At 37.0% G+C, this 60,208-nt stretch overlaps 2 protein-coding genes and 1 long non-coding RNA gene across 3 annotated transcripts; all 3 read right to left on the bottom strand.

Annotated features, from left to right (window-relative positions):
• Positions 1 to 266: 266 nt before the first annotated feature.
• LOC128529340 (uncharacterized) lies at positions 267 to 1,966 on the bottom strand. Its single transcript, XR_008361048.1, has 3 exons — positions 1,830 to 1,966; positions 1,031 to 1,103; positions 267 to 363 (listed from the first exon to the last, which is right to left on the bottom strand). It is a non-coding gene; the product is annotated as an uncharacterized LOC128529340 (long non-coding RNA).
• Positions 1,967 to 16,835: 14,869 nt separating this feature from the next.
• Positions 16,836 to 28,106, bottom strand: LOC128529013 (von Willebrand factor A domain-containing protein 7-like). The gene is made up of 16 exons (XM_053502301.1): positions 28,019 to 28,106; positions 27,684 to 27,871; positions 27,323 to 27,595; positions 26,420 to 26,513; positions 26,013 to 26,126; positions 25,557 to 25,737; positions 25,225 to 25,394; positions 24,266 to 24,378; positions 22,437 to 22,553; positions 22,005 to 22,199; positions 21,400 to 21,532; positions 20,492 to 20,641; positions 20,255 to 20,347; positions 19,860 to 20,128; positions 19,460 to 19,753; positions 16,836 to 17,440 (listed from the first exon to the last, which is right to left on the bottom strand). Exons 2-16 carry the CDS (start codon positions 27,864 to 27,866, stop codon positions 17,039 to 17,041), a joined length of 2,781 nt encoding a protein of 926 aa, XP_053358276.1. The 5' UTR covers positions 27,867 to 27,871; positions 28,019 to 28,106; the 3' UTR covers positions 16,836 to 17,038.
• An 8,607-nt stretch (positions 28,107 to 36,713) lies between these two features.
• On the bottom strand, positions 36,714 to 50,675 carry LOC128529014 (von Willebrand factor A domain-containing protein 7-like). Its single transcript, XM_053502302.1, has 16 exons — positions 50,599 to 50,675; positions 50,236 to 50,423; positions 49,851 to 50,123; positions 48,992 to 49,085; positions 45,699 to 45,812; positions 45,411 to 45,591; positions 44,652 to 44,821; positions 42,929 to 43,044; positions 41,319 to 41,435; positions 40,953 to 41,156; positions 39,603 to 39,732; positions 39,302 to 39,457; positions 39,108 to 39,200; positions 38,054 to 38,325; positions 37,529 to 37,822; positions 36,714 to 37,230 (listed from the first exon to the last, which is right to left on the bottom strand). The coding sequence occupies exons 2-16, from the start codon at positions 50,413 to 50,415 to the stop codon at positions 36,832 to 36,834; spliced, it is 2,793 nt and encodes a 930-aa protein (XP_053358277.1). The 5' UTR covers positions 50,416 to 50,423; positions 50,599 to 50,675; the 3' UTR covers positions 36,714 to 36,831.
• Between the last annotated feature and the right edge of the window lie 9,533 nt (positions 50,676 to 60,208).

A 60,208-nucleotide genomic window follows, 5' to 3' on the forward strand; every position in this document is an offset into this window, starting at 1 on the left:
TATGGGATTAATGTATTCATAAATATTATGGAATATGTTGTTCGAACTGAAACAGAGATGTCACTAATATCTCCAAGGCAGCATGCTTTAGTTAGTAGAAAAACATTATTGATGCTAAAATCACATACTGTATATAAGCCTGTACCCTCACACAGAGTGGAGTAACATCTGATTCTATTCAGTGTCATTTGCAGCAATGCTTTACATGCACTTTAACTGTTTTGCTAAATAATAAGCAAACTAGAAATAAATACTCAACTATAAAATTATATTAAAGACTTTATTTACAAATTAATAAAATACATGTATGTATTGTTGGTGCAAAAAGGCAGAGCATCAAGGGTCCGTCCTCTCCACGACAATCTACAACAGGGGAGAAATAAAGACATGTTATTATAAGTGTCTAGTAAAAAGACTTCATGGTGTTACTATGCAGCTCCATGGCATCTCTGTAATATACATCCACATATGGGTTTATAAGCAAGCACAGAGTCACTTTTTCTATGCATACTTGCACAAAATTATAGTTCTATGCATACAATATATTTCTATTTTCATGTTCTATTTTTTTCTAGTTAAATTTTTATTTAAATTTAAATTTTTTATCATATTTCGTCTATTGATATTTATTACTTATAAGTTTTAATTCTCTTTTTAAGGTCACTGGCGGTCGTGTAAGCATTTCACTACATTTCGTACTGTGTATGACTGTGTATGTGACAAATAAAATTTGAATTTGATTTGAATTTGAAGTTAATATCACTTCATGATGTTTGACATCATATGACATCAGTTTGACACACGCAGGCAGGCACGCACACAAAATTTCATAGAATGCAAGCTTTTAGTAATGCTGTGTATTAAAACCAATTATTTGGTTTTGCTATTAAGGATTGCTGCAAAATTTGGCCCCATCTTCACCATTCATTAACACACACATGTTCATGAAGAGAAATGTGTCCCTGTCCCCTGATTAAGATGTGCTCAGTGGTGTTCTTGAAAAGAGAGGTAAATACTTCAGAGCACTCACCTTCTGCTCAGGATGTAAAGCTGGTGTAGAAATCAGCTGATACACAGGCAGTTGATGATTTACACACAGTTCACTGTAAGAAGAAAAACACACAATCATACATATTATAAGGAGTATAAACATATATTTAATGACTTTAATGACTAGAATAGATAGAACCTGAACAAAAGCCCCTTTTCTTGACTGTTACATACATTGTGTAAGCACATAACTAACTATTCAGAAGATCTCTAGCTATGATAAAACCACTACATTATACAGCAGTATACATTATATGGCACTCAGGAGCTCCAATAAACTACATACAACAATTCGTTAACCATCTGTAACATTTAGCACATAACAGGAGCAGCTCAGGGATAATTAGCAATAATTCCTGCTATCTTAGCTCTTTTAGTAAGCTAGCGCTTAGCATAATTATATTAGCTTGCTTATAGATTCATATTTGGACAGGCATTTTACAAAAACAATGGAGCTAACTGTTTACATCACGTATGTGTGTCCAAATACACTATTAAACTAATATATATTAATAAACAAGCTAGTTTCCCCATGCTAAGCGCTAGCGGTTAGCATAGTGATATTAGCTTGCTTATAAATCCATATGTGGATGTATATTACAGAGATGCCATGGAGCTGATGGTTTACATCAGTGTTTAATGGTCTAAATGAGATAATATTCCTTTTAATCACTGCCATTTACAATGGCAATTATTCCAATAGTATTAACACTGCTACAAAGTTATCATTAGTGCCTAAAACAGTAAAAATCTGATTAATTTTATATATTAAACATTACCTGGTAATTGTGTGCAGTTGAAAATTTAGTGAAAATTATAACTTTATCACGCTATAATTCACTGTATACTCCATGATGTTGAGTCCTGGAGCTGATATCCGGAAAGGTTCCGTGTTCAGTAGCGTTTTGACCCCACTCCCATAGTCCTTTGCGCATTAGCTTTTAGCTTGCAAAATACTGGAGAAAGAGTTCTCACACGGGAAAGAAGTAGTTGCGCACAAACGGAAAAGAGCAGACATTTACACGGGAAAAAGCGCACAGTTACACGGGAAAAAGCGCACATTTTCAATCGAAAAAAAAAACATTTATAAGGGAAAAAACGACATTTATAAGGGAAAAAGCGGACATTTTCAATGGAAAAAAAACATTTATAAGGGAAAAAAAATGACATTTATAAGGGAAAAAAATGACATTTATAAGGGAAAAAGCGGACATTTTCAAGAAAAAAAAACATTTATAAGGTAAAAAACGACATTTATAAGGGAAAAAGCGCACATTTTCAATGAAAAAAAAACACATTTATAAGGGAAAAAACGACATTTATAAGGGAAAAAGCGGACATTTTCAAGGGAAAGAAAACGACATTTATAAGGGAAAAAGCGGACATTTTCAAGGAAAAAAAAAAACACACTTACAAGGGAAAAAACACACACATATACGGGAAAGATGATTTGCCCTTCTGGGCCACCGTACGCGGCTCACACTTTCACTTAACAAAAGGCATCATTTTGATCAAAAGGATGATAAACACGTTCAATTTATTGATAAAAATGCCCCCATCCCCAGAAATACAACAAACACAAATATATAGGCTACTCGCTAGATAAACACTGGCTTTTCCAACACGCCAGCGCGCTCTGATGTAAGCCGATTTGTTCAAGTCATAATAAGAGAATATACACTCACCTAAAGGATTATAAGGAACACCTGTTCAATTTTTTATTAATGCAATATATATATATATATATATATATATATATATATATATATATATACTGAACAAAAATATAAATGCAACACTTTTGTTTTTGCTCCCATTTTTAATGAGATGAACTCAAAGATCTGAAACGTTTTCTACATAAACAAAATAACCATATCTCTCAAATATTGTTCACAAATCTGTCAAAATCCGTTACAATGAAGAACTGGAGTCAAGTCGAGACCCCAATGAGGACGACGAACATGCAGATGAGCTTCCCTGAGACTGTTTCTGACAGTTTGTGCAGAAATTCTTTGGTTATGCACTCCGATTGTTTCAGCAGCTGTCCGAGTGGCTGGTCTCAGACGATCTTGGAGGTGAACATGCTGAATGTGGAGGACCTGGACTGGTGTGGTTACACGTCGTTTGCGGTTGTGAGGCTGGTTGGATGTACTGCCAAATCCTTTGAAACACCTTTGGAGACGGCTTATGGTAGAGAAATGAACATTCAATTCACGAGCAACAGCTCTGGTGGACATTCCTGCTGTCAGCATGCCAATTGCACGCTCCCTCAAAACTTGCCACATCTGTGGCATTGTGCTGTGTGATTCAACTGAACCTTTCAAAGTGGCCTTTTACAGGTGGCCAGTATAAGGTACACCTGTGCAATAATCATGCTGTCTAATCAGCATCTTGATATGGCACACCTGTGAGGTGGGATGGATTATCTCGGCAAAGGAGAAGTGCTCACTATCACAGATTTTGACAGATTTGTGAACATTATTTGAAAGATATGGTTATTTTGTGTATGTAGAAAATGTTTCAGATCTTTGAGTTCATCTCATAAAAAATGGGAGCAAAAACAAAAGTGTTGCGTTTATATTTTTGTTCGGTATATATATATATATATATATATATATATATATAGAGAGAGAGAGAGATAATATAGAGAAAGCATAATACGACTGTCCGTACAGTAAATAAAAGTATCAATTAAGTATCAAGTCTGATGTAATTGCTATCATTAATAATTTTGATTTTTTTTAAACCTATTTTAGGCAGACACCCGCTCTATCTTCTTAATTCATATAAAACCCCCTACAGTATTCAGCCATCTAAGTTATATGAAAAATAACGTGCCTACCAGCCCACTATTATTTTCGTTTCAAATTTAAAGATGCCCGCGCGTGTGCAAAAAGATGAATTTTACAAAGAATACAAAAGTAAATAATCTTTAATAAAGTTAGCCTAATACAATATTGTTTCCAATGCTAAAGCAAACATGATTTTGTTTAAGTCTATTCGCTAAATACAACACGACAGCACGCTCCGATAGGAAGTGTACCCAGAGAACCCCCCAGTTACTGTAATCCCTCTTCTCACCTTTCATTCATGATAGGTGTGAAGTTATCAAGCCAGTCTCGCTGATGGGGGGATTCGCAGACTTGAGGGGTTTAAAAATAATTAATAAGTCCGAGCAGACCTACATGAAAGGTGAGAAGTGGGATTACAGTAAATGAGCGCGCTGTCGCGTTGTATATACTGTACAACACGCGTTTATCAACCTTTTGATAAAAACGTTGCCGTTTATAAAGTGAAAGTACTTTGCAAAAGACGAACAGCTTTATTTCAGTCATAAATTCACAATTTCATCACATTCCAGCTATTATTTCCAGCCGTGGTTAAATAATGGATGAAATAATTATTCAATGCTGGACACAAACAGCAAAAAACATGATGATTATTATAAAAAGAACTTTGTGTTTATAAAATAATATTTACTTAATATGATATATATATATAATTTGTTCATTCATGTCTTCTGATGATGGTGACACAAAATTTTACATTTTAAATAAGATATGTTGGTATATTCATGAATCAGGACATTCGCATAGTTAACACTATTAGATAGCCTACTATCAGGAAATTAAATTAATTTCAAGACCATTTAAACCGAGGCATTGCCATGTCTTTCACTGTGTTATCCCTGATAAGACATTACAAAAACTATATATGAAACTTATTAGGAATTTTTAAGCATGATTTTGGGCACGTCATTTCATCATTATGGAAATAATATGAAGCACATATACACACATTTATCATGAAAGATCTGTTGTAAAACAAAATAAAATTCATGTTTGCTTCAGCATTGGAAACAATATTGTTCTATGCTAACTGTTGTGTGTGTTGGTCTTTCGGCTGCTCCTGACAAGGGGACACCACAGCGGAATACCCAGTCCGCACTACAACTTTTACACCGGATGCCCTTCCTGACGCAACCCTCCCATTTTATCTGGGCTAGGGACCAGCACTGCATCCAGTGGCTGGTGTTTGAGTACTGGCTGGGAATCGAATACAGGCCTTCCGCATGGCAGGCGAAACACCCACCACTGAGCCACCAGTGCCTGTTCTAGGCTAACTAATTATACATAATTCTTCGTTGTACTTGGTCCGGCTTTAGATAAAGTCCTTCCATGCGCCATCTGGCGGATATTCAGTGAAGCACAAAACATTTATTTAAATTCTCGAATGTTGCTTACGGCAAGTCGCGGCATCTTGCGCGAAAACATCTGTACCTTTGAAACAGTTTTGAAACAGTGACAGAGCTGACAGTGTCATAAATAATAAATCAAACTTTGCTCTTATAGCACTGCAGATCATGCATTCATACATTTCCCCACCATGCAGCATGAAATCAACAAAAAACAAGCAACAGTTTTTTTTAGATTCTCTGTTATAAGGAGCACTTCATCACTTCACGCCGTAAGCCTGTGTTTTACACTACTCGGATCACATGCGGCAAACTGACATTTTGATGGTGGCATTGATGCATTCACGAATTGCCTCCACTCACTTATTAGCTTTAGAGGTAAGAGTAGAGCAGAATTTTGCTTTAATTATTTAATACAACTTTTACTACCTCCTCCGCAAGCAAAACAGTTTCCAGTTTCGCTTTTCTTTCGCAGTTTTAGGAGTGATTCTATTAAATTTAATTCAATTTTATTTGTATAGCGCTTTTAACAATTGTCATTGTTGCAAAGCAGCTTTACACAATCAAAATAATTATTTAAGTTTGTATGGAATGTGAGTGTGCATGAATCAAAAGGGTCAAATAGTCCCTGGTGAGCAAGTCGAGGGCGACAGTGGCAAGGAAAATCTCCCTGAGATAGTAATAGGAAGAAACCTTAAGAGGAACCAGACTCAACAGGGAACATTCCACACAATCAACACAATCCTCATTTGGGTGAAACAGAAAGCAGGAATTAATCTGCATTCATACTGTGTGTTAGGTGGAAGCCAGTTCAGCTATAACAGTTGATGTTAATTGATGTGATTATGAAGTCCAGGTAGTTATTGAAGACTCAGGTAGACTTGTAGGAAATTCCAGTCCTGAACTATCGAGCAACTGCAGCCAAGTCAAGTCCTCAGAGAAACAGCTGTCAAAACCAGTCGAGGTCAGAACTGTCTTCATGGTAGAGTGAAACTGTCCCCAGACACTGGACGCATCCGAAAGAGAGCACACGGGGCATGCATGTGACGAGATTTCCAACCAGAAGCGGGGCACCAGGAGGGGTCAGACAGGTCCGGAGGGCAGAGGGAGTCTGGATCACTGGCAGCTCTGGAACGACATGTGTAGCTCGACAGAGAGAGGAAAAGAGAGAGAGGGGGGGTGAGAACAGAAGAGGGGAGAGCAGATAAGGAGAGAGAACAGTTAGGTATGGTCGCAGTCACATAATGTATAAGGTGAATGTATATTCAGTGTAGAGTGCAAGCAGAGACTCCGGCAGGACTAACTATAACAGCATAACTTAAAGGGAGAGCCAGAAGAAAACACAGACATGAGGGCTCCCTGAGATGTAAAGCAAACAATCACCTCACCGTCAACAAACCTGAGTGATCAATGAGAGTGAGGAAGACAGCATCCAAACATACCAGTTCACCCAATACTCTATGTCCATAAGTTCCCCAGATCTGCTCCTTCACCCAAGACAAATCCATTTATAAAAATGCTTGATTAAATTAATAGGTTTTTAGCCTAGACTTAAACACTGAGACTGTGTCTGTGTCCCGAACACTATTTGGAAGGCTATTCCATAACTTTGGGGCTTTGTAAGAAAAAGCTGTGCCCCCAGCTGTAGTTTTTATAATACACGGTACTGACAAGCAGCCTGCATCCTTTGATCAAAGTAGGCGTGGCGGATCGTAAGACACTAGCAGTTCACTCAGATACTGCGGCACGAGACCATTTAATGCTTTATATGTCAAAAGTAGTATTTTTAAATCAAGCCGAAATTTCACAGGGAGCCAATGAAGTGAAGATAAGATAGATGTGATGTGCTCATATCTTCTGGTTTTAGTGAGGACTCGCTGCTGCATTCTGGACTAGCTGAAGCTTGTTTATGCACCTAGTTAAAGGGGTCATACAGGCCTACATGCACTTTTTTAAGCTGTTTGGACTGAACTGTGTGTTAGGAGAGTGCGTACACAACCACTCTACGATGATAAAGAGCCGCCCAGTGGTTTTCTTTTCATTTATTACAATAACATGCCCCTTCTGAAATCAGGCCAATCGCAAATGCCTGTCGATGTGACGCCACACCACAAGAGGCCGCTCCTACACTAGTTAATTGACACTGGTGTTTTAGCAAAGACCCGCCCCGAGTGAGAAGAAGCTGTCGGCCATTGTTTTTCGCCGCTGGAGCAAAATGGCGCCTAAGCGAGTGTTGTGTACAGTTGTTGGGTGTAATAGCGAACACAGCGGTCATCATTCACTACCGACATCTGAGCCGCTGAGGACGCAGTGGCTGAATTTTGTTTTTAAAGCTAACGTCCCCGCCGATTTACCTAAATGCGTTCATGTTTGCGCTAATCATTTTTCACCAGACTGCTTTATAAACGCGGGTCAATATAAAGCAGGTTTTACTAGGAAGCTGCTCCTAAAAAATGGATCTGTACTAACGCTTCGTGTTCCTGCTTCATCTTCACCAGGCTCAGTGTGTAATTTCTTTTTCTATGACTCTTTGCAAATCGCCTTTTCTAATAATCACGATGAATGCGGAGTGTAAGTTACCTTACACTCTCATAGAACATGGTTATGGCTTCTTCTCTATGTACATCCGTCTCTATATAATCCCTAATCGCCCGTTTACAATAAACAATGCATTAAGGTGATTGTCTAGTTGCAAACTTGTACGTAGTCGGAAAACTATATTATGCTTACCTTTGTAACGCTAGATGGTTTATAACGATGTCTGTCGAAAATTTAAGAAGTCATGTAAACACATCAGTAAACACATCGCGTCCGTATCTCTCTCAGTAAGTTTCTCCGCTTTATGTTGTTGTTGCTCGCGGCAGCGTAACAGCCCGTTAATTCATGCCCATGCAGTGATGAGAAAGACAAATCGAGTCGATGCATGTCCATTCTTTTAATTTCGGCGTTGTCAGGCGATATTACAAACTTCCGCGTAGGTTCCGTACTCAAATCAAACCAAAAGCGACTGAAGAAAACAGGCTCAGGCTCTATATTCCAGCGTTTTCCAGTTTGGACTGCATTACCCACAAAGCACTGCGTTGTGGGCAATGCTTTGTGACCTGCACTTGCCAGGCCAATGCTTCGTACTTACGCTCTACGTCCTGATGGCCAGCTGATTGCTGATTTTTGTTTAAAATATGATTCATTGATCATTAACCATCATTCATAACTGGATGGGCTTTCCTTTTGACACGTTTTATTTTATGAAATTTGATTTGGTTAAATGAGAAAATAAACTTGGGAGTTTCAAACCCCGCATCCATTCATTTTTCTGAGTGATTGTAATGTGTAATACACCCATCTCACCTATGAGGTTTGACTCGCTGTGAGATGCAGTGTTATATCCCTATATCACCTACGCGGTTTCACGCAGTGGCCATAAGTAGGGTTCATTATGATTCACTGCAAGTTTTTGCGCTGTGATTATGTTTCCATCTTTTCACGTGAAAAATTAAACGTTTAATTTTTTGGCGATCCTCGCGGAAGCTTGTGGACCATGCAGAACTTCGCAGAACATTAGCGAAACGTCGGCGGGCAATCGCAGCAGCTCAAGGTGCCTAACATCGCATCTCCCTGTGAGTTAAAGTGCATAGGTTAGATAGGGGTATTAGGCACCGTGAGCTGCCTCAAGTGCCTGCCCGACGTTTCGCGAAGATCAGCAAGGTCCGCGAGCTTCCGCATGTTAAACATGTTTAATTTTTTTTTGCCTGGTAAAATTAAAATCACTTTTACCACGCACTTTTTTGCGTGGTAAAATTGAAAATCACGGCACCAAAACTCGCACTGAATCATGATGAACCGTACTTACGGCCACCGCGCGAAACCGCGTAGGTGAGATAGGGGTATTAAACCTCTACTCTGGCATCTCATTGTATTCATTTCATAAGTGCGCTATACAACCCCAACCGCTGGCATGCTTCACATTGTTTCTGAAGCTGGTGAAGAGTGTTGTCAGCTGTTTGTCAATCAACTATAAAAGTTTTTCTAAAGTTACGTAGTAGGAGAGGCGAGTTGCTCGGTCTGTCCGCTGTGCTTCGGTAAGCTTTTCTGGCACCAGGAGAGACAGTCAAACACACACACACGTTGTCTGTCAGAAAGGTCTCTGTTTATTAACAGCAAAAGATGGGGTTTATATATGTTTGACCAAACGCCTGTGCCATAGACATAAGTTACTACAAAGAACATGAACCATTGTAAATGTCCTGGTAAGATCCTGAAGAATCAAAGGAGAGGAAGATAGAGAGGTGTCCGTCCAGAGACAGATCACAAGATATTGGCTCGAGTTAGGGGGAGAGGGGGAAGGAGACAGAGGGGGAGAGAGAGAGGGGGAGAGAGACATGAAGAGAGAATGGGAAGGTGAGCGTGGGAGCGTTCACACCTTAAAGAGCAGATGCAAGAGGAGACAGGAAGATAGCAGCAGTAAAGATTTACCATGTTAATATCAGATCTATGAGGAAGAGAGCAAGAGAGTAGAAATACCTCCTTTAGATATAAAATAATTCTAACAATTGTATACCCGGTTCGTTTCCCTGTCACTACAGGTTACATGAAAATACAGTATTAGCCACAGTTTGGTAATTTAATTTATATATTTGTCTATTATGGCATGCTATTAATAAGGTAACTCATGTCGAAATAAACATTATTAAAAGAATTTAGTGCAATGTTTAATTTGCATAGAAAGTGCCGTCTTTCTCAACGCTGTCATGCAAAAGGAGTAAAAAATCGATTCCTGAGCAACCGATGTCGGCTAATTCAGGACCTTCACTGTAGACAGCGCCTTATAACGTCAGACGTAAGAGGCAGCAACTTAGGAAAAGACTCCTAAGGGACAGTTCGAGAAATACACTTAGAAAAGTTATCACTTTACGTAAGATATATCTTAAGAGTCTTCTTAGCGCGCGAAGAGTGTGCGTTATTGAGAAACCGGGCCCAGGGTGGTTTACATTTTGTTTTTAAACACCTCAGTTCCTGACATATTTTCTTCCCTAACTTGCTATTCACCTGTCACTTTGGTATCTGTGCGGTCTGACAAGTGCCTGAGGCTCCTGTGCATGCGCTCACATGATGTAGGTGTACAGTATTTAGCCATTCAGCATGTATGACAAACCAGTGCAATAGAAAAACAAACAAACAAACCGTGTGACAGGAAAATGTGTGATGGAAGAAGTAAGTTACCATTTATTTTAACACTCACTGTTAATTTACCAACAATAATTTAACACACATAAATAACAAACCACAGGTAGAAAACATAAGGTACAACTACAGGTGATGCTAAACCATGCCCCTGCTGCCACAATTAGATTAAAAAAATATTTGTTTTCATGTTCGGTTTTATAATGTTAAAGCTTCACTAAGCAACACACATAAGATAAAATGAGCTTATATAGAAGCCTTGCCAGTGTTTTAACGGTGAGGGTTTACTTTTCAAACAGTGTATATGTTTTTTTGTATATATCAGATAAAACAAAAGTTATCATTAATTTTATAAAGGGTAAATTTTACCACTAGCAAAATATGGGAATGAGGTCGCAAAAACATAGAACTTTTAAAATTTAAATATGATTAATATTATTATTATTTTGTCATAAAAACAACTGGAAACAACCATAAAACACGTGATCATGGGTCTATGTGCTATTTCTTTGCCTACGTGACTCATTTTCTAATTTTTGCTCAGTTATGTTTGGGTAGTTGGCTAAAATGAACTAAAATTGAGTTCATCATTTGGCATATTTTGTAATGAAATAAAAGGATATACTGCACAATATACTGTCACTCTATACTGCACAATCCTGGGCCCTATATATGTTTATTAAAAAGAAAAACAGCAAAACAAACAATGGCAAAAATGCTCTGAGCTTTAAGGGCTACAAGAAAGTTTGCTCTTCCATCTTGTGCCTCTTTATTGCACACTATAAATATAACAGCCTAGGGTTCTACAGCCTGGCAATGCAGTAATTTATCTACTATATTTAACTACCTATCCACAGATTGGTGGTTGCCTAATAAATAAATAAGCTGCAAACAAATAAATACTTATAGAATGTTATCATAACCAGGGCCCGGTTTCTCGAAAGCTTCTTATCGCAAAGTAGTTCTTAAGTTGTACCTTAACGTCTCTCTTAATGTTATGGCGCATTTCCCGAAACATTTGTACTCTAAGTATCTCTTAGGTAAGTCACACATTCGTAAGGTTGGTCTGGACCAGTGGTTCTCAAACATTTTCTGTCATTCCCCACTTAAGGGGGTGGGCGAATTTTCAAGCCCCACTTGTCAACAAAATGATAATGAAATCGGCCAAGTTTACTCTTTATTGAAATATTAATTTCTAAACCAATAAAATCAAATAACACCAAGTTCAAAACAGATAAAATACACGTGCAATTGTTATAACAGGCTTACTTCGTCACTTATCTAGAGCTTTCTTTTAAAGAAGTCGAGTAGCTTATTAACGTGACTGGGGTGTCTCTTAGTGTCTTCATACTTTGTTGGGTCTCGTGCTGTCTGCTCTGCCCCCACTATTCCCACCATGAATCCAAGCGCAACATAGGTTTCATCATGTTTTTCTCTCGCCTGGCTTTTTGGTTGATTAGGCTGACAGTGCTGAATTACCTGCTTTTTTGTGGTCCACGTAACAAATTTATCCATTGACGGTATTATGGCCACTACATACAGTACGCTACTGACCCGGTTTGTAACGGTGGAAAAGGTAGTTTTATATCGCATATTCGCAAAAAGCGTAGAACGATATTGATTTTCCCTTTTGTTCAGCGCCTGAAGGATCAAAAAGCAACTTTGTTGCCACACTGGAAACTAGAAATGCCAGAATTGTACTGCCTGATAAAATATAATTTTTTAACAAAAAAACAAAAACAATAGTATAGAATAGTTTCAGCCCAAGACGGTAGTCGCCGCCACTGAGCAGCAGTCTTTATAAATCAGCGGTGTATGGAAGCACATTATGGCACGTTATCAAACTCCTATTAATGATTTAATATACTGTAAGCCTGTTTAAAAATTTTATTTTATTTGATATCAGAACTAATAGAGTGACTTTTAATTAGCCTATTTCATAATGTGACTAATGCATTAAAATTGGCAATCGCTTTTAATATTAAACAGGTGGCAAACTATTTGGGAGGGATACAGCGTGTTGTTGTGCTAAACTGAAGATGGCACCATCGGCGGAGCCGTCTGGTTCATGTCAATTTTTCCTTTAAGCAAAACTTCAGCCCTTTTCATATTTTGCCTAAGGTGGCTATTAAAAAAAAGTTTTGCCATTCAAAGCAACAGATTATGGAGCTTCCTCACCTGCTCAGACCTGCGCTTGCCAGGCCAACGCGTCGTACTTACGCTTTAGGTCCCGATGTCCAGCTGCTTCTTGCTTTTTGTTTAAAATGTGCGAGTGACAGTTTGGTGATTTAATTTACATTTGCATTTAGGCATTTAGCAGACGCTCTTATCCAGAGCGACTTACATTTTATCTCATTACACATCTTGGTGGTTGTGGGGTTTGAACCTGGGATCTTCCGAACCGTAGTCCAATGCCTTCACCACTGAGCTACCTCTGTCCCCACACATATATATTTGTCAATTATGGCATGCTTTTGATAAGTTAACTCATGTCGAAATAAACGTTATTAAAAGAATTTAGTGCAATGTTTAATTTGCATAGAAAGTGCCATCTTTCTTAACACTGTCATGCAAAAGGAGTCAAAAATCGATTCCTGAGCAACCGATGTCAGCTAATTCAGGACCTTCACTGTAGACAGCGCCTTGTAACGTCGGACGTAAGAGGCAGCGAGTTAAGAAGACTCCTAAGGGACAGTTCGAGAAATACACTTAGAAAGGTTATCACGTAAGATATATCTTGGGAGTCTTCTAAGCGCGCAAACAGTGTGCGTTATCGAGAAACCAGCCCCAGGTCATTGCTGGGTTAGAACAATTCATGCTGTATTACTATTTAAAAATTATTAATTAAATTAGTTTTAAGTCAGCAAAATTAAACAAGTATTCAAATAACTGGGTTTGAGTTTAATTTTATTGTATTTAGCAATAATATTGTATTATGCATGGTATTTTATACATTTTAGCTATAGCTGATGAAGTGCATTCTGCTTATCTTAAAGAAAACTGGAATATTTAGGATCTGTCAAGATATTCAAATGTGGTGCACATTCATTCATTTTTACTGTAATGCATACTGTATAGTGGCAGTGACATTTGTTGGTGCAAAAACAATTATAAAATCATTGTGTTCTTTTTTTATATCTTTCAAAACATTTCTGTTTCCATGGTATAAAACCTTAGGTAACAGATTTACCTTTGATTGTTAAAAATGTAATATAAACCTCCATACAGAGAACTTCCATATCACTAACCAGAGATTATAGGATTTCTAGTTATTCCTTTGTTCAGAAACAGCATGTTTTTACTCTGTGTAATATTAGTCCTGCAGATGCAGTGTTGTTACTAGAAACACAATAAGATTAAGTGCATCAGAATATGTTAGTACATCTTAAAATATTAAAATATCATGGAAAAATTATTTTTTTTTTGTAATTTAATTTAAAAAGTGAAACTTAAATATATTCTAGATTCATCACACATCATATGGACTATTTCAACCCTCAAAATTACAGGTTACTGCTCATGAAAACACAAAAATTCAGTGTCTCAAAATAACAGTATTTTCTAACATCGATTAAAAAAGGTTACACAGTAATATCCAACAGCGCTTCTTGAGAATGATTCACTGCATAAATGTAGCATGACATAGAGGTGCCTATTTTTGTCTAACGCCAGCCTCATTCTATTTCTGTGAAGCTCTCCCAAGGTCTTGAATTGGCTTTAGTTGACAATCTATTAAAGGCTTTGCACTTTTTCCTATCACACTTTTGCCTTGCAGACTTTGCAGTAATGACCTTCTGAGGCTTACAGGAGGGTGTTGTTGATTTCCTTTTAGACTATCAAGCCAACAGCCTTTCTCATGTGAGTACCAAACCACACCAAGAGATACATCGTATATATACTGTATGAATAGTAATTTACTTAAACTTGCAAATTAGATATTTTGAGATAACAGACCTCAAAATACTTTGAGATCCCAGATTTTTTATTTTTATGATCTGTAAGCAATAATCATCTAAATAAAAAAAAAAAGGCTTGAAACATTTCAATTTATGGGTAATTCATCTAGAATATATGAAGGTCTCACTTATTTAATTAAATTACAAAAAATAAAAATTATATTCTAATTTATTAATGAACTAATACATTACCTGAGCTTTGCCTACTGTCATAGAAACTTAATTTCTTCTAACTAGTCTGATTTGAGAGTTCATCAGTGCTATGGCATAACGAAAGTTAATTTAGAAGGAAAAAAAAATCTGTGGTGACAATCATTTAAATTTGTCACATCAAATTAAAACAAGAAAAATGCAAAAGAAAGAGAGAACAGTCATTGGCATAAAATAGGAAACAAAAGACAAAATTATTAATACAGTATATGGTTCAAATCACCTGGCCCTTTGTGATATTTGTGTATATTTATGTTTATATTAAAGTGTTTCATTCAGATTGAAAACTGAATTAAGAGTAAAAACAAATTTACAACAAAATACTGGTTTTCTAATAGTACATATGAATGTGAAACTATTATTTTTGCAAGTAAAACATAGTTCTCTAACAAATGTAGGCTATATTTATTTTTTTAATTGCCATTTAATTATTATCATATAATGAGAGCCTTAAGTTAAATAATAATTTAATCAGAACTTGCTGACAGTGTTTAATTAGCTAAATTCACTCTCACTTACTCACTCATCGTCTATACCTCTTTGTTCCATATTCAGTGTAGCAGGAGGCTTGGAGCCTATCCCAGGAGACTGAGGGCATGAGGTGGGGTACACCCTGGATAGGTTGCCAGTCCATCACAGGGCACACAGACAAATACACACACAGACACAATACAGGCAATTGGGAATGCTAATAAGCCTAATCTGCAGGTCTTAAATTATTATATCTCTGTGACATGGTTTGTACAGGTGGACAATTTAACCCTTAGGGGTCTGAGAGCTTTCTGAAGACCTGCAGTGATTCAGTGCTCTTCTTAAATCTGTGTTTATTTTCTTTACCAATATAGTAGCTAATACATTTCCCCTTATTTACTGTATGTAGAGCACAAACTGGGCGTTCATAATGCGGCTAATGTAAATATGTTAGATTAATTTGCAACGCTTAAACTTATGTCAAATTGCACACACACAAAGAAATAAAAATTTAAACTCTAGCAGAAAAGCAGGTAAAAGGTAAATAAACAAACCTGGCAGATTGTTTTAAACACAGAAATGTGTTCATGAAAGTGTTGGGTGTGTGTCCATAGCAAAACAACTCAATTATAAGACTCAGAAAGACCTTTTATTTGGAGTAAAGTGACTGATGTGGGTACAGTAACTTTTTTTCCGCAGAACCTCTGTTTCACTGAATAATGTCTGACTTTTTATGAATATATAAAACCTACAGTACTCACATCCGGCTCAGGTGACATCAGGTTTCACCAGATCTCCTATTGTCTCAACTGTTCACACCTACACACTCAGATTCCTCACACAAACAGGACTTCTTTTGAGATAAAAATAAAGCATGGTTTCTAAAACATTCTTGAAATACAATTATTATGTACACACACACACACACCCACACACACACACACACAAACTACGCAGCAAAAACATGTTATAGTAAATTATGACTGAAATAAAGCGCCTCATATGCAAAGGCAGCGCTCATTTGTCGAGTATAAATCTGTGTTTGTTGTATTACTGGGGGATTATATGAAGAGAAACTGCATTTTAAAAAAAAGAAATCTTATAAATCTGTCATATCGGCGCGCGTGTTCATCTGACGATCAAAACTCTGCAAAGTGAAAGATTTTTTTAATCAACATGAATTTAAACAAAGTAAAATATTACTGACACTTTATTGATAATATTATTATTATATTGACAATAACGAAAAAGTACATAGTAAAGTTTTACTACTAAATATGTATAGTAATGTCAGGGATAATCCCTGGAGGGCGCTCTGAGCCATGGATTCTGTGTTTTGTGTCTTGGTTTGGTTTGGTTATTTTTGTTCTCTTTTGTGTTTTATATTTTCTTTATTAAATTCTTAACCTCTGCACCTATGCTTTGCATGCAATCCAGCAACCATGAAAAATAATAAAGAAATAAGAAAAATTCTTAAATCTTCTTATATATTTTTTTAAATGAGTATGTTTACCTCGGCAGAGCAGCAGTACTGTGCAAAAAACAAACATAAGAAAACAAAACAATAACAGCAACAAAATGCTTGTGTGCCCACCCCGACCGCCTATGTCATCTATGCCATCGGCTGGCCCTGACCACATCAGAGTTCTTGGCTAGATGTTGTGAAAGGACCTCACCACAAGCTTGAGAACCTTGAGATCCTTTTATTTCTTTCTAATCTATCTCCGTCTAATGTCTCATTCTAGGACTTGGATTATGAAAGAGTGGTTTTGAGGGCATAAGGAATAATTCTGACACATTGACTGGCCACATTGTATGCTGTATGTCAATGTGATTTAATTATTGTGTTTTTGTTAAATCTTTTGAATTAAAGATGAAACTCTTCATATAAATACCATAGACCTAACTGTAGTCACAAAGTGATTTTTAATGATCTAAAAAAGAAAAGTATCGAAGATTTACAAGTGTGTGCTATTTATGCACTTATGGTATAAAACATTAATAAATAGACTAAATTAGACCAAAGACAGACTGGCAAAAAGCAAAATTCTGCACCACACGTGAGCATACTTGGTGAAGCTGCAGCTTTCATAGACTTAAAGCAGGTGGCAACATTTCCCACTGAATCCACAGCAACCAGGTGCAACTCTTGGGTGCAGCATGATGAGCTGTAGACTACCATAGTGACATTCCTCCCTGTGTCACTGAGCACAGTGGTGGTGTTGAGGTGACCGTTTCCCTGTAGAACTCTCACACTCTGAATACCTGACCCATCAGTCACATTGGCAGTGAGGTACCATGAGGAGAAGCTGCAGCTTCCAGAACAGTTAGCATTCATGTTAACAGCCTCACATACTGGAGGAGTGAAATCTGTTACCTTAAAGAAGAAGAAAAACAAGCACTGAGTTTAGAGTGACCATCACATGTAAAAAGTTAAAAAATGATTTAATTTCTATTTTCATTCTCACAGAATCATTTTACTGGTTAAAATCTAATTACAAACTAAATAGGCTCTTTGCACAAACTTAATTAGACTTACTGGATGTCTTACATGGCTCTCGACATTTATGTAACTCCTCTCCCCAATACATAACCTGACACTTGTCATGCAATTTCCTTATACTGTAAGTCTGATTCCTCTCAAGGTTTCTTTCTTTTGCCATCTCAGGGAGTGTTAACTTGCCATCGTCACCCTTGGCTTGCTCATCAGGAACAATCTGATCATTATGGTTCATACATATTTTTTTTTTACACATTTCATTTTTTTTCACATTCTTATTTTCCTAATTTTCTTTTGATTCTGTAAAGCTTCTTTTTAACAATGACCTTTGCTAAAAGTGTAATATAAATGAAATTTAATTAAATTGAATTGAATAATAAACATTAATAAAGAAGCATTCATTACAAACTCAACATAAAACTTTTAATTTATATTCATATCAAAATAATTTACATGTATTAAACACATGTCCCATTATATCTAGAATATATGGCAGTCGGGAACAGCCCAGATTAGTTTATTACCAAAACAAGTTTATTACTTTTTATGATCGTTTTTATTATCATTTTTATTATCGTCCAGTACAGAGGAAGAGTGAGAGGACTCACTTGTCCTCTGTACTGCTTTATCCTTTGTACAGGGTTGTGGGGTCCCTGGAGCCTATCCCAGGAAACTTATGGCATGAGGATGGGGTGCCAATATATCACACAGCACACACACAAAAACACTTATTCACACACGCTATGGACAATTTGGGAATGCCAATTAACCTAATCTGCATGTCTCTGGACTGTAGGAAGAAACCTACCAAGGACGGGGAGAACATGCAAACTCCATGCACACCAGACCATGGAAACCGAACCCTGCAGTGCTAAGCACTACATCTACACCACTGTGAATTATTATTATTATTATTATTATTATTATTATTATTATTATGACATACAGTCTAAAAAAACTGGGAAACACTAGCTTCCTTTGGCTTCTGAGAGAAATCGCCACTGCACATCCATAATCAGAGGTGGAAAAAACTGTAACTAAATAGATTTACTTTGTTACTGTAAGTAAGTACATACAGTACAGGCCAAAAGTTTGGACACACCTTCACTCATTCAATGTGTTTTCTTTATTTTCATGACCATTTACATTGGTAGATTCTCACTGAAGGCATCAAAATTATGAATGAACATGTGGAGTTATGTTTTAACAAAAAAAGGTGAAATAACTGAAAACATGTTTTATATTCTAGTTTCCTTTTAAAATAGCCCCCCTTTGCTCTGATTACTGCTTTGCACACTCTTGGCATTCTCTCGATGAGCTTCAAGAGGTAGTCACCTGAAATGGTTTTCAACAGTCTTGAAGGAGTTCCCGAAGGTGTTTAGCACTTGTTGGCCCCTTTGCCTTCACTCTGCGGTCCAGCTCACCCCAAACCATCTCGATTGGGTTCAGGTCCGGTGACTGTGGGGACCTTTTTTTGTTAAGTATATAACTCCACATGTGTTCATTCATAGTTTTGATGCCTTCAGTGAGAATCTACTAATGTAAATGGTCATGAAAATAAAGAAAACACATTGAATGAGTGAAGGTGTGTCCAAACTTTTGGCCTGTACTGTATTTCACATATCTGCTCTTTACTTGAGTAGTTTTTATCAGGGGATACCTACTTTTATTTGATGCTACATATTGCCACCTGCTGGCTATTATGCACAATTGCATAATAAAATACTGTATGTAGTAAACAAAGTCTGATTACCAGTGATCAGAAAGAATAATGTAATGCCCAGTCAGCTTTGATACCTAAATGTTTTTCTGTTCAATGACTGATTTTAGCAATATAACTCCTTTGAAAGTAGCTTTTAGATGAAAAGTTAGATTAGATGAAGTGTAAGTAATTACCGGTGCTACAACAGGCAGGCGCAGCACAGCATAGTTGAAGTCTCTTCCATAGGGTTCTACAGCGAAGATCGTCACAGTGACATCAGTTCCGGAGGGCGTTTTTCCAGGAGCGACTATAGTGACTGTTACATTTGCACTGCCCCCACTTTTGAGAGCTAAGGATGTTTTAAAATAAGTTTCAAAATTGCGATCATTGGTGACTCTGATATTAAAGGTTCCTCCAGAACCACTTGTTGCCACTCGGAAAAGAAGTGTGAATGGTTTTCCAGGGTTCATTGTTCCAACAGGTTCTGTCTGAAGGTAATTATGAAGAAAGTCATTTTTTGGGATGTTAAAACTGAACATATTTAAAAACTATTCTAATAATATTAACTATAACTGGCTTTGAGTTTAAACTTACAGTAATGGCCAAACTTGATGCATGGAACTGAGTTGCCGACTGTCTTTGAAAATGGTCATTTGATGTTGTAGAAAAACTGGTCTGTCCAACCATATGAACAGTGAACTCTCCTGCTGGGATGCTGTTGAAAGTCACCAAGTACTGCCCACTACCTATGTCTACTAACGTCCCATTTAAAGAACTTAAATGTGAAGCTTCCACCAGAGACACCTCTGTAGGCCACATGTTGTCCCCACCAATCATGGAGACCAACAGGGTAACATTGGTTTCTAAATGAGGGGGAAGATAGGAACGTAAGTACTGTATAATTATAATCACAGTCACATGAATAGTTGTCTGTAAATTACTGTACAGTATTAATTGTACTGTATATGTACAGGTACTTGTTCACTTACGTGCAGCAGGCCTGCTGTTTAATACAACATAGCTTGGATGAAGCCCTTGGGAAAGTTCTACAAAATCAAACAGGAAGTCAACCTCACTTTTACCTGGATGAATAAAAGAAAAAAGAATGTAAAATACTAACCCACACTGTCTGCAAGTTTTAATTATGGCCAACTTGTACAGTATGTTTCTGACCATTAGTTATTCATTGCTAAACAGAAGAAAATAGCAATAGGAGCTATTTTTACCAACAATTTTGATGGTGTAGGGCTGTGTTGAGGTAATGCTGAAGAGCCATAGTCCAACCGTTGAGATATTTGGACGTAATGTATGAAAGTTACCAACTTTGTGAATAATCCCCAAAGCTCCATTCAGTTCAGTGTTGCTCTGTGAGATACCTGGGTTAGACAGTAGCACTATTATGCACATCATCAGCCATACCAATAACACCACACAACGTCAAAACATTACTATCATTTATCAAATATATACAAGTAAATCATGGGCACTCAAAGTTCATTTATTTCAAAAAAGTCGCTGACACCAGAACACCCAGTGTACCAAACCCTCCACACACAGGGCTGATCAAGAATCCATGGAATATGCCATACAAACAAGTCTGATCCATGGAGGCCACACCCCATAACCTACAGCACCCAGGATCTGCCAGTAACATGCTGGTGCCAGACGAAACAGCACACCCCATTTTGTAAAACCATGACCAAACGGGCCACAGCTGCCCAGTTGGGCACGAGGCACAATACTCGGTGGAATGTTTCATTTTGTAGAGTCATGGCTGATTGGTGAAAGTCATAACACTTGGGAGCTTGCTACAGTACTGTACTATTACAAAAATCGGTAATGGGATGACATGATGTTGTTTAATGTAAATGGTGCCTGTTGCCATCATGAAGTGGATTATTTTTCTTATTAACAACAATCTCTCTCTCTCTCTGTTGCTTGCTTGCTGCCTATCGTTTCATTGTAAAAATCGAGAGAGCAGATTTTCACAATGATCTCAAGTGTAACCAAGACTATGCATTCAACAGCAATGTTGTACAAAGATTTTTACCACAGTATTATGGAATACAGATGAGCCATAAGTTTGTTGTTGTAGCTGAAACACAGAATTTATTAGCTATAAGTAAGTACATACCTAAGGGACTGGTGATAGTGTAAAATAGAGAGTTGCCAGTAATGTAAATTATCAGGTTTTGCAATAAAAAATCCACCAAAACTGAGAAGGTTTCATGTTTTGCTGAGGTTCTTACAGCCTGGAATAGAGTGACCTTTAAATAACAGAAAAGTGAGTGTTAGTTACAGTTAAACTCAGTGAGCATGCTCATACTGTATGAGTGTGACCCAAAAAACATTATATAATGTAAAATATTTTGTTTTTACCACTGAATTCAGTGTACAGAGCTGAGTGTACCTGTAGCTGGTGTGACTAATTTGTGGTTTGCTGTGGAGTAGGTTAACATATCTTTAACTTATGGCAAATAATAATAAACTAAAATTATGGAAAGACGTTATGTCTAATCTTTCTTTAAAGTATTCCTTTACATTTAGGCAGTCACTCTTATCCAGGGCGACTTACATTTTTTTTTTATCTCATTACACTTCTGAGCAGTTGAGGGTTAAGGGCCTTGCTCAACAGCCCAACAGTGGCAACTTGGTAGTTATGGGGTTTGAACCTGGGATCTTCCAAACCGTAATCCAATGACTTAACTACTGAGCCACCCCCGGCCCCCCTTTAATTACCAGTGCAGATCTTGATGTATCCAGAATAATGCCAGTAGCCTGGGGTAGTGTTCTTTTGGTAACCCTAATAGCATGGCCCCCACTGGCCTGAGCCAGGTCCTGGTAGACCTCCTTAATTGAGTTGAACTGTTGGCCACCAAAAAACCTGTTGCTCCTGCGGCGACGTCTAAGATTATTAGTTAGCATAAAGGTAACCTTAATTTGGGAAAGAAAGTAGTAATTAGTAATTAGCCTAGATTATCTGGCCATAATTTAGATGAGTGAATAGTAAATTATCATTACAAATAAGTTTAGATTATTACCAGAAATTCAAGCTGCACTCATGAGCATAAACATTTAGTAAACAGGAATGAATACCAAATGAAATAATTTAAAAAAATTGTAAACACATACCTAAGGGACCAATGTGATCAATGATTTTTATTTACTCACCACAGACTTTGTTCTTTCTATTAGTGCTTGCACAGTATTTCTCAACATTTTATCTTTTGCATCATCATCAGTAAAAACAAAAATCTCAGTTCCAGGTGGAGATCCAGTGAGAGCAAGCTGAAACAAAAAAATTAAAGGTTGGGGATGTGTGTAAGGGGCTGTGTGAGTCGTGACTTTTAATGTAGTTACCCAAAGGAATAACTAACTGATTGACCAAATGTTTTTGAATTGGATGACAGGCAAGTATTACCAAACTTTGGCAAATATACAATGGAAGTCATTCCAAAAGCAGGCCCATATTCCAAAACAACTGTAAAGCAAATTTTCAAATTTTTCATTCCACCACACAAAAAAATAAATACATAAAAATAATGAATACAAAATATAATCTAAAAATAAAAGAAATTATTGAGAGGTTGTGGGGTGGGGGGGGGATAAGGGCGAGAGTGTGTGTGACATAACAGGAGAAAGAGAGAAAATGGATCTTTAACCCCTCTAATGAGACTTTCTTTTGCTTTACACGCGCACACACATATGTGTTATAATAAACAATACACGCACGCTGTTCACACATGCACATACAAACACAAAATAAAATATGTTTTAAACATGTGGTCACAGTGTTATAGTAAACAGTACACGCGTGCACGGATGTTGATTATACCAGTAAGAGACGAGCACTAAGACCCAGCAGGGGAGACGATTACTTACAATTGACAGCAAAAAGTGAGGTTGAAGATTAAGACCTGATTATGGTACATACAAAAAAAATTCAGTCAAACAATTTAGTTAGAAAAATTATGCCAACCATCCATTCATTTCTACAGTGCTTACTGTGGGTGGGCCTGGAGTCTAACCCAGGGAGATGAGGGCATAAGGCAGAGGAAACCCTGAACGGGTGCCAACAACTGCATGACTTTTGACTGTGAGAGGAAACCAGGCCACGAGGAGAACATGGAAACTCCACAAACAAACACACAGACTGGAGGCAAAATTCTAAAACCCATTCAATGCTACTCAGTAAGTCTCTAAAACATTTTTATATAAAACATAATATTTTAAAATCCATGGGACAAAGTAATACAATTTATACAAACATTTATTACAATTAAACATTTGCCTGCTCACTGGAACTGTTTGCTGTAGATACAGAACATTCTGTGAACTATATGCATGTGCTTACATAAAGATAATAATGCAGATAGCCAAAGTATATTTATAAATGATAAGATGTAGATGACAAGTTTTTGAAAGCAAAGAATATAAGAGTGGAAGAATAAAGGAAAAATGAAGCACCTCAGTCATGTGAACCCAGTTTGAAGACATTCCATGCTTTATTTCAGCAATAGTTGCTAGTATATGTGCTAGAGAAAAATAAGTCTGCTTAGAATTGCCCCTAGGCGTGTCCCACTTGCACTGCTGTAGACCATAAAGTACAGTTCAAATTTAGGGTGGCTTTAAAGGGCAGTTAAAAGCAACATGTCTCTATTTGTTTTTACAGCATTGTGCAGCACAGTAACCTGAGAAACCCTGGCATAAACGTGTGATACCACCCCACTCTGTCTGATTCTGCACAAATCTTGTCAGCGGTCCTTTAAATGTGAAATTGGATTGTGGCCCTTGTCACAAGACACTCCATTCATCTTGATGGCCCAATTCCTCTTAGTTTCTGTTTGTCAAACAAGCTACAGTACAGTGACCATCAAGCGCACTTCTGCAGTCAACCATGTTTGTACATGTAATGGTTATAATGGAAGTCACATCATCTATATTAAAAGCACATTTAAACAACATGTAATTTATTTAAACAGAAAGTTTGTATATTATACCTGGAGTCCAGAGAGACACATTTCAGGAGCATCCCCTCCATCATGAGCTACGAGCGCATTGAGTCTTTGCTTAAACACATGAGGATCAGTTGTTCTGGTAAGAGGGCCATAGTCTGAAATAATGCATGAGCACACATTATATTCCACCATTATAGCTTTGTCTTTATCATTCTAAACAGTTAAAATGGTTTGCTTAAATAAAAAAATAAACTTTTCTAAGATTTTTTTTCCCAAACTCTGCCTTGTTATCCTGTGTTGTATACAGCTGTGGATGAAATATAATACATAATTACACTATATGGTATCATTAAGAAGTGGATGGTTTTCCGTCTGAGCCTGGTACAAGGTATAGTACTTATTTCACATTGGGAAGGGATTTTTCTAATATCACGTCTGGCTGTATGTGTGTGTGCGCGCATGCGTGATACATGATACTCGGTACTCGTAAACCAAGACTTGTTCGTTTTCCAAGTTAAAATTTATTTAAAATCTTTGCTCGTCTTACAGAACACTCGCAATCCGAGGTTTTACTGTACAAATTAATGGCGTAAGTAAGTTTAAATGAGGGTTGACTTTTAGGGGAAGGTTATTGAGTGGTGTGCATGGAAGGCACTGGAGAAAGTTGGACTTGTGTGGTTAGCTCACTTCTTTAGTGTTAGCTCACTTCTTTTAGTGTTGGAGAATTGGAGTACTGAATTGTGACTGCAAATGCAGTCCTTGTTATTTATAAAACAGGACCAGAGGGTGTGTTCCATTTATATAGGAATCACACTCCTGCCAGGAAAGGTTAGGGACTGGAACCTAATACATTATTATTATGTATATATTTATTAGGTTATATTATTATTTCCTGTTTGATTAAGAAACATAAAAATCACAAATAGCATATTGTAGCCATAAAGCATACTATTTGAAATTAACATTTTATAAAAAAGCAGTGCTCCAGGAATTTGTCATACCAGGGTCATTAAAGGGCACCAGGATGTATTCTGACTGTTGAGCTGCATTGCCCTTCTTACTGTCAATAATGGAAGAAGCGACTCTTCTGACCTCTGCAATGTCATCAGACATGCTGCCAGTGGTGTCAATAACAAAACACAGCACTGATGTCTGGCTGAGTCCCATTAATCTAATGAGGAAAAAAAAATAAGAAAAGGGACTAAAATAATTGTACTACTGAGGGACAAAAGTGAGTTTGCTGCCAAAGAGAAGGCAAAGAAAAAAAAAACAAATTGAATTAAATTATGTGTTAATATATTTTATCATATGCATTAAAAACTTTGTCTCATACCTAAGAAACTCAGCATCTCCAATTGCTGCTCTAATGTCTTCAAGTAGTTCTCTAGTAGCAGCAGTGGCTACCAATGCTGCAACTTCATGTAGATAACCATGACTGGAGTGCATAGTATCCTTATTTATGCCACCTTGCCACCAACTTGACAGATCAAATGTTCCTCCATGACTGCACTTTCCTTAAGATGAAATGAAAATGAAAAGATAAAAAGTTTTACTTTTTTTGTCAACAGGGAAAGAATAATTTCCCTAAATCTAATTTTGGTAATTGAAATAGGGTTTGAACATCTTGTAACTTTTTTTAAATGTATGTGTATATATTATTATATATTATTAAAAAAAAAAAATATATATATATATATATATATATATATATATATATATATATATATATTATATTTAACACTGATCAGTTACAGTACTTATTTCTCTGGTTAATCTATTTAATGCATACCTTTTGGTTTGGAGAAGCCAAAGTATCCTGATGTTAGTTTCTGGTTTGCCATGATCTCTTCTAGGATGTTGTTTGTGCAGTCCTTGCCATTGCATTTCCTGCATGTTTCTGAATCTGGGAAACACATAAGAAATATACACTACTGATGAAAAAAATGCAGACACCATATCTTCACATCCATATGAATGTTCAACGTCCCATTCCAAAACCATGGGCATTGATATGGTGTAAGGTGGATCCAAGGTTGAAAAAGTTGAAGAACAGCAAAGGTATTTATTACTTTTTTAATTTACAGAAGTGAACACATATACAAACACACACAGGTAGGTGTGAATGTCTTTAGTGTTGAAGCAGGGAAACTAAACATATATATATAAACAGAGCAACACTTTGTTAATTTACTGTACCTGCTATGTTGCTGACTGGGGTGTCTGGTTTAATCAGGTTGGAATAAGGTTCTCTCTTTCCTAGTTCAATCCAGTTGCTATGACTGTAGAAGTCCTTGCAAGGGAAAAACATTAAAAATATATATATATTAGTCGCACTGTTGATCAGGAATTTGATCAGATGTTAGCTAATCAAAAGCTTTTATCTGCGAATCAGAGGTCATTAAAGGGCAATGTAACATTTGTTGGAATGTTAAATTGAATTTAATAGGGGTCTACTTTGAGGAATGAGAGGTTAGCTTCATGGAGTTGATACTTAGGCTATATATAGGCTATAATTGGCTATATTTGGTTTAAAATGGCCAACAGTTACAAGTACATGTATGAATTATTTAAAATGTAGTATAGCAAGGATTTGAATATAAAACTAACCTTTCATCCTTTAGTGTAGACCCACCCCTATTACATTCAATGTAACTTGCAAATGAAAAGGTTTTCAATTCATAAAAGCAATTCATAAAATTAGTGATCAAAATTTTTAAATGTAAAATTTAAGTTAATAGGTTCTTTTTTTTTGTTCCAATACTTTCACTTACAAACTTGATTTTTATTTGAAGTTTATAATGTGTTTATCAAATCTGATTTATGAGGCACCTAATAGGGCTTCAAACTTCACTCGTGCACACACACGTAAAACACTTGCATACACATATATGAAACAGTCACGCATACATGTATACTATTAACTGCTCAGGTTGCTTGATGCAAACATTTACTGAATCTTGTGACCTGGATCTGTATGTACTTTATGCTCTGTTCTGGTGCCACATGTCTGGAAGCTCCAAAAGTAGTGCTATATAGTAGTGAATCTGTTTTCTTTCTTTGCTTCTTTTTTTTTTTTTTGAAAAAAAAATGATGGCCTACCTGTAAAGTGTGTAAAATTTTCCCTAGTACTTCTTTGGCAGCTTCATAGCTCTGTTGTTTGATGCTGTATTTGACAGCCATAACACCTTCAGTAATAAGTTTCTGTCCAGACAAAAACTCCTCGTTGTCAAAATGATATTGTGCACTAAAGGGATAGCGGAAGTCAACCCATGCATTAAAGCTATTTATCTTATTAATGCTGCTTTTGAAATTTTTGGCTGACTCTGATGAGGAACAAACTCTTGCCACTGACTCTACAGTAAGCGGGCTTGGCTGAAAACAGAAGAGATACATATGGCTTTATATGTTATATACCGTAAGAAAATATATGATATATAAATAAATTAACAATTTTGTTTACCAGAAGAAAATCTCTCCTGTCCTGGAGTGCTTGCAATCTGCAGACATCAGCTGTTGTCTGTAAAATTGCATCTCGAGTAATGTCCTGATGCCTCTTTGATTTTGTCCACAATGGCATAAAGGCCAGAGTCTGCCTTTGAATAAGGTTCATCATGACATACAGACAAATTAAAATTTTCATCATTAAAGCTGAAATAAAAGAAAGAAGGACACAAATAGCATAAATAACCTCTAATACAAAGTAAATCTATTGATTCTCCATATTTATTTTAATTAATTAGTATAAAGCGTTATATTCATTTAATGATTTGTTTACAAGCTATGTAGAAGTCATACCTTATAGCTTTGGTCTTCAGATGGCTCCACTATACTTTGATTTCATACAGTAGTAGTGAAAATCCCTGTTTAACTTTGCGCCTATAAAAACAATACTTTGAACGTGTCAAAAAAGGGGTTGTGAAATCCACTCCCACATGATAACATGACTGTGGTAGTGGGCGTGCGATTAGATGTAGTCAGCTGTTTTGGGATTAGAGAAGTGATTGATGTAGGCGTTATTTCCCATCTATGTCTCTAAATGATTTCTGGTCTACAATCAAATTATATTTATTCTTATATTCTGTTTTATCATCTTTCTTATAAATAATGGCTAAAAAAATCATATTGAAATGTCCTTTCTGTTTTCTTAATATAAATGCTGCAGATTCATCAATGCTGAACAAAAATTCAAGCATATTAATACTTTAAAAGGTCTACTTTCTTGTCTTGTTTTTTTTTATGTATGCAGACACATTATGCTATTCCCACTCTTCCACTCATGGGTAATATATTGAATTGGGATCATCAGGGTTTGCACACTTTGTCATTTGCCTTGGGCTCTTTGCCTGCTGGACCCCAGGTACGGCAGGCTGTGGTGCACTGGGTGTTCTAGTGCTTATTATGGATATTATTTCCTTTTTTTTTTTACTTTTCTGTTATGAGCCTTGGGTGTCCTTAGTCCTGTCACCAGTTTGCTTGTGTACTAGAAATGTCAAAACTATAAAATAACGCATATAATTCATGTAATTAAATAATAACAACAACCACAACAGACAATTGTTATTTTAAGACACAAAGGTCAGACCATGAAAGATCTTACCAAATCAAGACCAAAACTGAGCTCTGCTGCAGAGGAGAAGTTCTTTTAGAGTCACCAGCCTCAAAAATCACCAATTAACAACCAGAACCTCAGATTAGAGGTAGTATGAAGGCTTTACAGAGCAGAAGTAGCAGATATACATCTCAATATCAACTGTTCAAATTTGATTATTGCAAATTTTGGACACTCTTAGCATTGTTCCATACAGTAAGTGTAAAAAAAAAAATCAGGAAAAGCCACGGAATTAGAAGGTGTGTCCAAACTTTTGACTGGTAGCGTAGTTGGTGATTAATGTTGTTTGGTTCACCTGGCAGTGGTGTTAATGCTCAACTTTATTTTTTTGATGTAGGGTATGTGCATTTTTTAGTTTTCTATGGTCATTTCTTCAAGCTCAAATTTTTGTAAGCAGTTAGGTGTAACTCTTGATTTGCATTCAGACAAGATTCTATATACTTCTTTTTCTTTCCCCTAATTTAAGACTCCAAAATGCCTAAATAATTTTATCTATATTGCTTTTTTTTGTGCTAATCTTTTATTAAACCACAAATATTTCTAGAATTAAAAACGGTCCTTTCCCCATTTGCTATGCTAATGACTAATGACTATTCAGACTATCCTCTCCTTAAACCACTGATGGCTTGTACATTCTTTTCCTCAAAATCTACACTGTGATTTTATACATTAGACCATAGCTTGTTATAATTTCTCATGAATAATATCTATGATACTTCCTCTTTCTTAAATTTCACAATCATCATCGAAAACTGCACTCTGTTCCTCTTTTTAATTCTGAGAGTGTCAGTTTATAAATTATAATGAAGAACTATTTACAAACAAAAAAAACATTTGTTGTGTTATACTAATCGAATCACCCCTTACCATTTGGGAGAATGATAGGTAGATGTAATTTTATTCAGAGTCTACTGCTATATATAGTAGTGTTTTTACCGCCGGAAAGGATGTTGGAGAGACGAGTGAGCTTAATTGCTGCCCAATACAATGGCTGGGAGTACTTTATTTGACACAGCACTGTATAGCATAAGCAGCACATTCACACGAGAACCACATCCAATTCAGCCTAAGCATGAACCAGAACACATTCAACAGTTCGCACACACACTGGCCGAAGCCCCCAGCCCAAACAACCTTCCCGAACAGGGTGAACACATAGAGAACCCCCGCAAGGCATGATGGTCGATAGCCGCCGCCCTGCCCACGCCACATGGCTCCCACCCGAGCTGTGACCGTCTCCGGTCACCATGACTCTCTCAGTCTTGGATGCGTGAAGGCAGACGGCGCTGGCGCTGTGAACACCGGGGTCCTTTTGTGGGAGAGGGAGGAGTGCAAACATTGTCCTGAGGCGGTCCGGCCTCCGCAGAGACGTTTTGCCGGCCTGTGTGCAAGCCCATACGCTTCATAGGTGCCCCCACCCAAAAGTCCTGCCCTTCTTTGCCGTGCAGAGGTCGCATCAGTCGACAAAGAGTTTACTGTCGGTATGCTATATGGTTAACTGCCCGGCTGTCGGGATAAAGCGTCAGCGTTACCGTGTAGGTTTCCTGCTCGGTCTGCTACCGGATGTTTGCCTGGCGCGACTACCGGAAGTTTCGCCCCCGGGTGTGTGCTACTAACACATGTGGCTGTGGTTTGTGTATTAGTAACCTAGCTAACCCAAAGTTACCACGCAGAGTTCCGTCATTTAAATTCAGCACTGCACCCCACTTTTCTAAAATGTCCAACCCAAAATTCAATCATCCTCAATGTCTCCCACAAAAAATTCATGAGAATGACTATGCTCGCCTACTTTTTCTCGCACTGTGCGACAAGCCCCTATCCTTATGTAGCTTCCAGACACGGTGCGAATGTTGAAGGCTGGATCCGGCAGTCTGCAAACGTGCTCGCTTTGACCCAGTAATCCAGAGCGCAACAGTGAAACAGTGGAACCAGTGCCTACGAGCGCCCGTAGTAAGATGTCGTCCAGGACACAGTTCACATAGACCCCAGCGCAATTTCCTACATGTCCCGACCGGAAGTTGAATGCACTAATTGGGGGAACAAGAACGGTTGCGGGAGGTGGCTTCCCCTTAGTGCCCCCCTTGGAGCTAGGTAAACGGCTGCTGGGGTATGCTGTCTCTCAGGCCTGAGAACGTTGCAACGGTAGTCCTGAGGTCCCGTGCCTCGGCATCGCCGCGAAACCTCGGAGACTTGTGCATTGTCTAACCGTGACGGGTAGCCCCGTACTGAGCGCCCCCGTACTGAGCGCCCCCGAAAATGCGGGAGGTCGTTTGTCTCTTTCACCGTGATGTTCTGCCATTATGGTTTATGGGTTCTGCGCGCTCCGCCTCGCATAGCGTTTCAGAAAGGGAAGCTGGTGCTGCTAACCTGATGTGCTCGCGGAGCCGCGACGGTCGGAATCCTCGGAGAAATGCGCGATAAGCTAGCTTTTCCTGCTTATCGGGCTCGAACTCTGGATAGCCCTGGCGTGGCCGCTTGCAGACCGGAGGTGGAGCGACTCTTGTAGCTTTGCCCAGTACTTCCACTGATTGTTCCGGAGGTCTTCCAGCACCCGGAGCGTGTCGTCCTCCAGCGAGAGTGCTACTCTGATGGCTGTTTTCGCCGGGGACCAGCCCGCAAAATCTGTGGCTAGCTGTATTTATACAGACACATTTGTTGGTCCAGTGCATTCCATGCATACTTAATTGGATTGAGAATAATATCTATGATTCTTCCTCTTTCTTAAATTTCACAATCATTTTCAAAGACTGCACTCGAACTGTTCCTCTTTCTAATTCTGAAATTTTACAAGGATTACGAGTAAACGAACCATAAGTATATAAACAACATCTGTTGTTTTATTCTTTATCTGTCAATAAGAGAGAACGAGTGAGATTTAGTGCTTGTGAGGGTGTAATGTCCTTGATATTAAATAGGATGAAAACCGTAACATTGGTGAGACAATTGTGATAGGTTGTGAAATAGTCCAAGGATGACGAATTTCAAAAAGTCTTTTACTCACATTGTGAAATGTGTATGACTACAGGAAGAAAAGTAAGAGTGTCACCCCCAAAAAAATATATAAAATATAAAGTATTAACTAACAAAAACAGAAATCTTCAGCACATACCGCACCCTGACTAAACTACTTTAAACTAAAGAAACAAGGGAACAAAAGTACAAAGGTGGCATAACATTCAACCTAATCTAACAATGAATTGAACTAATAGTAATTGAATATTTGAATAAATCAAAGCCCCGAAATGCTTCTTGAAATTGAAGTTGAACTTGACACATATTAGGTCGAAGTTAAACTCCAACACATTCAATGTAAACACACACGCATAAATTGATACAAGTCAATAGACAAAAACAAATCTATGGGTAGATCTAAATCACACAACGCAAAACATAATTCCTTATGCCAGAAAATACAATAAGCTTCTAGAGACTTCAAAAATCGAACAAGTTTTGTTGAATACATTTGTTGAACCAAAGGTACGCTGGGCAGGAGCGCGCACACACACACACACACACACACACACACACACACACACACACACACACAGTGAACTTGAGGCCTCAAATACATTCGGCACGTTGATGGATTGGCAGAGATGATGGACAGCTCAGTCAGCCAATAAACTCAGACCTAGAAGCAGAGTGAGAAAACACGAAAGCCAAAAGAGCGATAGAAAAGAAAAAAAAAAACTGAATACACACAAACACACATGGAGCATCTTGCAGCGCATCCTATTTTGTAAGGAGAGCAGAACGCCTTTAAATAACACGTTAATAAAAATGGATTTTATCGGTTCTCTGCTGAACCCCAAAACATTAAAGCATTAGTTCATTGCAGGAGTCATTACATGCAGTATTGTCAATCATGTTTTTTTCTGTACATTTTCTTAGTACATTAGATGTTTTGTATAAATGTTAAATAATAAATTGCTCTCAGTTAAATCTTCATTTAACAAGATTTTCATCAATAGGGAGAAAGTGGTACTGTTGATCAACTAATAATCAAGTAGCATCTTAAACAAGTCAAATGTGCATCTCCTGAACATTTTATTGTCAAGCATATAGTCACATAGCACAATACAATGTTATTTTTTTACAATGGAAAAAGAATAAGGAAATGAACAGGGTCAACAGGCAGAAAGTGGAAGAAGAAGATGCAATTGTAGAAATTTCCTTAGAGACTATTGCTAAGTAAATAAAATAGTGAGGTCATTTCAGACTTTCCCTCGATTCCCTTTCCCCAGATTATACTGGGTGGCTATGACTGAAGAGCTTTGAGAGGGTCCAATGAAGGTCACTGATGTTAGCTCTGCAGTTATATGGGGGCAGAAAATCATCTCAAATTATGTCAGTAAAGTTTTTGTGGGATAGGTTGGCTTCATCATTTAGCTCAATTTAGAAGGATTTGCCCGCCAGGTTTCGTTTCAGGCTGACTCCCGCTGCTGGACCTCAGTCTAGTCTCGAGCTGTGAGTAGATGTGGGGTTTTAACTTCTCCTTGTGACATTCTGGTTTACTGACACTCTAATAGTAATATATTATTGGATATTTAAGTCTCTTTGGACCTGTGGACTATGTAAGGATGATGGGATGTGCACATCTGCAAATGGATGTCTCAAAATGCTACAGTAAACTGTAAACAGTAAACAAAATATAAAGAATATCAATCTTCTACTTGTTTCCCTGTTGTAATTCATTTTTTTTCTTTTTTTTATTGTAAACACATAAAAATCAACTGATCATAGTTCAGCTCAGCCTTAGTGAACGGCGAGTACAACCTCGAGTGAACAACTAAATATAACTTTTTTCACTGTGCCATTATTTATAAATAAAATTCATGCAGGCAATGCCAAGTACCTCCCCTAGTGCTTCCACAGAATGTAAGAGGGTAAGTTGCAGCCAGGTGCTCCTCACAGGATTTTAACAGTGCATCAGAGGACATATGCAAATCAAATCAATTTTTATTGAATTTTTAACAATCTAATGACTTCCTGAAAAACCTGTGCAGTGAAATTGATGTATTCAATGATTCCCTAATGAGAGAAGAAGTCTTTAACCAGTTATTTTGCAGTGTGCATGGCTGTGTCTGTTTTAGTTGGATAGGTTTCAACCTATCCAAATCTGCATTCATTGAACTAAGCATGATAATTGCTCAACCATGATAATCCACCAACGCATCCTGTTTACCTTGGAACGGAGAAATGTTTGAACAGGCCTGCAGGTGTGTGCTAGCTGCAGGAGTTCTCACTCCAGGCTGCTTGATGTGTTTCATGACATCAAATGCATGTACATGGATAGAAGGGTTCCACCATGTAGAGGAATATCTGTGAATCACTGTTTAAACACCACCATGTCCTAAACATCAGACAAAGCATTTGCTTGACCTTTTGATTGCGATATGCTAATCATAATCAGACATAATCATGTATTGTCCGATAGCAGTAATGGCCATCTGTATAAATTGTGACTAAACAGACTGTGGATGGAACACATGCAGTCCAGGCTATGAGCTCAGCCACTGGTGATCAGCCTGAGCTATAATGGCATGTCATGAGCACACAACCCATCCGGCACACCTGCATTCATTCAGCACCTGGGCTGAACCATCTGTGAATACAAATCATATTTGGATTTTCAAGAGGATTTTTAGAAACCCTTGAAGGTGATGAGGGTGCAGCATGAATGAAGTTGTTTCACTGTTAATAGTGCGGTGATCATATGCACAGCTCCACCACGACAGGGGAGGATGGATCCCTGTCCTCCTATTATCGATTGTCCTAGAAATAAAACAGAATTGGCAGCCAGTTGAGCTTCAGCAATGTAGCTTTATGACTATTTGTTCTGAGATGTGTCAGCAGCACCAGTTACTTTTTGTTATGCACCCCATTACTAGGAAAATTGAATAAATTGAACCGAATATATTCCTGAACTGGACATTCTGGCTTTGACAAATGATGCCTTAATGCCTGAGGATATATTGTAGGACTGTTTTGCAGACTCTGAGACAGATGCATCCACAAATATTGATCACCATTAAAGAAGAAAGCTAACCCGGCTGTCTGCATGGATGTAAATTAAGAGACTCATTAACCATGTCAATAACTTAAAATACTGTATGTGAACTAGGAATACCATCAAAACTGGTGCTACTGTCAGCTACTCGAGGTGCGATACGATCAATACATGTATTAGCAAAATGATAATCAATAGTTAAACACCAAAGAATCTTTGAGGAACTTATGCTCTGCGGTATATCTCTGAGGCCCATCTTTCCTGACAGGCAAGACGTAGACGTCCACAAATCTAAAATCATTCTTATCTTTAGCCACAATACAGTGATTAGTAATCACAGAATCTACCGCACGAGTTGCAAAAACCCAGAGTTTAGGTTCAGAGTTACTGTAGGTTTAATATAACAACAAAAGGACAACAGTGTTTATAAAGTTCAGCTCAGAAAAGATAAGCATGCTGTGCATGGTGTGTGATTTTCAGCATCATTCAATACACGTTAAATTACTTACTCACAATCTCTTTAGATAGCAGCACATTAATGGTGTGTTGAATTAGGAACACTCCAAATCTATGTCTAGCACATATCACATTTTACTTACAAGTAAATGCATCCTTCCCAAAAAAAAACAAAAAAAACACAAAATCCTGACCAATATCAAATTCGCAGTATAGGTCTGAATCCTGCTAATTCTATTTAACCTTTGTTTAAATACAACAGGACTGTCATGATTGCATTTGGAGTTTGAAATGTTGATAGTTTTGCTGTGACATTTTGCTTTAGACTTTGTTGTTCAGTTGTTGTCTTCTCAGGTTTGTGTAATGTGGTATAACCCAGTAATTCATGTTGAAAGCACAAGGATTTACATAAAATAACCTGCAAAGCACTAGAAATTAAATATATTTTTAATAGAAAATCCTCTTGAGGTCTGGCCTAGCAGTGTAATATAAAAATGAATGTACTGTAAAGCCAGTAGTGAAAGTCAGTGCCGCTGATTGATTTGGACTGTGCTGTATTGCATTTATGTCCTTAATTGTTAATTAAACATATAAGCAAAGAGAAGAAAAGTGGTGCATGCTTTAATCAACAATTTCTGAACAATTAAACCCGAGATTATCTGCATTACCCCTAGTGGCGCGTTACTGCGGGTGCTCTTTATGTGTCATGACTTTTAAGTATCATGGGTGGTTGCGGTTTCATGTTTCACAGTAGTTTCACAGGTGTGTTTAGTTTAGTTTTCTAATTACTAATACTATTTAAGCCCGAGTATTTCCCACAGTGCTTTTTTTTCTAGTTTTATTTTTGTCAATATATTTCAATAATGTCAGAATTCTGCACTTACATCATGTATGTAACCTCAATTTGTGACTTCAACAATAAATTTTTTTTATTTTAAATAAAGTTTGTCTTTGGTAAAGCTTTATGTCATAGAAAGAAATTCAACTTCGAGAAAAAGGTAATAATTCCCGAAAACAATACAGAATACAGTTTTGGTGGAAAAAATAAACAATCAAACACAACATGATACATGGTAGAAATACATTGTGAATGTTACAGTATGTAACATCACCTGATTATAACCTGTAAATGTCTGTAAATTGTACATTTACAGTTCATACTCAAATACTAAAATACTTTGATAAATAAAAATAGACTGGACTAGAGCTCTTGTATTTGTTAACCAAATTAGGTTATCTATGTGCATTAAATTTTAACCCCATAGAATAACAGACCTTCTAATTAAAATATTACAAAGAAAATATTTTGTTGTTAAATTATATTTATTTTAAAATTATATGTTTAAAAAAAAATATATATATATATATATATTCAGAGTTTAAACTCTGATTTAAGGTATACCGTGTGTTAATAATTATATAAGATGAGCACAGTCTACTTTTACTGCATAAAAGCAATACCAAATAATTTGTATGTAGACATAAATAGGCATATATTACATTCATTTAAATAAATAACTGTTTTTTTTTTAATTAGAGCTGCGTATGTTGGTAAAGTGAGACTCCGATATTAAGCAAAAGGCAAATCAAGAAAAATTCTGCACTATGAGGTAAGGTACTTGGTGCAGCTGCAGCTGATAGAGATCTAAAGCAGGTGGCAACATTTCCCACTGAATCCACAGCAACCAGATGCAACTCCTTGGAACAGCAGGACGCGTTGTAGACCACCATGGTGACAATCGTGCTTGTGTCCCTTATCATACTGGTAGTGGTGATCTGGCCGTTTCCCTTGAGAACTTTCAAACTTGGGATACCTGATCCAAATCCAGCAGTCACGTTGGCAGTGAGGGACCATGAGGAGAGGCTGCAGCTTCCAGAACAGTTAGCAGTTATTTGAAGCACGTTACATACTGGAGGGACATACTCTCTCACCTTAAAAACAAAGGAAAAAAGAAATGTTGAGATGCTAGAGAAAATGTCTTTAATGATTATCATGTGTGGCAGCATGTGAAACCCTACACATGAAGTTTTGACCATGTGTTTTTTTTTTTATTATTATTATTAAAGCATTGCAATTTTAAAATATATAAACGAATTGATTAGGCTTAGGTCAATTTTGTTATGGCACAGGCTATTCCAAAAATGCCATGAAGTACATGATCAGTTTAGCAGTGTTAAGAGGGTGTATTTAATGGATAGCTTTGAAACCTAAAAATCCTGTTGTAATTACCACATCAATAACATCCAGATGCAGCACAGCATAGTTGAAGTCGCTTCCATTAGCTGCTTCAGCAAAGATTGTCATGATGGCTTCAGTTCCAGAAGAAGCGTTAACAGGAGGAATCACAGTTACCGTTTCATTTGCGCTAACTCCATTCTTAAGAGTTATGGATTTGTTAAAAAGAATGTCAAAATTTTGATCATTGGTGACACTGATGTTAAAGTTTCCTTCAAAGCTGTTGGCTGTAACATTAAAGGGCAGACTGAAAGATACTCCTGGTTCCAAGTGTTCAAATGGTTGAGCCTGAGGGTAAGTAGAAAGAGAGTTATTTTTTTAAGGAATCAAATCTGTAAATTTTTAGCTCATTGCCACATGTGTAACATGTTATTTTTTTAATAATCAGAAGAAAAAAACATGTCCATTTGTATGTTTATTTATTAAAATGAATCATTCTGTAATCATGTTTTCATTTACACTAAAATATGAAAACCATTTTTGTTAATAATAATATAATTGAATTTTATTCAAACTTACTGCAACGGTCACATCTGATACTTGGAACCAAGATGGTGACTGTCTCTGATATCTCAAGATGACATCAGCTACGAACCTGGCCTCTCCAATCACAAATACAGCAAACTGTCCTGCTGAAACGCTGTTGAAGGACACCATATACTGCCCGTTACCTATTGCTTTGAGTGTGCCTTTATAAGACTCTGGACTTGATGATTTGGTTAGATACACCTCTGTAGCTTTAACTTTATTGCTTCCACCAAGCAAGGACAGCAACATGTTGATACTGGTATCTATATGAAGGGAAGACACAGAAAGCTTTTTGAAATAGCACAATTCATGCAGAATAATTAAAACTGCTTAAGAATAAATAAAAAAAAAAACTTGTATAGGATCAATTCATTTTTAAATTTATAACAATAATAAATACATTGTAGATATATAATGATGAATTCATGTTAGCATAGACAGCATAGAATGTTGAAAATTACAAAATATTCGAAAATTAGATAATAAAAAAACTGAAGACCAGAAAAAACTAGAACAGGTTAGAAAGATTAGGCACACCCAGTTTGGAAGAAGTCTGAGGTAGTGGCAGTGGGACCAAAGTCATTTGCTAGTGATATAGCCAGTTAGTTCTACAGTATATTGGTTGCACAGCTTTGGTTGAATTTTCGACTTCTTCTAAAGTCTTCTAAGCCTTTAAAGAAAATTAGTGAAGTAGATTGTAGGTACCTTTCTAATTTATTTCTAAAAGTTTCTAATTATCACTGCTTAGACTTTGTTTTTTGTTTAGTCAATAAGTTGTGTCTGACTCTTCGTGACCTCATGGACCATAGCATGCCAGGCCTTCATGCTGTTCATGGGGTTTTCTTGTCAATGATATTATAGTGGGTTGCGCTATTTCCTTCTCCAGAGGACCACCTATGGGCAATTTAAAATGCCAATTACTCTAATCTGCATGGTTTTGGAATGTGGGAGGAATGTGCAAGGAGGCCGAGCTAACCACTAAGCCACCGTTCCTTGCCACTTCTGCTTGGACTTAATTATCACTTTAAAAAGGTTGTTTACTTACTCGAAACAGGTCTTCTGTTTAATTCTGTATATGTTGTATGAAGCCCTTCATAAATTTGGACAAAGTCGAAAAGGAAGTTGATGATGCTTCGACCTGGATTGAAAATAAAAATAGCAGTAAACAAACTTCCTGATTTCCTCCATTTATTTATTCACAGCTTCATAGAAAGATTCCACAAAGAGAGCTGATGTTACCAGTAACTTTGATGCTGTAGGGCTCTGTTGAGTTTATGTTAAAGAGCCAGCGTCCAGCCTGGTTCTTTTCATCTGGTTGAACAACGGAAAGGTTGCCAAAAATCTGAGTAGGCCACACACTCATGTTGCCGAATGCCGTGGAGTTCTGTACCACTCCTTGGTAAAACAAACAAACAAACAAACAAACAAACAAAAAAAACATTATCATAAAGTTATGCATGATACTGCGTAACATTGCCATTACGTACGTTTTGTTTGACATTACATTGTATAATTTGGGTTAATTTTCCCATTAACACACCTGTGGGACTGAGGATGCTGTAATTTGGATTGCCAGTGATGTAGATTGTCAGACTTTGCACAGAAAAATCCACAAAGACTGGGAAGATTTCAGCTCTTGGTGGATTTATTACAGCCTGAAATAGAGTGACCTGAAGAAGCAAAAAGTGTTGCTTATTACTCAATGCTAATATAAATTAGTTTAGTCCAATAAATTAGTTTTTCTCCTTACTATAATATGGAACAGATCATGCAAGTATTTTAGCAGTTCTTTAGAAGACAGTTTTTATAAACCATCACAACATCAACACAATGTGATATTCCATTTCTTACATTGTATGCATTACACTGCACAGACACAATTTTTAATGAACTCTAATATGCCAGTCAAAACAGATTGTCTTATCATCAGTAAGCAAAATACATTTCCCATTTATACAGTATCAGCACAATGTGTGATTGTATTAAACATCGCATCATCTGGTTTGACTAATAAATAACAAAACAGCATAACATGTCTTTCATTGCATGACGTTATGCCCCATAGGTTTCCGTTGTGGAGTGGCTTGACTTGCCAACTGCCCTGGTATGGATATAAATGAGGGTTATGTAAACAGACTGGATGTTTAGAGAACTTTTTTTTTTTCAATGATTTGAATAGTTTTACCTAAATCAGTGGTTTTGTCCAAATCAGCATTATATTGTAATGTAAATTTGACCAAGACTTACTGTACTTACTGGTTGGTGTATAACTGCTAATTAAGAAAAATAACATCATTTGGTAACTTTGTAGAAAATATGCATTTTTATATTACCACACATTTTTATGTTCAAATGTGGCTTTATCTATTAATGTATTTATTTGTTCGTTTGTTTCTTGACAATTATTAAGTCAAGGAAAGTGAGGCATAATATATGGAAACTTCACTAACGGAAAAAAAAAATCACAAACTAAAAATTGTAAACTTTTTTTTTTTAAAGTATTTCAATAAGTGTCATAAAAAAGAATGCACTGATAAAAGGTGTATTTTATGGTGATAGTTATGAATCATTTGTGTTTTGACACACTCACTCTTTATTTTTGGCCATTTGCCCTTGTAATAGTGTTGTGTAAACTGGCTTTACAATTTTGTAAGCTACACATTTAAGAGAGTTTTAAGCTACAGTTTTAATAGGGATATTTTTGCAAAATGCATTTAAGCAAGTGAGCAACTGTATATGTATTTAAGAGTTGGAGTGGAAACATGCATTCTCTCTTTAATTTTCAGTAAGATCTATGTCCTTTTTTTGGGCCAGTTCATCTCATGTTATAATCTGACAAAAATTTAACCAAATAAGGTAACATGATTTAAAAGTTAAAAGCTTTAATTACCATTGTGTAGCTTGAGGTAACAGCTTGGATGTTTGATTGTGTTATGCTGTTGACATCAACGACGTAGCCCCCAGAAGCCTGAGCCAAATCCTGGTAAAGCTGTGGATCAGAAAGCTGAGGAGACAAGGACTGTTGACCAGGATAGAACCAGTAACGCTTCCTGCGTCTCAGAGAGCTAGTGGCGCCATTTAGCATAAAGGTAACCTTTATAAAGAGAAAAGAAAAGGGTTTAGCTAATGTTTTGCTCATTTTTATATTTATGTATCAAAATACAAATTAGAAAAGTTATGTTGTAAACTTTGAGGATTTCTAAATAATGCTTTCAGGAGTTGGCTTGCATGTTTATGATGGTTAGCATGTACTCACTACAGACTTTTTTTTCTCAATCAGTGCTTTCACGGAGTTCGTCAACCATTTATCTTTTGCACCAGCGTCTGTGAAAACATAAATCTCAGTCTGTGGTGGACATCCAGTGAGAGCAAGCTGGAACAAAAAAAATCTATTATTATTACTTGTATTCTTAAATGGGTAAATCAATGAACAACTGACTGAGTGACTAACAGTGTTGGGTGTAAAGTACTTGGAATACTTTTTCGATATAACAAGTAATCTAACGTGTTAGATAAGCCATTTAAGTACGCAGTTACTTAGTTACATTTTCAAATATATAATCCGTTTTTCAGACAATTTATGCAATCCGCGAGCCAGACAGCAGTCATTCCCAACCCATTAGTGTGTGTGTGTAAAAGTCGTCCTATTGTTGGCTATGCAAGTTGGCTATGCAAGGACCAGCGCGCCGAAAATTGGAAACCTAATCGCATCGCCAAAACTTTACTTACAGCCACCGGTTCATCATCACATCATGACTCAAACTTCACTGAGTGATGATGGTAAAATAATTATAAAGGACTTAACTAAAACAACATGCATGAGGAATCAAAAAGAAGTTTTCATTTTCTGCAATGGAAAAGTACTGGAACTAGTTACTTTTATCAGTAATGTAACTGATTACTTTTTAATGACAATAATTTTGTAATCTAATTAGTTATTTTAAAAAGTAACGTCCCCCAAAACCGGTGACTAACAAGTACACCTTTTAATAAAAATTTTTTCCTTTAAAGTCTTAAACTTTAAACTTTAAAAAGTCAACTAAAGGTGCATCTCAATAAATTATAATATAATTGAAAAGTTTATTCATTTCAGTAATCAATTCAAAAAGGGAAACTCCTATATTATATAGATTCATTACCCACAGACTAATATATTTCAAGTGTTTACTTCTTAAAAAATGTTTATGACTATAGGTTACAGCTAATGAAAAAAAAAGAATATTACTTAAAAAATAGTAGTTTATTTTAAGTATCAGACATCTTACAACTACATTAGCTTAAAAATATTAAAAAAAGAGTAAAAGAAAAAATATCATTTTTTTGACCCACTAGTGATAGTGGATTGAGGTAGTGCAAGTTAATGGCATGGTACATTAAAACACAGTAAACATTTTTTGTGAGTATCAGCAGAGACAGTGGGTTATACTCTATTTAAAAATACAAGGGTAGTTCAAGTCAGACCAAGACTTGTGATGAACTTTTAGCTGAACAAAGGCGACATTTCAAAATCAACAGATAATTTGTCTCCAATTTTCAAAAGCGACTCATCTCTACACACAACTGTACACACACTCATTCACCAACACCACTTGCACGTTACAGGAACCGGGTGGGAGTTATTTCCACATCCCCCGTACAGTCCTGACCTCGCACTAAGCCATTTCTACATACAGTATTTGGTCCATTAAAGGAATTCCTGGGAGGCCGGCATTTTAGATGTAAATCAGACCATCAGGCTCCAGTGAACTGAGAAAAATTTCTATCATCTCCTTACTCTCCTTATTCTACACAATAATGTGCTGGTTTGACTTGAACACCCCTCATACTATTAGAAATGCAGCAGGTTAGTGAATTAATATTTTATACCTTGAGTCCTGAGAGACACATTTCTTCATCATCATTTTCGCCACCACTAGGTATAAGTGCATTGATTGCGTCTTTAAAAACTTTAGGATCACTTGTTCTTAAAAGCGGGCCATAACCTAAATAAGTGTAAGTATAGAGGAAGTTTGTTAATTTATAGCCTAAGAAAAGCAACATTAAACATAAATTGTCTTAGGGTACTTTTCAAGGTGCTCCATCTGTTGAATACATTTCTAAACCACAAATACAATTTTCTTGTTATTTTTGTGATTCTTCACAACTGTTACATTTTCAAATTTGGCAATTTTCCCTTTTTTTTTTTTTTTTTTTTTACAATTTTTGCTTTATAACAGCAGCGTTAACAGTAGTTGAATGTGTTAATGTAGTCATTGTAAAATGTTATCTAATACAGATTCTCCATATAATCTACTGTAAGACTAATTCTTAATGGATTTTACAAACAGACTTCTTTTGTTCATCAAAAAAGCTGCATTATTGTTGGTATGATCTTTTTGTTTGCTACCATGTACAATCCTGTTACCAGTTGATTCCTTTTTTTTAATGTTCAAAATTCTTGTATTGATCATTCCCAAAGTTTTTTCCCAGCCTAATAGTGGCCTCCAGACTTTTGTCAAACCTCTTGAATTGAAGCTGAAAGTCTTGACTTTCATCACATCTTGATATCATCTATGCAGTTTGACTTATGTTGGGGCGCTGTGTTATACCCCTATCTCACCTACATGGGGTCAGCGTGGTTTCGTGCGGCAGCGGTAAGTACAGTTCATCGTGATTCACCACGAGTTTTGGCGTAGTGACTACATTTTCATAAAACTCGTGATTCATCACGAGTTTGGCGTAGTGACTACAGTACATTATACATTTTTTGGCGGTCCTTACGGAAGCTTGCGGACCCTGTGGAACCACTGGGAACGTCAGGCAGTCAGTCGGGGTGCCTAACACGACGTCTCTCAAACCGCATAGGTGAAAGAGGGGTATTAGGCACTGCGAATGACTGCCTGACATTCCGTAAGGTTCAGCAGGGTCTACAAGCTTCCGCGAGGACTGCCAAAAAATGAAACATGTTTACTTTTTCTTGCGAGAAGAATGGAAACGTAGTCACTACGTCAAAACCCGCGGTAAATCGCAATGAACAGTACTTGCGCCTGCTGAGCGAAACCACGCTGATTCCACAGAGATGAGATAGGAGTATAAGTGTTTAATTTAATGTGGCACAAACAAACAAACAAAAAAAACTAGCATTGTTTCAATATTTATCAACCTGTCTGTACTGTATATTGTTCAAGTTTTTGGACAAAGAAAGAAGAACAAAGAAATTAACATGTTTTGTCAGTACAAACTGTAAAAAAAGTGTAAATTTTTTTGAATTAATTTCCAAAATACAGTAATGTGAAAGTTTGTGATTTTTAAATCGATATATGCAGTACAGAAAAAATGCAGCCTTGTGCAACTTTAATGACTTCTTCTAAAATGACTTTATGACTTTAATGACTTCTTCTAAATTTTTTTTTGTATTTCTATTGAGAAATGCACCTATTATTTTTCAAACATCCAGTATGATGTGAGAAATGTTTCAATGTCACTGAGATAAACTGTAATTTGGATTGTAATTTAGATGTATTCACATATGTATATGTTATAGCAATATGACAAACTATTTACAATTAAGGTCTAAAAAAACAAGCAGTGATCCAGGAATTAGACTTACCAGGGTCATTGAATAACACCAAGATGTATTCTAATGGTTTAATTGCAGAGCCTGTTTTGCTATCAATGATAGCAGAAGTCACTTTTCTGAGGCTTGCAACATTATCAGACATGCTGCTAGTGGTGTCAATGACAAAACACAGCACTGCTGTCTGCCCAAGTCCCAAGAGTCTGGGGGGAAAGAAATACAAAAATAATGATACTGCATATATACTGAGTAGACTATAGTAGGTTGTAGATAATAACTATTTAATTCAATTTAGTTACATTTTATTTGTATAGTGCTTTTAACAATTGTCATTGCAGCTTTACACAATCAAAAGAATTATTTAACTACTAAATACAGGGTCTATATGACCTTTAAAAGGGTAATAAACCCAGTGTTCCAGTAGAAGAAAAATCAATCTGTTGTTGTTGTGACATTTTATTTTCTTGCACTTTGTCTTTTTTTTATCCTATGGTATTTACAGATCAGAGCATGTGATCTCTTTATTTTCTGGCGTTAGTTAAGCGTCTCGTCTAAGGACGCAACAGTGGTGACCCAGGGGTGGCAGGGTTCGAACCCCCATTTCTCTAATCAGCAACCCAAACCCTCAACCACCTGAGCCACCACTGTGCCACAAGGCACTGTTTGTCAATGGCAAGTGGAAAACATTATCCATGATTAAGTAAGCAAATACCTATCAGTGTGTATGTGTGCTATTATTTATATACTGTAATTACTACATTCTATTCTATAGTAAGAGACTTTCTGTTGTACCTAAGAAACTCAGAATCTCCGATTTTTTTTCGAATGTAGTTGAGGAGATCTATGGTAGCATCAGTGGCTACCGATGCTGCTATTTCATGTAGATAACCGTGACTGGAGCTTGTATTGTCCTTATTTATGCCTCCTTGCCCCCAGCTTGATACATCATCATTTCCTCCATGACTGCACTTTCCTTTAAACAAAATAAAGATATAAAGTCAAAGTGGACAAAGTGGATTAGTATATAAATGTATTTCTTTATTTACCTGATTTATCTGTTTAATATTTTAAAGGCTTTACCCTTTGGTTTGGTCTCGCCATAGTATCCTGATGTGAGTTTCTGCTGTGTGATGACCGCCTCCAAGATGTTTCCTCGGCAGATGTCAAAATAACAACTACTGCATGTATCTGAATCTGAAAAACACAGAAAATAAACTTTTTGTAGGAAATTAAATCTCTCTCAGCTTTGCTTTCATTTCGATATCATCTACTATATTCCTCAAGAACAGTTTAGATATACCAGCCAGTATACTCACTGATGTGATGAGGGGAACAGTTTAGATGTATCCAGATGAGACAAGTTCTCTAATCTATGTTCTTTTTTTTTATTCATAGTGTTGATAAAAAAAAATATGTTCAATGCTTTAACCGTTAATGTCATGTAACCGGGTAAACTTTAAGAGGGTCTGTATTTTACCCAAAATGTCTTAGGCAGTTAAATTAATTGACTGAATTCACAATATTAATTAGTTAAATCAAAGCTTTAAAGTTATTTAGTTAGTTATCCTAACAAAAGTATTTGGCCAAACTCGTTAATTATTGAATTCAGATGTTTTAATCAGGCTAGAGGAGACAAGACAGATTGACCTGATAAACATCAATAAACACTATAAATTAACAAAAACTAACTAGCTAACCCAGAGAGGAAGACTATTTACGTTTTTTTTTTTTTTTTTTTTTTTACAAAAACATAAAGTGCAACCGTGCATGTGCAAATGTGCAAACAAGAGCAACAAAGTGACATACACGACAAACACGACATAACATAACATATACTCTGTGTGACCTCATAAATGCTCTACAAGTGAGTGGCCACGATTTCCCACAGAAACACTCCAACATTTTGTGGAGCATCTTCCAAGAAGAGAGGAAGCTGTTATAACTGCAAATGGAGAAAACTCCATATTAAAGTGTATGTATATGGAATATGATAGCGAATGTAACTGTTTAGCCTGCAATCCAGAGTGACCTGCTTCCTTCATGACTGTGACTCTTGAATTCACACCCCACGGCAAAAACCTAATGGTTCACAAAAAGCTCAATCAACTTCACACAAGTATGCCAGTGTCTTACATGAATGTGAGAAAAATGAGGCACCAAGACTAGCTAAATTTATTAACCAAATTTATTTCATGAGCATGACAGTGGATGAAGAGCCTGCTCTCCACTATGCTGGCCGCTCATGCAGCTTGTTCTGTCATAAGTCTGACAAATAAGTTCATTAGTAGGGCTGTAATTTCCAAAGCCTGCCATCATACATACATACATACATACCTGGTGATGTTGCCTTTCTATCATTAAAAATAGTAGAGAAACTGTTTACACACACTGACTTTTCCTTTTTAATTAAAATATCTGGCACATTTGGAAATGGCAAATGCTCAAAAAGAAATGGAAATGTGTGTCATCTGATGTGTCATCCATTTCTACCAAAACTAAATTTTTGTATCAGTCTTATTCTGCACATTCTGTTTGGTATTTGACATACCTCTGAAGACTGTTTATGATCCAAGTTGCTCTGAAAGGGTCAAACTCCACAATTGCTTGTATTATCCCCCAAAAATCCCCCTGGTTGAGCTCCCAGCAGCCTCATTGTGCCCCCTCAATGATTGTTTTTGGCAAAATGTTTAAATGTTACAAGGTACAAAGCTGCACCAAGGGGCTTCACCAAAATACCCCAGTTCCCTTTCACCTGTTCATTGAGCTTGTTTGTGCTAATGCTTCCTGCCAAATCCAGAAACTTGTCAATCCTGACATATCTGGAAAGGACACCACAATTCATATGACTTTTTAATTTCCAGGGTCTTTCAATTGCCCATTACATGTCAGCAAGGTCATTACATCCAGTGGTGGCCCAAGAATCGCTCAGTGAGCATGAATCCTTGTCAAAGGCAAAATACAAGCTGGAGTTTAGCATTCATAGTCAGCCACTCATTCAAAGTCAAGATATGAATCTTCCCTTTTCCTTCTCCTCATGTGCAGCTCTAGTTTCGCCATTATCACGTTGTCAGATTTAATTAGAATTTTATTTGGTCCATTGTTTGAGTAATAGATTTTTTCAAAATCTCCACCCTTTCTAATTGCACTTGTTAATGTTGCTAAAGTGAAATTACAATAACATGCTATTATGGTTTCAGTGATGTGAAGACAAAGGTCATCTGGGTTTCTTTGGCATAGTATTGACAAATCACAAGTTGACAATAGTATAATGATAGCCTCATCTAATTGGTTAATTGTTAAATGCTGTGTTTGACCAGACACATATTCAGGTTAAAATATTCAGGTAAAAATAGAAAAGAGATGGCAGTCAGCAACAGAAAAACACATTACCAGAATAAAATTGTCACTTATTCTCTGTAGCACTCATCCTGGACATGATCGCAGGAACCTGTTTAGCCTCTCCCAGGGGACTTGGAGCAGTAGGTGGGATACACCCTGGATGTGGTCGCAAGAACTTTTTTTTTTTTTTTTCAAAATCAAAATTACAACTACAGAATGAAAAATGAGAAGGTTCCCTTGGCCTTTGAGAGAAAAAAGCACCAAGTATATGCTGCATTAATGAAGATTTTCCTTAGCCATAAACACACAGAAGATAATTACCAATACAGAATTTCACACTTGTGTCTGCAAAACTGGTCTGTATAGTCATTTGGTAGTATCATGTTTAATTAAATCATTAAACAACCCTGGAAAATTTAAAACAGGGTGTGAGAGTCCTTAATAAAGAGCAATGACGCTGTACTAGTGGTTCATATTGCACCAACACCTTACTTTGACAATCATGAATGACCTGATTAGATCTGCATGTGCCTTGCCTAACCCTTAGTCCAGCCCAAGCTGGTCAAATTTCAGAACTTATGCCTATGATAGGTGGTAATTACTAGCCACCAAATTAAAAGATTTTTTTTTTTTTTTTTTAGAATTTTTAAGATTTTTTAATTGTCCTGCTGTAATATAATTTTTATTAGATAACTTGTTCAGGATGTAAAGTAGCATTAGAAGCAGTTATGCAAAAACTGTATTTCTTGAAAACAAAGGATGGTCAACCAGCTTTACCAGTTGCTGCGCATTGGCAGCTGCTACAGAACATTTTTCTGATCATCTTAAATGGATTGTTACATAACACACATGCAGTGTAGATTATGGCATATGATAATTACTTCTTTTGCGCAATATCTGCTCTAAAATAGTAAAATACAAAAAAGTCATAAATACTTGTATGTTTCCAATATGTAAGGTGGATCTGAAGAACTGGAACAGGAAAGACGAGTATACAGAGAAAACACCCAGATAGCCACACCTTGTTCATTTACCTGCCATGTTGCTAATTAGGCTTTCAGCTTGAATCAGACTTGAGTAAGGTGTTGTATGTCCCAGCTCAATCCAGTTGCTATGACTGTAAAAATCCTTAGAAAGAGACACAAATCAGATTCTGTTTAATACATAACAACTCAATTAAATTCAATTGCCGTAAGTACATTACTGCCGTTCAAGTCAAACAAGGACTTTAGATGATGTGCAGAATGATAAACAGTTATGAAAGTAAACAATATAATATATAACCTCCTGCGACACTAATGCATGTATCACATTTTTTCACTTGTGCTTGGATACCATAAATGTAGAAGTTTTCCCAGTCGCCTTAGCTGCCTGCTCCATGTCTAAAACTCTGAGCTTCCAGAAACTTCTTTAACTTTCTACCATGATGGTGTCTGAGCACTAATGAAATGCTGAGATAAATGCCTTTATTGTAGCAGGGGAATATATAAAGGTAAAAATTAAGGGAGTTTTTACACAATAAAAAGTCCCTGTTTGACTTGAATGGCCCTTGTATTTGTATAGTGGTTTAAATAATTGTCACAAAGGGTGAAATTCTTCGAGATAATGCAAGAAAGAAACATTTGAGAGAAGCCAGATTTGCAAGGGAACCAAACCTTATCCATATTTTCTTTTATAACTGTATAGTATACAGTGCTGGTAACTGTGTTAACAATAACTTGAGACTGAGAATCTTCTGAATTTATCATAGTTGATAAATTTTCTTGTTAAACATTAAACAAGGACACCTCCTTACAGTAAATATGACAGCAATTCAGTGTAACGTCTTTAAGTACTTAAGTACTATATCGCAGTCTTAGTTACTAACAGTTTTATAACAATATGGTGCCATACCTGCAAAGTGTGGAAGACTTTACCAAGTGCCTCTCTGGCAACTTGATAGTTCTCCTGTGAGACGTACGTTATAACAGTAGAAATTCCTTTTAGAATAAGATCCTGTCCGGACAAGAACTCCTCATTGTTAAAATGGTAACTTGCAGTAAAGGGATATTGAATATCGACCAAGGCATTGTATGTGTTAATTTCATTAATGCTTCTTTGAAAATCTTTGGCTGCATTAGATGAGTAACACGCTTCTGCTACTGATTCCACTGTTAGTGGGTTTGCCTACATAAAAAAAAAAAAAAAGAAAAAAAAGGCACACATGGTCTACTATAAGAGCACATTTACAAAATTAGAAATAACCTTATATTTCAAAATATATGCCACTTTTATTTACCGCGACTTTTCCCATTGATTTGCAGACATCAGCTGTTGTCTGTAAGATTGCATTAAGAGTTATGTTCTGATGGGTCTGGGCATCAGGCAACAAAGCCATAAAAGCCAGAGTGTGACTTATGAGGAATATTGTCAAATGTAGACAGATGAGGAACTTGATCGGCCGATTAGTGGTTATCATTGTCAAAACTGTAACGAAAATAAAAGAAAATCTTTTACTTAAACATTCTCCAGTACACACATAATATGTTTGTGCTTTCTATATATTTCTGTTACTTAAGTGTTTACCATAATAAAAGATTAAACTGCTTTTTCCCTCCTTGAAACTAATCTATTATCATATTGAATTTTATTAAAGACGTACCTTAATGTTCTGTTCCTCAGATGACTGCAGTGTGTTTGCTTTGTAGTTGTCAAACCGTCATGTGCTTGTGGTTTAAGCAGTAATTATGAGTAAGAAAAGTTTGAATGCCACTCCCATAAGGAAACATAAAAGCATTGCAGTGTGATCAAATCAGTTCGTTTAACAAACAAATTATTTGAACATATTATACATACAGACTTTAATTTATTATGTTTACAGTTGTCTTTCAAAGGCTCCAGCTCTGTTCCTCAACAGATGCGTGGGTATCTTCATTAAGATGTACATGAGGGAACTCAAGGAGTCCAGGGATATTTTTATTGGCTTGGCAGACCAGCACTGTAAGCACGTCAAGATTAGGATGTTAATAAAAGGCATCTTTCACCTGAAAGGCAGGCTTTCTTCCACCTCCTTCACCATACCATACCACTATACCTCAACTGAGAGCTTAAGTCAGCAGGCAGAGGAACTGTGCAGTTTTGTGTTGCTTTGAAACATCTTGTCTAGAGAAGTACAGGGGCATCTGTAACAGGAAGCCTTTGCATTGAGTAAACATGCACAAAGTGTCACTTCACAAAAAGGGAGTGCGTACATTATATGAGCAGGAACACATTACGGTGCATTGTTAGAATTCTGGTGAGTGTGAACATGCCAGTGGTGTGAGGTTTGCGGCGGAATGTTTAAAGGCTCCATGGGGTTCTGGGAGTGATAGTGAGGTTTTGGGTGGACTGTAGCAACAAGTTCATATTTATTAAAAGTATCATTTATTTTATGGTCAAAATGCTAATTGCATTTAGATATTATTAAACATGTATTTGATTATATATTTAGAATTATCTTGTCCTGATTTAGTATTATCCTATGATGACAAGCTGTACAAGGCAACAACTTTTATAGCTTGTTCTAATCTAGCAAATGACGTTATGACTTTTATTTCCAATAAAAGAAGAACTTATAAAATAAAAAAATAAAAAGGTCTTTAATGATGAAACAGGAAAAACAGGTAAACACACCACGATAGAAGGTAATGAATCATAAGGAATGAGTTGAATGCCCCTAAGGTCAGGTAAGAAAAATAAAGCTGATTCTTACCTGTAGATACAGTACTATGGAAACGTCTTGAGCTACCCCTTATTTCTTCACATTAGGGTGACTAGTCTCCGGGTTACCACCTTTAAAAAACAGAAGGGGGTCAGTATGGTCTTTGGTCCTTGTTTTCAGAGGGGTACATTCAGGGGTAAAGTCAACTTCAGTATGAGAGCATGGCTTCCAATTCCTCTATGCCAAGCTTTAATGCCAATAACTTATAATTCCTTTTGTCATAGTTCTGCTTAGCTGGTGAGAGCTTACTAGACTAAAACCAGATTAACTTTTTTTTTTAAACCATTGTGATGGAACCATTTCTATTCCAGATTGTAAGCATCTACTTCCACTACAAAGAGTTTATACTGTAAATGTCTGGATGCTTTAGAAAAACAGCTTTAGTGAATTCAGCGTTCAGTGGTGCGCTGTTCCACACCAGATGCTTGGGTCTCTTTATTAAGATGTACATGAGGGGATTGGCGATGGAACTCAAGGAGTCAAGAGATATTTTATTGGCTTGGCAGACCAGCACTGTGAGCACATCAAGATTAGGATGTTGATGAAAGGTACCTTTACATGCAGGCTCATTTACATGCACCTCCTGCACCACACCATATCACTATAGCCCAACTGAGAGCTTAAGTCAGCAGTCAGAGGAACTGTGCAATTTTGTGTTGCTTAAAAACATCCAGTCTGGAGTAGTACAGGGGCATCTGTAACAGGAAGCCTTTGCATTAAGATTTTGCATACTAAAAAGTAACCAAATACAATATATAAATGAAATAAGTAAACTGATATTTATAGTTAGGGCTCTGTGTAAAATGCAGATGGAGAAGAATAGAATGAGTGAGTATGTTTAGATTGGCATCTAGCTTGATCAAACACTTTGTCATTTGACCAACTGCCCTTGGGTGATTTCATCTGTCATGTCAGGGAGCCTAAGATGGACGAAAGTGTACTTGTACAGTATATGAAAGCAAATTTCCCCTGTAAGAAATAATGGAAACTCCACAACCCCAAAAAATCTATACAAAATATAAAGAAAAAAAATAAAACAAGTTAACCTGATCTTTACCTTTAAAAAACAATCTGTTGCTGTAGTGATTGAGACCAAACAGAATAAAGGGGGTAAAGGGACCTGCTGTGTAGACTTTCACTCACACACACACACACACACACACACACACACACACACACACACACACACACACACACACACACACACACACACGTGCACACAGACACAGACACACACATACACACACACACACACACACACACACACTAGCTTGCGGGGGATGGGTTGGTGTAGAACAACTTTTATGCACACATGCATGTGTGTGTGTGTGTGTGTGTGTGTGTGTGTGTGTGTGTGTGTGAAAGTCTTCCTACACAAATACAAACACAAAATAAAAGATGCTTACATGCACACATGTGGTCAATTGGGAAACTGTACAGTTTAATAGTCAATCATATTTGGTACTCATATATCAAGACTTGCTCCTTTTTTAAGTCAAAATGTATTACATATTTTTGCTCGTTTTTAAGAACCCTTGCAAACCAGGTTACTCGCAATCCTTGGCTGCACTTTATTTTTAACTATCTTGTCCTGATTTAATATTATCCTATGATGATAAACTGTACAAAGCAAACCTCTATATTATGTTCTAATTTAACAAATGACGTTAGTTCCAATGAAAGAAGTTATAAAACAGAAAATACATCTAGTGATGGAACAGGAAAAACAGGCAAACACAACATGAAAGAAGTTAGGTAATGAATCATAGTCATAAGGAATGAGGCATACCTGTAGATACAGTACTATGGAAACGTCTTGAGACACCCCTTATTTCTTCATATTTCCTTTTTATGAAGTATTTTATTAACTCATTTTATTATAATTTTGGTGGGTTTCTGTATGAGTGTGAGTGTATGTGTGTGTGTGACCTGCGATGGATTGGCACCCTGTCCAGGGTGAACCCTGCGTCATGCCCTAAGCCTCCTGGGATAGGCTCCAGGTCCCCGCCACCCTGAATATGAGTGAGTATTATAATTTTGTAGTAATAATTCTTCAGGCCTGAATTCTCCTGAATGATAAAGTTTTTATCTTTCATTTTCAGTCTAATCAAGTTTCAGCGGAATGTTTTTATTTGTTAAGTGACACAGTAACCTATGAATCATTCAAGTATTAAAAAAACAACTAATCTAAGGCACAAATCTAAGAACCCTGTGCAGAGGATTAGGCAGATGTTGACAGATTATCAGGACGATGATTAACATAACATTCCATAAACATAAAAACTTGTTTCATATATTTATATGAATCTACATCATTGAATTACATTTAATATAAAAATATGAAGAAATGACAGGGATTCAAGAATTTTTTTTTCAAAACTGTGTATGTATTATTTCCATACATCAACATTGATCATGTCCAATTAAACATAACACATACAGTAAACAATTTTTATATAGAACATGAGGGGAATATTGGAAAACCTACACAGTTTTTAAATGAAAATTTTATTTAATGAAAAAAGGTTTATGCAACACCAGTGTTGCTATAAAGAACCAAATAACTGGCTTTTTAAATGTAATAACTGGTTTTGTCACCTTTAGCAGCAACAACTGCAAGTAGATACATGCAGTGAACTTGTTTTTGTGCTTTAGATCATTCATAAACCAGTGGCCTTTGTGCTTTAGATCACAGACTGATGACCTGACGATCTGTGTTAGGACTTATAGTTAAGAATTCATAAACCAGTGGCCTTTGTGCCGGAGCTTTCGGTTTGAGCGAACGTTGGCGTGTCTGACTGCTGCTGCTCTCCGGTGTATGTTTTGAAGCTCTGTAGCTTGTTTGTTTTTCGAGTTTTATCCAGTCTCACCTGGATTTGTTTTATCATAACGTTTTACAAACTTACCTGGATAACACCTTCAGTAAAGCTGTACCTGCCAAATGCAAGCTTTTGCCACCATGCAACGGCTGTTCTACCGTCCTCCGTGAGTTAATACTTTCTTTCGGGGTGTCAGTTGTTGGCTGCTGGTCATTGGTCATGTGCTTGTCTTGGCGGAGGTGATCTTAAAAAGGGCTGCCTTGCCAAGTAATTGCTTTGTAAAGTGGCCAGTCTTTTTTTTTTTGTGTGTGTGCTGGCTAATGCATGTTTTTAAAACCTGGCTGAGTGTATGGGGCTGTGAGATGTTTTTCCTTCTGATGCTCGTTGGAGGCTTAGTTGTTTTTACTACTTTCAGCGTGGTCTTGGAGGATTCATTACTGCCTTTTGTCTTGTGGAATTATAATATGCCATTTTATTTATCTTCGCATCTTCGACTTGCATTCTTTGAACTTTAAAAACTGTCCAAAACTGCATGTCGAACTCCGCGATCACTGTATCGCACTTGGAATTGCTCGCCGGCCCCGTTATATACATCGAGGCTCCCGTTGCGGACAGTGTCCAAAGACTGCTTCTACTATCTCAGCTACTGGAGTTACGATACCTGCTGTTTGGTATCCTTCTCGCTGATGGCATACAAAAGCACATCGGGAAAATGGGACCGTGAACCTTAAGAACCTCCGTCATCTGGGATCTGTCTCATCGGGTGCTCTATTAGGCACCTCCACTTCTTCAACGATTACTTACCCACCAGTCAAAATGGCTCTAGTGAATGCTAGGTCACTGGCAAATAAAACTTTTATTTTAAATGATTTTTTTATTTCTCATACCTTGGACTTTTTGTTTATGACTGAATCTTGGGTAAAAAAGTGTGACATGTCATCTTTTGGTGAGCTGTCCCCCTCTGACTGTTCCTTCTACAGCACTCCCAGACCAAGTGGACATGGTGGTGGTGTGGCCACTATTTTTAGAAACTCATTCAAATGTAGACTTATGCCTGTTGATGCCTTTCTCAGTTTTGAGGTGCAACTTCTAAAAATTAATCTAATCTTTGCTTGTTTTGGGGGTTTCTGTCTACTCAAGTGTCTCGTTGTGACAGAATATTGGTGTTAGGGGACTTTAACATTCATGTTTGTTGTCCTTCTAAACCTATGGTTAAACACTTTATGTGCCTTATGGACTCACTTAATTTTGTACAGTCTGTCTCAAGTCCTATCCATAATAGAGGCCATACGCTGGATCTAGTCTTGACTCGTGGTTTCTCTGTACATATCTCAGAAATATCCGATGCTGGCATTCCTGATCATTATCCTGTTGTCTTTGAGCCTGCTATTTCATATATTCAGCCTATTCTTTCCCAGTCTGTACTCTACTCTCGTGGTTTTCATGCAAATACTACTGTTGAATTCTGTGAGTCTTATTCTGAGTTTATTTCAAATTCAAATGCCTCTCTGTCATCTTGTATGGATACTGAATTATTGGTTGAAACGTTCAACTCTGCCTGCTGTTATGCTTTAAATATAGTTGCCTCACTTAAGCGCAAAAAGCTTAAGCTTAGTCTTCAACCCTGGTTAAATGCATTCACTCGCACTCTCAGACAAGAGTGTAGGGCCGAGCGCAGGTGGAAAAAAGATGGACTTCAGGTTTCCTACCAAATTTTTAAAAACTCCTTAATCTCCTATCAAGATTCTGTTAAGGAGGCAAAATCCAAATATTTTTTCAAACTTGATTGCAAAAAATGGCAATAGGCCTAAAGTTCTTTTTAAAACCATAAATTCTATCCTTAATCCTGCTGCTTGTTCAGTTCCTGATGTAAATACTGAGACTTGTAAACAATTTTCAGACTTTTTTGTTCATAAAATAGAAGACGTAGATCTTCTTTTCTGACGTAGATCTCACTAATCTGGCACACTCAACCAGTAGTTTTATAAACTTTCAGCCAGTGTCTTCATCTCAATTGCTCAAAATAATCTCTCAGATGAAACTCACATCTTGTCAATCTGATGTATTGCCAGGTTGTTTGTTTAGAGAGGTTTTAGGCACAATTAGTCCCATTCCTTCAGCTATTGTAAACAGCTCTTTAATAAATGGGGCATTTCCTGAAAGTTTTAAACATCTATCTTTTAAATATCATCTTTTGTCATGTCTTAGTGAAGTCAAGACCTGGATGGCCAAAAACTCTTGCAATTTAATGAAAATAAAAACCGAGGTGCTGCTATTGGGCCCTACTGTTATTAATAACTCTATCAAAACACAGTTAGGTTCTCTAAGTAACAACCTACATGACTACGTAAAGAATCTTGGAGTCCATCTTGATCCTTTTCTTCATTTTGACAAGCATATAAATGCAGTTGTAACAAGTAGCTTTTTTCATCTCAGATCATTGGCTAAGGTGAAACACTTTTTAACCAGTAAAAACCTTGAAATTGTAATTCATGCGTTAATTTCTCAATCTACACTCTCTCGGTTACAGATGGTTCAAAATGCGGTCCGATTCTTAACAGGTACTAAGAAAAGGGATTACATCACCCCAATTCTTGCTTCATTGCACTGGCTTCCTGTAAAATTCAGAGTTGATTTTAAGATTCTTCTTTTTGCATATAAGGCATTGCATAATTCTGCTCCAGACTATATCTGCAATCTTATCACACTCTATGTAGCTCCTAGGTCTTTAAGATCTAATGATTAGCGATTATTATCCGTCCCCCGTTCACGTTGTAAAACGAAGGGTGATCGGGCCTTTTCAGTAGTTGCCCCAAAACTCTGGAACAGTTTACCACTACATATCAGAGCTTCTACATCATAGGTCGGCAATTAGCGGCCCCCGGGCCACATGTGGCCCGCAAGCAAAAACATCTGGCCCGTGAGATTGTTTAAACTAGAGAATGAAAATAAATAAATTATATATATATTTTTTATATCGGACTGACAGTCTAAAAAAAACTTTGTTTGGAAACCTCATTTTTCAGAACAGAAACATTTCAATCTATCTAAATTCTTATTTGTTATATCTGGATACGAGGGTGAATAAGCGCATCAGCGAGGTGCAGAGCGAACGCTCAACATGCAAAAACAAATGACGTCTTGTTGTGCTTTGCGAGCACCCAGGGGTCCGTTCTTCGTCTGTTTTTAACTCAGTTAGCTGGATTTGATTGTTGTGGATTTGTCCTGATCTTGGATTGTTTCGTTCTTCGATGCGCTTCTCGCATTTGCTGTCATAGCAACATATCCGTAAGCTTGAACCTGCACGGGAGCAGGTTTATTTTATGTAAACAGGATTTAGCCTGCGCTCCTGGTGGGTTATGATTGGTTGAAATGGCGAGGTCACATCTGATTGGTTAAAGAGCACGACTGACGCGGACTGATTCACGTGGGAAAAGAAAAGGATCTTGCATATATCCTTGCATCTTGCACATTTATTTTTCAGGGGTTTGTCATGAATATGCAAATAAATAATTATATATAATAAAAATAAATATTTTATAATGATAAATTCTATAAACGAAACTTATTTTATAACAAACAATATAAAAGTATACATGTACTATTTCAAAAATATTAATATTTCTATTTTTTCATATACAACATATTTATTTTCATATTGCTTATTTTATTTCATTGTCTCATGTAATTTGTAAAGCATTAACCTCTAAATTTATGTTATAATATAATATTTAATAGCGATTATGTGGGGGGGGGGGGGGGGGGGATCCATGGCAGGAGGCATTTCTGCGCATAACACGTGTTACAAAAAAAAATGGAGCCGCTCTTTTTCCATTTCGTCAACCAATCGCAGGGCTTGTGATCAGTGAGTAGACAACTCAATCCAGCTATACTAATCATCAACAACAGGTGTGCTCGAAGAACTAACCTAGCCGGATCGTAATTAGCACGATGATCTCATCTTAGATGTGTCAGTTTATCTCGGATCTCGGTTCTGTCATTTTACGAGCGCCTACCATTCATCCTCCCCTATTAATTCAATAAATTAGCCAATGTTTTGGTCGTGGCCCGCCATGTAATGGCTTGGAAAAAATCTGGGCCGAGGCCAAACTTAATTGCCGACCCCTGTTCTACATCATTGGACGTTTTTAAATCAAGCTTAAAGACACATTTTTACTCATTAGCGTTTGGGTGATGTTGTGCATAATAAATTTGTGTTTTGTGAATTTTCTTTTTAATTCCTTTTATATATATATATTTTTTTTTTTTTTTGCTGTTTATCTCTATTGTTAAGCACTTTGGATCAACTACGGTTGTGTTAAACCTGTGCTCTATGAATAAATTTGACTTGACTTGACTTGACTAAGAATTTACTGTTCCGTCACTAAATTGAAGTCACCTAGGCACAAAGACCTAGATCATGTCAGAATGGTGTATTTCACTCAGTGGTCTAAAATAAAACATTTAAAGTTTGACCTCAAAATCTCTTTAGATTCTCCTATTTAGATGATCCAAAATAACTTGGATTAATTAAGATTTGCCAACAGTTTGGATATGGAGACTGTTATGGAATCTCACCACACTGAACCACATGCCACTGTTATTCTTTTACATTTATGCACATATTGTGTAGTACTTGTTTATATGTATATTTATATAGTGAATGGCCTGATGGCGCCGCGGATGGCTGCCTCGGTGTGGAGCTCTTCATTTGTCTTACTGTTTTTGTTAGTTTGTCCTGTTTTTTGTTTCTCGTATGTTATCACTTATACCAGGGATGAACTGCTGAACATTCAGCAGGACACATTACACAATTTTTAACCAGTTTTAGATTTTTTCAAATGTTTTTCTGAACACTGTAACTGGCAGAGCTTCTGAAATGCTTTAAGAAGTGCAGGCCGGGGAAGAGAGCCGGCGTGCTCATTAAGCTCCGACAGGCTTGCTTGACATGCTTTTACATCAATGAACGTTGGTGTACAAATGTGACACAATTGAAGAAGATGTGCTGCCCTGATCTAGAGGCATATTTCATCAACTGCAAGCCTATCTATTCGCTGCGGGAGCTTGCCTCGTTTATTCTTGTGAGTGTGTACATCCCTCCACAAGCGTGTGTGAACGCAGCATTGCAACAGCTGGCTGCTCACATCACAGACACGGAGCAACAACACCCGGACTTGGTTATAATTATACTTGGGAATTTTAACAAAGCAAACCTCAAACGTGAACTGCCTGAATACAAACAGCACATTTCATGCCCCACCAGAGACAAAAATACTTTGGATCACTGCTACACGACAAGAAAGGATGCATATCGCTCCGGCCCCAGAGCAGCTTTAGGACTTTCTGCCTGGTTCATCTTCTACCGACCTATAGGCAAAAACTTAAATCTGCTAAGCCTGTAGTAAGGAGAGTAAAGAGATGAACCAGTGAAGCAGAGCAGGAATTACAGGCCTGTTTTGAAGCTGCTTCCACCAATCTGGACGAGCTTACAGATTCTGTAACATCCTACATCTGTTTCTGTGAGGACATGTGCATCCCTACCAGGACATTTTTAACATATAACAATGACAAACCATGGTTTACAGCGAAACTCAGACAGTTTCGTCAGGCCAAGGATGATGCCCACAGGAGTAGGGACAGGATCTTGTACAAACAGGCCAGGAACACACTAACAAGAGCAATTAGAGCGGCTA

Source organism: Clarias gariepinus, chromosome 8 (assembly GCF_024256425.1).
Source record: "Clarias gariepinus isolate MV-2021 ecotype Netherlands chromosome 8, CGAR_prim_01v2, whole genome shotgun sequence".
NCBI lineage: Eukaryota > Metazoa > Chordata > Actinopteri > Siluriformes > Clariidae > Clarias > Clarias gariepinus.

Bases quoted from the DNA above. Each gene is read 5' to 3' on its own strand.
- LOC128529013 (XM_053502301.1), bottom strand. From the start codon at position 27,866: ATGATGAAAATTTTAATTTGTCTGTATGTCATGATGAACCTTATTCAA. The intron at 21,533-22,004 runs GTAATTAAAGGG...TGTTATTTAAAG, and splicing joins ATACATCAAGATCTGCACTG to GTCACTCTATTCCAGGCTGT. The intron at 17,441-19,459 runs GTAATTACTTAC...TTCTTCTTTAAG, and splicing joins GCCTGCCTGTTGTAGCACCG to GTAACAGATTTCACTCCTCC.
- LOC128529014 (XM_053502302.1), bottom strand. From the start codon at position 50,415: ATGATAACCACTAATCGGCCGATCAAGTTCCTCATCTGTCTACATTTG. The intron at 45,813-48,991 runs GTAAATGAACAA...TGTGTTTTTCAG, and splicing joins CCTAATTAGCAACATGGCAG to ATTCAGATACATGCAGTAGT. The intron at 39,733-40,952 runs GTAATTAAAGCT...TTGCTTCTTCAG, and splicing joins TTACCTCAAGCTACACAATG to GTCACTCTATTTCAGGCTGT.